Source organism: Juglans microcarpa x Juglans regia, chromosome 1D (genome assembly GCF_004785595.1).
Source record: "Juglans microcarpa x Juglans regia isolate MS1-56 chromosome 1D, Jm3101_v1.0, whole genome shotgun sequence".
Lineage (NCBI taxonomy): Eukaryota > Viridiplantae > Streptophyta > Magnoliopsida > Fagales > Juglandaceae > Juglans > Juglans microcarpa x Juglans regia.
In genome coordinates this window covers 30,489,101-30,552,679 of record NC_054594.1, presented here as the reverse complement: position 1 = coordinate 30,552,679, position 63,579 = coordinate 30,489,101, and the positions used below count along the sequence as shown (strand labels likewise).

The following is a 63,579-nucleotide window of genomic DNA, read 5'->3' as shown; positions in this document are numbered from 1 at the left end:
TACAAAGTGCAAAATGTGAATAATTTAAGGGTGCAAAATATACTTTTCCAAAAAATGAAATAGGATAAATTGATCAATAACATGATGGATGGAGACATTTTATACTTAATATTTTGGCTTGTGCATTGCAATATGTCGAAACAAGATTCATACACTTTCTGTGTGATAAATTATGATTTTGTCCCATGTTAAACTTGGGTTATTTGTAATTTTAAAAGTGTGTGATGTATAAAATATAATAATGTGAGATTTGAATTGGCAGTGATCATGTTGATGGTGTCGTGGCGTGGATGACTATCTAAGTCAAGAATGCAGCCAAAACTTCCTCGACTGTATGGGTAACTTCAAAAAATCTGGAGGCCATACATTTAACACATGTCTAGTTGACGAGGTTATTGATGTTATTTCTGTTGTCATACATTGCCAAACTATGTTTTCATTTCTTTTTCTTCTTCACCTTAAACCCAAGAACACGAGACTCAGGAGAAATAAAACAACTGAAAATGAAACCTACTTCAGCTTATACAAGAATCATTATACCGATGATACCTTTCCTCTCTTTTAAAATACATACCCATTAATCTGTTTTAGCCATGGACCACGACCCAAGTGAATAATTCCCACCAACCAATAACTTCAACAAGAGATCAAACTCAAATATTGCCAATAGATTTCAACATAGGGAGAAACAAATATGGCAATAAACTCAAGCAAATTTTGCACAAAAAATTTTCACCCAAGAAAATGAACCAAATAGTCTAACTTTGGCTCTAGGCAAACAATTATTCAAAATTCATTGTCCCCCACGTGAAAAGAAAAAGAAGTTAAAGGATTAAGGAAAAAAGAAGAACGAAAAAACCCCTCCTCTACTGAAATGTTAATCGAAATTGAACTCCTAACAACATGACCATGATTGTCGCTCCAAGTGATGCTGGAAATTATACTTCAAACTAATCTCAAAAGGGTATATCCATTAGATCCGTAAGCCACAAAAGCACCCTATCAACCCCAATTCTCAATTTCCAAACAAGTCCAGGAAGTGAAAATAAAAGAGAATCATTTAACTTTCATATTTACATACTCTGTCACCACCATTTGAGCAAAAGCTGCAAATTATAAACAAGAACACATGCATCTCAGAGAACTTAACAGCCTAAAGAATCATAAACAAATTATAATGAAATTGTGGAGTTGATGTTTGCTTACCCTAAAGGAGCACGTTTTCAGACCCGTGAAGAAGAATCTGGTCACTGCAACTCTTGGGTGTTGTAGTGATTGAAGCCATAATATGCATTGTAAAAAGTTGAGCTAGTGCGTATTGTGGCTTTGGGCATGACTGGTTTATAATGGAGGTTGAGAAATTTGGGGCATGGGTTGACAGGGAAGTAGATCGCATGAGAGATTTCGAATCTCCCTCAGACAACTACCCTGCCAAAGCCCAGTGGAAGAGGAATCCTTAAAGTTGACAATGGGACGGACCATGGAGCACACGACCCTGAGGAGGCTCACGGACCTTCGAGAGATTCGCCTCAATAGGAGAAGAGAGAGAGGTAGGGGTATGAAGTCTCGACAAATTTCAATTTTCACTGTGGGGGGACTCTCTTGGGGAAGCCATGGCTTGGACTGTGATGAGAGAAAAGTGATTTGGGGAAGAAGGGAAAGGCGAAGTGCGAAGGGGTGCCAACAGAGAGGGAGAGAGAGGAAGGGTTGTTAGGAGAAATTTGAGCATCAGTGGAGTCCTTTCACACAAACAGTGTAGAAAATCACATGTTTCTGATTTTTTTCATAGGAAATAGACTTCATTTCATTCCATAAAGGAAGTTACATCTGTGACTCAAGTTACAAGTCAAACTAACATCTGTTGTAAGCATCCCTCGTACACAAATAAATTTGCAACATGTATTGTCTTAAAACATAGATACTTTAAAAAAGAAAGTATCATTCTCTGTATAAAACAAAGATAAAACAACTAGCATCCAAACTTCATCCTCCAAAAGGAGGAGAAGTGAACAACACACCCATCCTCCTAAACGGAGGAGGGAGGAACTAACACTGCCCTCCTCTTTTGGAGGAGGGGGTTCTCCTGCTATGGACATAAATTCCAATAGCCTACTTCAATTATTAACTCACACAAATAAAAATCAAAATACAGACACAAAAAGCACACAACAGAAAAATAAAAAAACATTGAAAAACAGAAACTGTTATGGCGCGTGAGGGACATGCACCACCTTGAGAAGAAGCCAATTGGTCTTGAAGCTGCTGGAGTCGTTGAACCTTGAGCTGCCACACATGGCATCAACAAAAAAAGATTCGCGTGGGCGCCACAGGCTCCCTTTAACTCGCGCGTGGGTGCAACGCGCTGCTCCAATTGGCACCCAATCCGGTCGACTACAAGATCGGTGGGTGAGGATTCCTCTGGTGGGGCGTGTGTTTGAAAATGGCCACCGGAGAAGCTTAGATCTGTTTGAAAATGGCCAACGGAGACGCTTAGATCTGACTTCTCTCCTGACGCTGGAATCGGTTGCTGCAAGATTTGTAATATGCACCCGTGGGAATGAATTCCCTTGAACCCACAATCAATTTGAAAACTTCCAAAGAAAGCCAAAAATCAAGTCAATGATGGAGAATCTAGACCCGATGAGAACCCGTTTCAAGAACCTAGATTATATTAAAATCTAGACCTGTTGAAGAACCCGTCTCAAGAATCCAGATTACAAAGGAGGAACGCCACAAAGGTTGTGATTTACCTTTGATAAGTTCAAAAGTTCAATCAAGAACAAGAGGAGAAAACTTAACTCACAAATAAAATTCAATATTGTCTAATCTCTCAAATGAGGCTACAAAGAGTTTTTAAACCCAAACCTAATCAAAACCCTAGCCAAAATAAAGCCCATTTTACCCAAAATTACCCTTGATGAACAGTACCGGCTATAGTACCCGCGGCTACAGTAACCCCTACAATAAATTGATGAAACCCTAGTTCCTAAAATGTAACTTTCCAAATAAGCTCTTGGCCAAAATACAAGGTCTTCCCAAAAACATAGTTCATAAGAAATAAGACATGTGAGCCAAGCATTTTAAAGCCCACTTATTCTAAACTAATAAAATAAATCATTTAACCAAATTAGAAGCCTCCAATAACAATAGGCCGTATCTCTAAGTCATGTCTTCCACAGCTTGAATAAAGTGTATCAAAGCTGGTTCTTCTTCTTTCAAACCCATCTTCAGTATTGGGCTCTTGCTGGCTTCATCCCAAGTGGATTGCACCAATCCTTGCATTGCTTCCTTGATCTTCTTGGCCCTTGATCTTGTAATTGACCCATCCGGAACTTGCAAAGGATCTTTAAGAGTAGGCCCACCTTGGTTCCTATCATTCCCCCTCTCCTCAAAAGGATTCGACCTCGAATCTTCACCTACATCAAAAGGAGAAAGATCAGAAACATTGAAAGTTGCAGAAACTTTATACTCACCTGGAAGATCCACTTTATATGCATTGTCATTAATTTTCTCAAGAATTTGGAAAGGTCCATCTCCTCGAGGATGCAACTTAGTCCTTCTATGGGCTGGGAATATTTCTTTGCGCATGTGAACCCAAACCCAATCTCCTGGTTCAAAGATGACACGCCTTAGTCCTTTATTGGCTTGGGAAGCAACCCTTTCATTTTTTTGGGCAATTTAAAGCCGTACCCTCTCATGAAGTGACTTCACCAACTCCGCCTTCTTTTGTCCATCCAAACTACTCCTGTCATCAACAGGTAAATGCATCAAATTCAAAGGAGTAAGTGGATTAAATCCATAAACAATTTCAAAAGTAGCGTATGAAGTAGTAGTATGCATCGTCCTATTATATGCAAACTCTATAAATGGCAAACAATCCTCCCAAGCTTTTAAATTCTTATGAACAACAGTGCGTAAAAGCTGAGTTAAAGTCCTATTAACTACTTCAGTCTGCGGATGACAAGTAGTGAAAAATAAGAGCTTAGTACCCAATTTCCCCCACAACACCTTCCAAAAGTAGCTAAGGAATTTAACATTCCTATCAGAAACAATACTCCTAGGTACACCATGGAGTCGCACTATCTCCCAGAAAAACAAGTCAGCTATGTTTGTTGCATCATCTGTTTTATGGCATGGAATGAAATGTGCCATCTTACTGAATCTATCCACAACCACAAAAATAGAATCTCTACCCCTTTTGGTCCTAGGCAGCCCCAAATTAAAGTCCATAGATATGTCTACCCATGGCTCACTAGGAACGAGTAAGGGTGTATACAACCCATGTGGCAAAACCTTAGATTTGGCCTTTCTACATGTAATGCACATTCCACAAATACGGTTAACATCTCTCTTCATCTTAGGCCAAAAGAAATGTTCATGCAAAATGTCTAAAGTTTTCTTGACACCAAAGTGTCCCATTAATCCCCCACCATGTGCCTCACGCACCAATAACTCACGCATAGAACAATTTGGCAGACAAAGTTTACTTTTTTTAAACAAATAACCATCATGCTTGTAAAACTTACCAAATGCTGCCTTATCACACGCCACATACACATTAGAAAAATCAGCGTCATCGGCATACATGTCTTTCACATATTCAAACCCAAGCATTTTAGCACTCATAGAAGTAAGAAGTACATACCTCCGGGATAGAGCATCAGCAACAATGTTCTCCTTACCTTGCTTGTAACGGATGACATAGAGAAAGGTCTCAATGTATTCCATCCATCTAGCATGTCTTTTATTCAACTTACCTTGACCCTTGAGATGCTTCAATGATTCATGATCAGTGTGGATCACAAATTCCCTTGGCCATAGGTAGTGCTGCCAAGTCTCTAATGCACGAATAAGAGCGTAAAGCTCTTTGTCATAGGTAGGGTACTTCAGGGATGCCCCATTTAACTTTTCACTGAAGAAGGCTATGGGACGCCTATCCTGCATCAAAACTGCTCCAATCCCTATTTCTAAGGCATCACATTCAATCTCAAAAGTTTTGTTAAAATCAGGTAATGCTAATACAGGTGCAGAACACAACCTTTCTTTAATAGTGGCAAAAGCATTCTCTTGATTAGCCCCCCAATAAAACCCAACATTCTTTTTAATTATCTTAGTGAGTGGTGTAGTAATGGTGCTGAAGTCTTTAACAAAACGGCGATAAAAGCTTACTAAGCCATGAAAGCTTCTTACCTCAGTGATGCTTTTTGGCGTTGGCCACTCCTTGATGGCCTTGACTTTCTCTTCATCCACCCCAATACCCTTCGTACTAACAACATAACCAAGAAAAACAACTTTTTCCATGCAAAAGGCACATTTCTTGAAATTAGCATACAACTTTTCACATCTCAACACATCAAACACATATCTCAAATGTTCAATATGTTCATTTAAGTTCTTGCTGTACACTAAGATATCATCAAAGTATACAACCACAAAATTGCCTATGAATGCACGTAGGACATGGTTCATTAATCTCATGTAAGTACTGGGCGCATTTGTAAGTCCAAATGGCATAACCAACCATTCATAAAGCCCATACTTAGTCTTAAAAATAGTTTTCCATTCATCACCCTCTTTCATTCTAATTTGATGGTACCCACTTTTAAGATCAATTTTACTGAAAATACATGAGCCATGCAATTCATCAAGTATATCATCCAATTCTAGGAATGAGATGGCGATACTTTACCGTAATATTGTTGACCGCCCTGCAATCAATGCACATCCTCCACGTCCCATCCTTCTTTGGCACTAATAGCACTGGTACTGCACAAGGGCTCATGCTCTCCCTCACGTACCCCTTGCTCATCAAATCCTCAACTTGCCTCTAAAGGTCGTTTGTCTCCTCTGGATTACTCCTATAGGCTAGTCGGTTTAGAATAGCAGCCCCAGGCACAAAATCAATCTGGTGCTCAATGCCTCTAATGGGTGGCAACTCATTTGGCATCTCCTCCAGGAATACATCCTCAAACTCCTGCAACAAAGAAAAAGCCAAACAAGGAAGAGACTGGTTAGTTTCATCAAGAGTAAGATAAGACTCTTTATAGACAAGAAAAATCATAGGGCGATCTGCGAAGAAAGCCCTCTTAACCTCACTCTCTCTTGCATAGAAACTCACTTTTGCCTTTCCTTTTCTCTCAGAAGACTCTTTTTCTTTTTTCTCTCGTGGCTCCACTTTTTTTTCTTTACTCTCAGCCACCTCTCTACTTTCTTTTTCACTCTTTCTTTTATGCTCATTTTCACTCTCACTCTTTCTTTTTTGCTCAATCTCTTTTTCACTCTTCCTTCTTTGATCACTCTCATTTTCACTCTTTCTCTTCTGATCACTCTTATTTTCACTCTTTCTTTTTTGAGCAACCTCACTTTTCAATTTCAATTGGTCCTCATAGACCTGGCTTGAAGTTAAAGGAGCAAGCTTAATTGTTTTGCCCTCCTTTTCAAAACTGTACATGTTCTTGAACCCATCATGTGTCACTCTCCTATCATACTGCCACGGCCCCCCCAATAAAATATGGTCCACATGCATAGGCACAACATCACAAAACACCTCATCCTGATACTTCCCAATAGAAAAAGTAACTAACACTTGTTTATGCACCCTAACCTCTCCATAATCATTCAACCACTGCAATTTGTATGGTCTAGAGTGTTTTAAGGTTGGTAAATTCAATTTCTCAACCAAAGTAGTGCTAGCCACATTATTATAACTCCCTCCATCAATGATCATACTACATACCTTATTGTTGACATGGCATCTAGTATGGAAAATGTTCTCTCTTTGTTGCTCTGCATCATCCACCTTAATGTGTGCATTAAGAGCATGCTTGGCAACAAGAGACTCACCTGTCACAGGGTATACCACTCCATCATCATCACTAGCATCATCCAACTCGGGCACCTCATCACTATCATCTTCACTCTCAGTCATCACCTCCCCATTGTCACGCATAATCATCACCCTCCTATTTGGACATTGAGAAGTAATGTGCCCTGAACCCAAACACTTAAAATATTTGATATCTCTATTCCGTGAAGGTTGTGATTCTACCTTGGGTTTGTTGCTAGTTCCCTCATATTTTCCCTTAGGTGGTTCGGTCTTTCTCTTTGCTTCAGCTGGATCATTCCTATCCCATTTTGATTTCCAAGTAGTGCTAGAAACCGAAGTGTACTTTGCTGTCCCTTTTCTCTTTAATTGTCTCTCCACTTTCATAGCCATGTGTACCATGTCCTCTATCTCCACATAATGCTGCAATTCAATTACATTGGCTATGTCCCTATTTAACCCACTCAAAAATCTAGCCATGGTGGCCTCTCGATCCTCCTCTACATTAGCCCGAATCATCGCCACCTCCATCTCCTTATGGTAGTCCTCCACACTCCTAGACCCCTGTGTAAGATTTTGTAATTTCTGGTAAAGGTCTCTATAGTAATGGTTAGGAGCAAATCTCCGCCTCATGAGAGCTTTCAACTCTCCCCATGTCTCTATAGGCCTCTCATAATTCCTCCTCCTATTGGTCACTAATTGATCCCACCAAATACTAGCATAATCAGTGAATTCAATTACCGCCAACTTCACTTTCTTCTTCTCAGAGTAATTATGGCAATCAAACACTAACTCTATTTTTTTTCCCACTCTAGATAAACCTCAGGGTCAGTTCTACCCTGGAAAGGTGGTATTTTCATTTTGATGCTACCAAGGTCTCTATCTACACCATCCCGACCCCTTAGATTCCCCTCAAATCCTCTTTCATGCCTAACTCTTCTATTTCTACTCGACCCAACGTCAGATACTAAGTCTTCCTCATCCTCACCATCTCCTTCATTCTCATACTGATTTTCAACTCTATGCTCACGTCGCCTCCTGTCCCTCCCACCTTGTAGATTTCTACTCGCTGCTTCTTGATAATCCATCCTATCCCTCACTTCACCCAACACCAAGTTCAACCGCTCAAACTATTGTTGCATGGTTTGCAACACAAAGGATGAGTTAACAGCTCTCTCCCTTGGTGATGCGCTACTCCGATGAGAAATTATCAGGCGCTACACAAAAGAATGTTAGTGGCAAAAAAAAAAAAAAGTAAACCTCACACACTCCCTCACGTGTTTACACTCGAATAATGACACTCCACTCGTGTTTCACTCTTAATTGACTTTTTCCGATAATAGTCTCACACTCTCTTGCCTTTTACCTCAAGAGTTTTCCTACTCCAGTTCTTTAAGAACTAATTGACTCAATCAAGACAAAACAACTTTGTTTTATCCCAACTAGTAATTAGATCCAAGAAACAAGAACAAGAGAAACACGGAAGGAATGAAAAAAAAAAATGGCACGTGAATCAAGGAAATTATACGAATGAAATAGTTAACAATAAGACAAGATACCAACTAGAATCACCCCCTTTGATGATAAGGCTCAAGAAAAAAATTTCGGAAAATTTTTTTTCCTTTCTTTTCTTTTCCTTTCACCAACTGATTTGATCACAATCAAGAATAAGTAGTTGAGAAAACCCTAATAATAACTCAAAAACCCTTGGGCAAGTGATATACGGCAGCCCCTAGAACAAGAGATTTCAGCAAACACAAACCCTAGAACAATGAATTTCAGCAACCCTAATAATAGTGAAGAAATCTGCTAACCACCACTATTTTTATTTTGTAATAAATCCTAGAACAATGAAGTCCTAGAATTAAATATGCAAGAAATAAAAGATAGAATAAGACCTGATTGGAAACCTTGCTCTGAATACCAAATGATATGCACCCGTGGGAATGAATTCCCTTGAACCCACAATCAATTTGAAAACTCCCTAAGAAAGCCAAAAATCAAGTCAAGGATGGAGAATCTAGACCCGATGAGAACCCGTTTCAAGAACTTAGATTATATTAAAATCTAGACCCGTTGAAGAACTCGTCTCAAGAACCCAGATTACAAAGGAGGAACGCCACAAAGGTTGTGATTTACCTTTGATAAGTTCAAGAGTTCAATCAAGAACAAGAAGAGAAAACTCAACTCACAAATAAAATTAAATATTGTCTAATTTCTCAAATGAGGCTACAAAGAGTTTTTAAACCCAAACCTAATCCAAACCCTAGCCAAAATAAAGCCCCTTTTACCCAAAATTACCCTGGATGAACAGTACCGGCTACAGTACTTGCGGCTACAGTAACCCCTACAATAAATTGATGAAACCCTAGTTCCTAAAATGTAACTTTCCAAATAAGCTCTTGGCCAAAATAAAAGGCCTTCCCAAAACATAGTTCATAAGAAAGAAGACATGTGAGCCAAGCATCTTCAAACCCACTATTCTAAACTAATAAAATAAATCATTTAACAAAATTAGAAGCCTCCAATAACAATATGATGGGAACTAAGGTGAGCCTAGTCTTAAAGATCATTTGTAAATTCCAGATGGGCCAATTACAAGATCAAGGGCCAAGAAGATCAATGAATCAATGCACGGATTGGTGCAATCCACTTGGGATGAAGCTAGCAAGAGCCCAACACTCAAGATGGGCTTGAAGAAGGAGAACCAGCTTTGATCCACTTTATTCAAGCTGTGAAAGACACGACTTAGAGATATGGCCTATTGTTATTGGAGGCTTCTAATTTGGTTAAATGATTTATTTTATTAGTTTAAAATAAGTGGGCTTGCAGATGCTTAGCTCACATGTCTTATTTCTTATGAACTATGTTTTTGGGAAGGCCTTGTATTTTGGCTAAAGGCTTATTTGGAAAGTTACATTTTAGGAACTAGGGTATCATCAATTTATTGTAGGGGTTACTGTAGCCGCGGGTACTGTAGCCAGTACTGTTCATCAAGGGTAATTTTGGGTAAAAGGGGCTTTATTTTGGCTAGGGTTTTGATTAGGTTTGGGTTTAAAAACTCTTTGTAGCCTCATTTGAGAGATTAGACAATATTGAATTTTATTTGTGAGTTGAGTTTTCTCCTCTTGTTCTTGATTGAACTCTTGAACTTATCAAAGGTAAATCACAACCTTTGTGGCGTTCCTCCTTTGTAATCTGGGTTCTTGAGACGGGTTCTTCAACGGGTCTAGATTTTAATATAATCTAGGTTCTTGAAACAGGTTCTCATCGGGTTTAGATTCTCCATCCTTGACTTGATTTTTGACTTTCTTGGGGAGTTTTCAAATTGATTGTGGGTTCAAGGGAATTCATTCCCACGGGTTCATATCATTTGGTATTCAGAGCAAGGTTTCCAATCAGGTCTGATTTTATCTTTTAATTTCTTGCATCCTTGAATTTAATTCTAGGGTTACATTGTTCTAGAGTTGCCAAAAAAAAAAAAAAAAAAAGAAAAAAAAATTGCAGAAACGAAAAGTAGGCTGCCAAAATTCTAAGGGTTTTGGGTTTGGCTGAAATTTGCATCACCTAGGGTTTCAAAATTCTAGGGTTTAATGCATATCTGAGTTTGTCAATTGCTTGGAATGTCGTTCCATTGATTCTCTTCTATTTCGTTGTCAATTCTTGTGTGCTTCAATTTAATTGCTTGATTTTTACAATTGAGTATTTCTGTTTGTGATTGAATTAGAAAAAAAGAAAAGAAAAGAAAAGAAAGGAAAGGAAAAGAAAAGAAGAAAAAAGAAAAGAAAAGAAAGGAAAGGAAAGGAAAAGAAAAGAAAAGAAGAGAAAAGAAAAGAAAAGAAAGGAAAAGAAAAGAAAAGAAAATTCGAAAAAAAAAAAAGAAGAAGAAGAAGAAGAAGAAGAAGGAGAAGAAGATAAAGAGAGGTAGCATATTTAAAGGTTGCTACATAGTTACAACAAAGACAAAGAAAAACATTTGTTGATTGAGTTTTATCCTCAAAGGGGTTGAATACATATTTGTAGTTGGTATCTTGTTCTATAATTACTCTTTCCCTCATATAAATTTCTTGAGTTCCGTGTCGTTTTATTCCTTCATTGTTTCTTGTTTCTTGGATCTATATTACTGGTTGGAATAATACAAGGTTGTATTGTCTTGATTTAGTTCAACTAGTTCTTAAAGAACTTGAGCGGGAAAACTCTTAAGGTAAAAAGCAAGAGAGTGTGAGACTATATTTATCGGGAAAAAACCAATTAAGAGTGAAACACGAGTGGAGTGCCATTATTCGAGTGTAAACACATAAGGGAGTGTGTGAGGTTTTCTTTTTGCCACTAACATTCTTTTGTGCAGCACCTTATAATGTCTCAGCAGAGTAACGCATCACCAAGGGGGAGAGCAGATAACTCATCCTATGTGTTGCAAGCCATGCAACAGCAGTTTGAGCGGTTGAACTTTGTGTTGGGTGAAGTGAGAGATAGGATGGATCATCAAGAAGCAGCGATTAGAAATCTTCAATGTGGGAGAGATAGGAGGCGACGTGAGTATAGAGTTGAAAATGAGTATGAGAATGAGGGAGATGGTGAGGATGAGGAAGACTTAACATATGAAGTTGGATTGGGTAGACATAGAGGAGTTAGGCGTGGAAGGGGACTTAGGGCAAAGCCGGGGGGTCGAGATGGAGTAGATAAGAACCTTGGGAGCATCAAAATGAAAATACCATCATTTCAAGGTAGAACTGACCCTAAAGTTTATTTAGAGTGGGAGAAAAGAATAGAGTTGGTGTTTGATTGTCATAATTACTCTGAGGAGAAGAAGGTGAAGTTGGCGGTAATTGAGTTCACTGATTATGCCAGTATTTGGTGGGATCAATTAGTGACCAATAAGAGGAGGAATCTTGAGAGGCCTGTAGAAACTTGGAGAGAGTTGAAAGCTATCATGAGGCGGAGATTTGTACCTAGCCACTACTATAGAGACCTCCACAAAAAATTACAAAATTTTACACAGGGGTCTAGGAGTGTAGAGGATTGCTATAAGGAGATGAATGTGGCTATGATTCGGGCTAATGTAGTAGAGGATCGGGAGGCCACGATGACAAAATTTTTGAGTGGGTTGAATAGGGAGATAGTCAATGTAGTTGAGTTGCAACATTATGTGGAGGTAGAGGACATGGTACACATGGCTATGAAGGTGGAGAGGAAGTTGAAAATAAAGGGTATATCAAGGTATACTTTCGTTTCTAATACTCCTTGAAAACAAAAGTGAGACAAAAATGATCAAGCTGTAACAAAGGGGAAGACCGAACTACCTAAGGGAAAAGATGAGGGTGAGGCTGAAACCTCAAGAAAAATAGAGAATGAGTTAGAAAACAATTGTGAGGCTGAGAGTTCAAAAAAGGAGGGGAGTGAAAGAAAAAAAGAGAGTGAAAATGAAAAATATAGTGAGATGAAAAGAGAGAGTGAAAAAGAGGTGGCTGAGAGTCAAGAAAAAAGAGTGGTGCCACAAGAGGAAAAAGAAAGAGAGATTGCAAAGAGAAACAGAGAGACACAAGTGAGTTTTTATGCTAAGGCAAACTTTTATACTAACAAATTTAACAACTCTTTGTCTAGTGTTGTTGTTTCTTTGTTGCAGGGATATGAGGTCATGATTCCTAGCGGCGTGTTTTGTGGATTGTCACCTATTAGGGAGATAAAGCATTACATTGATTTTGTGCCAGGTGCGACAATTCCTAACCGACATTTCCTTGAAGAACATGAGTTTTTTACACACTTGCAGGGACAAAGTATGTCGTTGACTATAATGCATGCTAAGTGGGAGGACTGTGTTGAGACTTTTCCTCATGTATTCAAATACACACAAGGTATGGAAAATTTTGTGGTTGATGCTTTAGCAAGAAGGTACGTCTATATTTTCATTTTAGATGCAAAATTGTTGAGACTTGAATATAATAAGGAATTGCATGCTAATGATGATGACTTTGCTAGTGTGTACGGAACATGTGAAAAAGCATCGTTTAGTAAGTTCTATAAATTAAATTGGTACTTGTTTAGAGGGATAGATTTTGTGTGCCAACTAGTTTTATGCTTAAGTTGCTTGTGTGTGATAGACATGGTTGTTTGTTGGGTAACTTTGGTGTAAGGAAGACTTTCAATATGTTGCATGAACGTTTGTGGGAGTATCATTTGCCATTCACTGACGTATTGCATGAACATTTGTGGAAATATCATTTGTCATTCATTAACGTGTTGCATGAACATTTGTGGAAGTATTACTTGTCATTCATTGAGTTTGCATATAATTAGAGTGGTGTAAGAAAAAATTTAGGTGTGTTTCATGAACGTTTGTGGGAGTATCATTTGCCATTCATTGAATTGCTACATGGACATTTGCAGGAGTATCATTTGCCCTTATTAGAGTGTGCATATAAAATCTTGCATACTACTATTTCTTATTCTCCATTTGAGGTTGTTTATGGTTTTAATCCACTTACTCCATTACCTTTAATGGCCTTGCTTGTTGATGATAGGAGTAGTTTGGATGAACATTTTCAATTTCTTGAGAAAATTAATGAAAATACATATGAAGTAGGTAAGTATCATGTTTTTGCTATTTTCAATGTTACTAACATTTTTCCTTCTGATCCAGGTGGAGATTCGAGGTCGAATCCTTTTGAGGAGAATGAGAATGATGGGAACCAAGGTAGGCCTAGTCTTAAAGATCATTTACAAATTCCAGATGGGCCAATTACAAGATCAAGGGCCAAGAAGATCAATGAATCAATGCACGGATTGGTGCAATCCACTTGGGATGAAGCTAGCAAGAGCCCAACACTCAAGATGGGCTTGAAGAAGGAGAACCAGTTTTGATCCACTTTATTCAAGCTGTGAAAGACATGACTTAGAGATACGGCCTATTGTTATTGGAGGCTTCTAATTTGGTTAAATGATTTATTTTATTAGTTTAAAATAAGTGGGCTTGCAGATGCTTAACTCACATGTCTTATTTCTTATGAACTATGTTTTTGGGAAGGCCTTGTATTTTGGCTAAGGGCTTATTTGGAAAGTTACATTTTAGGAACTAGGGTTTCATCAATTTATTGTAGGGGTTAACTGTAGCCGCGGGTACTGTAGCCGGTACTGTTCATCAAGGGTAATTTTGGGTAAAATGGGCTTTATTTTGGCTAGGGTTTTGATTAGGTTTGGGTTTAAAAACTCTTTGTAGCCTCATTTGAGAGATTAGACAATATTGAATTTTATTTGTGAGTTGAGTTTTCTCCTCTTGTTCTTGATTGAACTCTTGAACTTATCAAAGGTAAATCACAACCTTTGTGGCGTTCCTCCTTTGTAATCTGGGTTCTTGAGACGGGTTCTTCAACGGGTCTAGATTTTAATATAATCTAGGTTTTTGAAACAGGTTCTCATCGGGTTTAGATTCTCCATCCTTGACTTGATTTTTAGCTTTCTTGGAGAGTTTTCAAATTGATTGTGGGTTCAAGAGAATTCATTCCCACGGGTTCATATCACAATAGGCCGTATCTCTAAGTCATGTCTTTCACAGCTTGAATAAAGTGGATCAAAGCTGGTTCTTCTTATTTCAGACCCATCTTCAGTGTTGGGCTTTTGCTGGCTTCATCCCAAGTGGATTGCACCAATCCTTGCATTGCTTCCTTGATCTTCTTGGCCCTTGATCTTGTAATTAGCCCATTTGAAACTTGCAAATGATCTTTAAGAGTAGGCCTACCTTGATTCCTATCAATTTGTTTTTAGAAAGATATGGGAGCCTCTCTCTCTAAAAGGGCGAGCCGTTCAAAGAATCGAAAAGTTTGACATTCTAAAATTTACATGTTTATGATTTGGAGTGTTTGAGATATGTTCAAATTTGTTTGGATGCAAGACAACTCCCCTCAGAAGAGCTGAGATATCTTGAGTGCCCAAACTAGGCCGTACAATACACCAAATGATTTATTAAATCATAATTACAAAGCGCGGTTTGATCTTATATTTTTGAAAATAATATTCTTCATTTTAAAATGAAAAATTTGATTTATAAGTCCATGTAAATAACATACCTAATAAATTATTTGTATGATATAATTTGATTTAAAAAATAGATTTAACAAATTTAAATCTTATTAATTAAATTTTATCTTTTAAAGTGTACTTTTTTCTGTAAAATGACAATTTATCAGATCACGTATTGTGAAACTGTCTACGGATTCCATCGGTCGTCAAAGTCCCTCGCATATAAATTATCAGCACTGTCGAAATAAATAAATAAATAAATAGAAACAAAACGAGAACGGTTGAACGAACTTGAATCATATTTATAAGCCTTGTCGAAATCTCTCTAGGTCTCTCTAGGGTTTTTGTTTCTCCATCCATCTCCCCTGATATATACTACACACGCATATTACACCTATATATATACTCGATAGACGCATATAGATATTTAATTGTATACGCGCTGCTACCGCTAGGGTTTTTCAATTATCGAGCTTTCGGGGACCAAGCAACCATGTCTTTGAGGCCGAGCGAGAGAACCGAGGTCCGCCGGAATCGGTACAAGGTTGCTGTCGACGCCGATGAGGGCCGCCGGAGACGCGAAGACAACATGGTCGAGATCCGCAAGAACAAGCGCGAGGAGAGCTTGCAGAAGAAGCGCCGCGAAGGCCTACAGTCCCAGCAGTCCTTCTCTTCCTCTCTCCACGCCTCCACCGTTGAAAAAAAGGTTCAATATATACATCTATTAATCTCCGTTTATGAATTTTAATGATCCGTGAGTTTCTAGGGTTTATTCTTTGATCGTACTTTATTTGTTGTTTTCTCTCTTTTTTTCTTATTTAATTGAAGGTTGTGTGATTAGGATTTTAGGTTTTCCGAGCTATGGTAAAACGGAGAGTTTTGGCATTGATGATTTTTTTTTTGTATTGACGGTTCTGATTCATTACTCGTTGTACAGTTGGAGAGTCTTCCTTCGATGGTTGCTGGGGTTTGGTCCAGTGATAGTAATTTGCAGCTGGAGGCCACCACGCAGTTTCGGAAGCTGCTTTCAATTGGTATTTATTCCTATCGTATTGTACTCTTGTTTGACACTTTGACTGACTTTAGTTCTGTTTTCATCTAAGAAACGAGCGCGTCTGATTGATTATTTCAAATTACAGAGAGAAGCCCTCCAATCGAGGAAGTTATTCAATCTGGCGTTGTTCCTCGATTCGTTGAGTTTCTTGTCAGGGAGGACTTTCCTCAACTTCAGGTTTGTCATTCAATTAATTTTTCTCTGCCCTCTCGATTGCCATTGGTATTTGTGTTTTTTTTATTTTTATTTTTTTGTTGGTTTTTTCTGTGTAGTTTGAAGCTGCTTGGGCCCTTACAAACATAGCATCAGGAACTTCGGAGAACACAAAGGTGGTGATCGATCATGGAGCAGTTCCTATCTTTGTTAAGCTACTGGGTTCTTCGAGTGACGATGTGCGGGAGCAGGTATATTTGGAGTGGAATGAATTTTACCCTATTTTTGGAAGAATAGCTGAAAATAAAAATGAAATGATTTTATCCCAGCCCTTTCTGAACCTTTATACTGAAATTGTAGGCTGTGTGGGCATTGGGAAATGTTGCCGGGGATTCTCCTAGATGCCGTGATCTTGTACTTGGCCATGGAGCCTTGCTTCCATTGCTGGGACAGTTGAATGAGCATGCAAAGCTTTCGATGCTGAGAAATGCCACATGGACGCTGTCTAACTTCTGCAGGGGCAAGCCACAGCCTCCCTTTGATCAGGTTTTTGTCCGGTTTATTTATTTGACTCCAAGGATAGCCTCTCAGCTCTCATATTTTGGCACTTTATAACCTTTGACTTTGATGGGCAGGTGAAGCCAGCACTTCCTGCTCTTGAGCGTCTCGTCCATTCAAATGATGAAGAAGTCCTGACAGATGCTTGCTGGGCTCTCTCATATCTTTCTGATGGTACAAATGACAAAATCCAAGCAGTGATTGAAGCAGGTGTTTGTGCCCGACTTATTCAGCTCCTCCTGTGAGTATATCACCTTTCCTTGATCTACGTGTTTCATCATGTTACCAATTTAACATCATGTTTTCAATTGTATGTAATGTATGATAACCATTCTGAAGCATATGAATGTTGTTTCCAGACATCCATCTCCTTCAGTGCTCATCCCTGCCCTTCGCACAGTTGGAAATATTGTGACAGGAGATGATCTTCAGACTCAAGTAAGAGCTTTTTTATTCTGTTCCTTAGCCGTAAACATCTGTGCCTTTAGTGTCCCCATGTATAGTTGGGCTATGCCTATTCCCATTTATGGTTAACTTATTGTTTACTAATAAAAAACAAAATCTGTGCCTGTAGTATCATTTGTATATAGCATTTTTCATTGTTGAATTTTGTGAAATGCTTAATTTACATGGATTACCACGTTTCACTATGCTTAATTTAATAGCACCACTAATAAGGATGGTACGAAACAAATAAAAGTTATTGTTAGTTTAGTATTTTTTTTTCAATAATATATATATATATATATATATATATATATGCTTAGAAAATAGAACACTATTTTGCTTAGTAAAAGGTTGTCGGTTGTACAGATCTCACAATAACTCCTATTTTTGATCAGCAACTCCTATTTTAAAATGTATAATGTAGAAAATGATATCTTCTTACCTTATTTACATGAATATTTATGTGGAGATTTGGCATGATGAACATTGTTTCTAAATATGGATTTTATATTTTTTGTGATTTTGTGTAAGCTTTAGTGGCAAATAACTTCTCAGGAAAGTGTTTTTGGACAATGAGATGGGCACAACTGTACTCTGTTCAATATTGAACTCAGTTTTGGAAACTCCTCAAACATTTAAATTAGTTTAAGTAAACTGTTAGCATTGTAGACCTATTTCATTCAAACATGCAGTGCAGATGCCAGGGATTTTAATATGACAAAAGGAAGGAAAACATACTCAAGTGATCGGTTGGGAAAAATCTCCTCCCCCCTCCCTTCCACAAAAAAAAGTTCTCTGCATGAGTAATCTTTTTTTCTTTTATTCCACTGATATTATTTGTCTATGATTTTGATGGGTAACATACTTTCTCAGTGTATAATCACCTATGGTGCACTGCCATGTCTTTTGAGCCTGTTGTCCCACAATCATAAAAAGAGTATCAAGAAAGAAGCCTGTTGGACTATCTCAAACATTACAGCTGGAAACAGGGAGCAGATACAGGTATGCTAGTAAATGTCAGCAAGTTTATGCCAATGTCAAATTGTGTGAATTGGTTGCTACTCAATTGTTTCATAATAAGGGAATTGGATACAGGTCTTCCCTTCACTTTTAGATCGGGACTGTACCTATCTCACTTTGAATATGTTAGTGGAGAATTTACTAACATAAATCTGTAGGAAATTTGATTATTTTGGGTTATTGGACTCTATTTTAACCGTGAGTTTTTAAGTGGTGTGAAAAGTCACAAAGTATCAGTCTCAATGTGGCATATTTATAAGAGAGATGATATTTATAGTCCTGGAGAATTTACCCATCCTTTTGAAAAAAGTGGGGTAAATCTAGGACCAACATTAAAAAATTATTTTTTTTAATGGTGGCTCCCACTTTTTTCCAAAGGGAGTACGTGGGGACTGCACACTCCAGGCCTATACGTAGCATTACCTTATTTATAATGTTAAATAATCAGTGCCTTTCTCTAAATATTTAGGTGGCATATTTAAGAAATTGTCAGGTTTCTTGATTGATTATTTGGAAATAATGTAAAGTCAACTTTACAATGATGCAGGCTGTTATTGATGCTGGTTTAATTGCCCCCTTGGTCAATCTGCTACAAAATGCAGAGTTCGATATAAAAAAAGAGGCTGCATGGGCAATTTCAAATGCTACTTCGGGGGGTACCCATGATCAAATTAAGTATGATCTTGTACCTTCTTCTTTTGCTCCCCTTTCATTTTATCTGTTAATTGGTAGAAGTTATGACTAATCTTTTCTTTCGTGATGATAGGTTCCTGGTGAGTCAGGGGTGTATAAAACCATTGTGTGATCTTCTTGTATGCCCTGATGCAAGGATCGTCACTGTCTGTTTAGAAGGGTTAGAAAACATTCTGAGGGTTGGGGAAGCGGAGAAGAGTTTGGGCAACACTGGAGAGGTTAACTTGTATGCCCAGATGATAGATGATGCTGAGGGATTGGAGAAAATTGAAAATCTTCAGAGTCATGACAATAATGAGATCTATGAAAAGGCAGTTAAAATTCTTGAAACATATTGGTTGGAGGATGATGATGAAACAGTGCCTTCGGGTGATGGTTCTCAGCCTGGCTTTGGCTTTGGAGGGAATGAGGTTCAAGTTCCATCGGGTGGATTTAACTTTAGCTGAAGGTAACATAACTATTGACTAGTTATTAATTTAGCAATTCAGCATTATACAGCGAAGAGGAAGAGTTCATGAGATATAACCTCATTTCACTTTATTGTTCACTTGCTTTACAAAAAAATTGCAGGGATCAGAGTTGGATGGAGAAGTCCACGCCTGGGATGGTAAGGTATATGTTGGGTCAGGTCAGGGCACCTTGCGGCATCTCATTTGAGTCTCGTCCTGTGTCCGCTGTGGTCGAAGGGGTTTCAAAGGTGGGTCAGTGTATACTGTCATGTCCAAATAAGGAGTCAGGTGGGTTTAATTCTGGCATGATGGCATAGTCAGCTGTTCTTAGTATTTTCACCTGGTACCATGGAAGAAGGTGTCCCCCAAGTTCATTGTTGCATGAACAGCGCCCCGATGGATGTGCTGGTGGGGGTCTCTTGAATGCGTATTAGAGTCATATTCTTTTTCCCGGAGTCATGTATGAGTTGTTTCCATATAGTCTGGATTTTGTATCTTGTCGGGGTGGATATGGTATTGCTGTATGGAAGGAAGAGAGTTAATGTATTTTTTTGTGTGGTTATCATATTTTCCATGCTTTATTATAGTAAGATTTTAATATTTTAATTATGAATTCAAGTGCTTCGAGTCATTGTGGCTCGAGTCTTGAAACATAATGTAATTGGTTACTCGTCTAGGTATGCTAAGCTTTCCAAGCAAAGCACCAATGCATACCCGAAGCTATAGCTCAGAATTTGAATTTTACAGCGAGGGGGCGTCCATGATGAACTGACAACGCTCGACACTGTGTTAGGCCCCCACGTCGAGTTGGCCCTAGAGGAGCCGCCCATGCCTTAGCCATGGTGGAGACAAGCACCTTGGCTAGCCTACAACCATGTCTTGGCCCGTGGGATGACACGCACGGGGCGCCCAGCATGCATGCATGCCTTGGCCCGCGCGATGGCACCCCCGGGGCGCCCAGCATGCAGGCTAGCGAGGCGAGCGAGGTTAGCAGGCGCACGGCAGCATGCGCAGCACAGACCCGCGCGCACATGCGCGCAGCGCAAGCCAACGCGCGCATGCGCGCAGCACAGACCTGCGCGCAGCGCAAGCCAGCGCGCGCAGGCGCGCAGCACAGGCCCGCGCGCGCATGCGCGCGGCACCAGGCGCCCCAACGGGCCGCCCGCCCAGACTCTTTGCGGTGCGCAGGCCCGCGCGCACACCAGTGGGCCGCATGGCCCTGCGAGCGCCCGCGCGCCGCACAGGCAAGCCAGCCCGCGCGCGCACGCGCACGCCCAAAGTGACCATGCCGCACACTCGCATGGCCTTGCCGCACATCCACTTGACCCTGGGCCTTGCCGCACGCTCACGCCCATCCTGCAGAGCACCAGCGAGGTTAGTGGCACGCCCCATGGCGTGCCATCCAGCGCGCGGCTCCAGCCCGTGCCATGCAGCCAACGTCCAAGCCACCTACTTGGACCATGCCGAACCAACACTTAGCCATGGGCCATCCAACCAACATGCAACCACTTAGCCCACCATGGGCCCGAGCATGCCACACCATGGTTCGGTCCATGGCTCTATCTTATTGCTTTATTTAATTAATCTTTTAATTAATTGTTATTTACTTTGAAGGGACCATTTTAGGGTTTCCAAGTTGTAACCTATAAATAGGAACCTTAGTCATTGCTTGAGGATCTTTTGGCAAATTCCCTTGTGGGTAGACTTTGTTCTTGAGATCACATTTCGGTGCTAGAGCACTTGGGCTCTTTGGGTGCAATCCGTGAATCCCATTGAGAGGATCACACCTTGCAATCCGTGAATAGGTGTGATTCATTTATCTTTCTTGTTTCACAACTTGGTGCAATTCGTGAATCCAAGTTGTGGTTTTAATCTTTTGGTTCAAGTTTATCAATAAAGAGGTTTATTTCATCTATGTGCAATTCGTGAATCATAGTGGAATTGAATATCTTTGTCCTTTCGGTTCTTGATAATTTTATCATTTGATCTTCTTGTTCATCACGTGTTCATCTTGTTCATCATTTGTTCATTGGTGAAATCTAATCCATTTCATTCATCCAATTCGAATTCACCCCAATTTCGACCATCACAAGTGTTAGTCAACTTTCCATAGTTGAGTGAACCCTTGTGACTTAGCCGAAACTTTCCATAAGCCATCAAGGTAAATTCGGCAACCACTTGCCTAATTTAACTTGACCTAGCCGCCACCCATACTTTCCATAGTTAGAGTTCCTATAATTTAGGAACCCTAATTGACCCATTCCTTCCCTATTCGGCTATCCCTTGATTCCCTCCAAATCCCTTAACTTTAGGAAACCCTCCTAAAGTCAAATCCCTAGCCGTCCAACTCACCCTTCCATGTTCAAACGCTAGCCGCCCAACATACTTTCCAAACCCTAAACACCAACCCAAGGTGGCGCAAACCCTAGCACCTCCTAGTGCCGTGCGCCCCATCCATTCCTAGCCACTCACTACCCAAAGCCATTCCATTCATACCATCATCTCCATAGCCTAAACACCTAACCTCACCATATCATACCACCCTTTGGTCACATTGACCAACCTTGGACGTGGACCAAGCAAGAGAAGAACCAAGACTCGGTCACTGTGAGGCAAGCTTTGGAATAGCAAGGCAAGTGTTTAGGGACTTGACCGGGGTCCCTAACACACTGTTAGCACTCGGAGTGGCATGGACTGGTGTTCGATGCGTGAGAATGTTATGTCAATATTACTCCAAATCAAGGTCATGCTTTAATGTTGGTGAGGGCGCGAGGGTTGAGTTAATGATAATTACTGATGATCGTCTCATAAAATGGGCAGATGGAAATGGTTGTTGGACCTTTGAGGAGGAGATCCCAGATGGCCAGGTCCCTGGGATATTGTATTGATCCGAAGTAGTATTATGTATTTATAAACACTACAAGTTGTGCATTGATGGAAAGAAACAAGTCATTCAAAGCAAATCCAAAACTTTGGAGGGAAATTTTTTTTTGAAGTGAATGGAGAAAAGTTAGTCTCACATTATTCAAATACAAATTAGACATTCGTTTTACACTTAATCCTTCTCACCGTAACATCGTCTTAAAGTGAAGTAGAAGAACGTAAATACAACCACCTAGCTGAAACGGAAACTATGCGCATGTGTCGTCAAGGGCAATGGGTTCTATAGAAAGAAATACGTTCTAAGAACATCGTCTTTCTAATCAATCCTTCGAATCCGAATTATTTTAGCAGTTGCATCTAGTTGAATTTCTGGTAGTGCCAGCTTAGCTTAATGCTCCTTTTTCTTTTTATTTTTTAATCAAATGTGTATTATAATAAGGGAGTGTCCAATACAAAAGTCTCATTGCAGTGATTGCAGTCTTCAGATGAAGATTGAGTAATTAAATTAAAAAGAAATGAGCAATCAACCATAAGTTCGGGTCCATGTTCCTTAATTGAGCCAAGGAGGGGACTGCCGAAGACATTTGCATTGATCCAACAAGTAAATCGATAAGTTGTAACTCCAAATCACAACCGATAGAAAGCAACAAAATAAACACTAATCGCTGTGCGGCTGTGCCGATGCGTGGGGCTCCCACGCTAGTAGGAATAGACTAGAGTTGGCCATATTTTCAAGCTTTGAGGCCTGGGAATCTATTGATGTCGCGTGTGTAGTTGTTGGAGTTGCGGATTTGCAACTGGTGAGTTTCATGCATTGTCAGACGACGGTGTGTACATTAGTACCTAGGGAGTACTATGGTATGGAACTTGGGTAAACTTATTGACCATAAAGCAATAGATCGATCATTTTCCGACCTAGCAAAGGAAAAAAAAATAAAAAGATAAAAAAATGAACCTTGAGTTAACAAAGCCTTTCTAACTCGGCCTGGTCTGATTGTCCTACACGGCTGACACTTCAAAAGGCAAAACTCTCGTCGTAGTTTGGCGACCTAAAGACAGACTCTGAAGCAGGCGAACATGTAGGGCTCCGGATTCAGGCACCTCGAGGAAAAGAACTGTATAGTCAAGAGAATAAGTAGAGGAAAGGAAGTTAAGAGAAGGAATAAGGGACGACGGTCTCTTAAGTTTTTAGACAGAAAAGAGAGAAGATTTTTAGAGAGAGAATGGACCTCAATGCTTTTCATACGTGGGAGACAGAGTCATGATAATTTACGAGTGCTCAGTATTTAAACAATATCTTTTAGATTTCATTGGATGATGGTGGTGGGAAAATGAGAGGGAGAAAAGGAAAACTGAAAATTTCTGCATAGCCCATCAGCAATGATGTTACTATCGTTGGAGAGGCGGCTGCAGATGATCCTTTAATTTCCTCCTGCCTTTCTTGCCAATTTTGTTATGTATCGACCGCTGTAAGATTATCGACCACAAGGTTTTGATAAATGTGATGTGGTCCTTGTACGTGTCTGGCCGTGTTGACGACAAATGATCAAAGTGGTCTCATGAGCTTTCATTTTCCTTCTCAATCAGATAATATCTGGCAAATATTTTGTCTAGTTTACTGTATATCTGGTCTGAGATCTTCATATCTATATATCTCAGCCTATCTTTTCTTTCATTCTCTTTTTCAACTTGTGTGGTGCGCCACATACAGCAGTACTAGGTCTATTGCGTAAAAGAGCTAGTAGTTCTTGTGCCTTCTCTCCAATAATATGTGCATCAACAGATCTTCTAAGCAAGTCTTTTGAATTATGATTTGTCTTCTTCTTTGCAAATAAAGACCGAAATTTATTAATTTAAACTAATAAATTACATTTTAATGAAGGGAACTACGTGGTTAATGCAATACTACTGTATTCTTCCTCCATAAGAAAGGGTTCTCAATAAAATTGAGGTCACCGTCTCTCTTCAACCAAAAAAGAAAAAAAAAATAGAAAGAAAGAAGTCCAATGCTCACTCCATCTTTTGGCTTGTGAGAGACATGTGATATGGCTCTCGTTTCTATTTGTTTTTCCTCTTTCCTTATGTGCACAAACCATTTGACATGCCAATTTTCTTCTATGCGAAAACAACAACACATTAGTTTCTTTGCTACATTTGTCCAGGCAAGAACAAGGACCGTTGATCTCCTGATAAAACAGTCTTCATTTCCTCTATAAACTGAATCTCAGCAAAATCAAATAGCCCTCATGTCTCACTCTAATTTCGCTCTCTCCCACTCTAATATTCCAACCTTCTCTTCTCACATCAAAGCAATCGTTTGGGGAGGAGAGAGAAGTTATTCTCCATTTCCTCGGCCTCCCCCCTTCTTCCTTCCCCAAACATTCCTTTTCACAACCCAAGTTATCTTCTTACCCTTTAATTATTTTTTCTCCATATTTTTTAAGCTTGAAAAAGTTATATTGATATTGTATTTTATTTTAAAATTTGTAAAATTTGTAATGATTTGATAAAGAAGTTGAAGATTTGAGATTAAAAATTGTTTTGTATTTAAGTATTTTTTGGAAGAGAATTGTGAGAAGTTTTGAGAATTTATCATTTTATCTCATTTACCACTAAATTAACATACTCTTAACCTTTTGAGGAACGTTACTATGCTCCTAATTTATACCATTAATTTGCTTATAAAATAAAATAAAATAAAATTTATACCATTAATTTTGCCTCTTGATGTGGCACCACAATGTGGTATCACGTGACTTATTAAAAAAATTAAAAACACAAACATAAAATGGTAAAGATAATTTAAAATTTTATTCATCTTTTTATATTTTTGGGTGACATTTTTTTTAATATAAATTTTTTTATTAAGCCAAGTGGCACCATGCCACATCAAAGGGGGTATAGTAGCATTACTCTTTAGCAAAATCCAAAATAAAATTTAAGATTTAACAATCAAACTTAAATAAAACAAGAGATATTTAGGTGTGTAACTGGTCTGATTTTGGACAAATCTTGGAATTGAACCTGTATACATCAGTTTTGATTATTTAAAAACCGATACGGACCGATTCATCACCACAATTGAAACTTTCAGTATTTTTGATTTCGGCCCGATTCGGTCCAGTTTTCTGGTTTACCATTTACACCTATGACATTTTATATAAGTTTAGTATTATAAGTTTTTCAACATTAAAATGAATTGTTAAAATTTAGTATTTATTGTTAACTATTATCTAATTCATTAGTGTCTAATTATACTGGTATAGTATAAGTAACGTCTAACTTATTAGTGAGATTAATAAACTTGAATAATAAAATTAAAATAATATAAGTCTGTCTAACTTATATCAAATGTTATAAAATTAATAGACTTGAATAATAAGATAAAAATATTTCATGTTATATTAATTAGCAATTTAGTATATAATATAATATATATAATATAAAAAATTAAAATATATGCTAGTCTAGTTTGGCTCAAACCGATTTTCAAAATATGAAAAATGGTATTGAACTAATTTAAGACCGGGCTGATTTCAGTTCAACCGATTTTTTATCTTTTTTACACCCCTAGAGAAATTGCACTATGGTCGGCCTGATTTGATGTGATTGCCCCGACTCACTTATCCTTTTTGTAGCTTGTTGATATATACAATGATATCTAATACCAAAAAAATGTGACTTATATGTAAGACTGTTCATCCGGGTCGGGTTTTTTTCAGGCCCGGTCTGGAACCCGGATGGTTCCAGCTCGGAATAACCCAAACCGGTACCTGCTTTTTAAAACCCGGGCCTATCAGGACCAGATGCGGGTTTTACACTCGGCACCCATTTCAAACCTAGTACCTGAGTTTAGATATAAAAGGCTTACCAACTTACCCGGAGATGCCCTAGCCCCCCCCCCCCCCCCCCCACCCCCTTGACTCAGGCTTCGTTTGGTTATTCAACTCACCTCAACTCATTTCAACTCATCATTACAACTTTTTCAAATTCCAATACAAAATATAATAAACAATTCAATTTTTTCAAATCCTAAAATGATAATAATATTAAAAAATAATATTCTAACAATATTTTATCATCTCAACTCAACTCAACTCAACTCAGTTCAACATCTAAACGCAACCTCACACTCTCAAGTCTCAACTCTCATCTATACTCTCTCTCTCTCTCTCTCTCCCTCTCTCTCCTCTGTGAAGTTGATGCCCTATGCCTCCCTCCCCCCGATTCATTTCTCTCATCTGCTCTGCATTTGCAATGCCCTAGCCCCTCCCGAAATCACTCTCTCATATGCTCTCTCTCTCTCTCTCTCTCTCTGCTCTGTGTCTGCGATACCCTAGCCCCTCCCAAAATCACTCTCTCATATGCTCTATCTCTCTCTCTGCCATCTACGATGTCGAATGGTGGAAGTGCTTGAGCTTGAGATCCAAGAGATTTGAACGTATTTCCGTTTGGGTATGTTTTCTTTCTTCCCTCTGGTTTGTTCTCTCTTGTTGATTTTGGGTTTTTTTTATGAGAATGTTTGAATGTTTGAGGAGTATTTTTATAGGTTAGATCTGTTTGAATGTTTGAGTATCTGTTTAGATCTGTTTAGCTGCAAAATGCTAAAGTCGTGGGTTATTATTATTTGGAAGATTTGTTTATATCTGTTTAGATTTGTTTAGATCTGTTATATCTGAAAACTTATATATATATATATATATATATATATATAATGAAGATTTGTCATGATTTGGAAGAAATGGTTTTTAGGATGTTGTATTTTTGATTTTTCTAAATTATTTTTTTAAAATTAGTTGTGTTTCTGGGTGGAGTTTGGAAAAAAAAATTGGGGCCTTTGGGTTCCAAATTATTTTTAGGAAAAGCAAAGACTTTAGAGAGTTAAGCCAGGTTTAATCTAGTTTCAGACTTTAGAAGTTGTAGCCTTCCTCTTGTGGTCCATTCCCATTGCTATGTTTTGGTTCATTGACCTGATAGTTCTGTTTAGGTGGGAAGATCTACATTGGCTTATATTTTTTAAAGCTTCATGTTTCCATCAAGCTGATTCATTATCTTTGGTGAAGCAGTAGTCCTCTAATCACGTTTCTATATTTAATTGTAAATATCTATTTCAAGTTTCAACATCATGCAACTGAAAATAATAATAATAATAATTACATTAACACTACAATATGCTAATACAACGTCTTTACAGGATAGCCCAAATTTAAGGCCTTATGTTCATAGTTGATAAATAGGTGAGTGACTTAAGGTTTGCCATGGTAGGTAGAGCAAAAGGAATACCTTGCTAGTTTGTCCCGTGATGATTGCAAGATGTAGATTGACAAAATAAACGACAGCACAAGCCCTGGTTTATGCATGATGAGTTTAGTAGCAATTCTGAGAATAAAGTGCATACATTTTTCAAACTCATGAAGATTGTGCTGTTTGAAAGTTGGTCCAGATATCTAATTGAGTTAAATCCCTCAACCAGAAATCATGTATATTGGCATTTCTTTTAGGGTTTGATCGCATCATAGCTTGTATACTAAAGATTCTAGAGAGTCAATTTGTAGACCACCAAAAACATCTAATCATATCAAACCCAGTTTTTTAGAGTTTTATTTTTGTCAGATTGTAACAAATGCTCCTTTCCCATATGGCGTGCAACATCATCAAATACTAGTTTCTGATTCAGCCAAGAGAACTTGTCAAAACCACTATCCTGTGATTGTTGGAAGAAGAGCTAATTGCTGGAAATTTTTTTTATTTTTTGCAAACAATTTGTTGTGTATTAGAGTTTGATTAAAGCAATGTATGTATTTTGTAATATTCTTAGCAAATTTGTTCAAACAATGTAATATGTAGTTGATTGCATTTTGTATGTTGCATGCATTTTAGACGATGAATATTGATTTTTTTGTTTTTACATGCATTTAGTTAAAAAGTTAATTAATTGTTTATAGGCTTATGTTGTATTAAGAAGTAAGACTAAAAGAGATTTATATTGGTTTTCTATTGAGAATATGATTTGAAATTGTAAATGAAGACAAAATATTTGAAATCCACTGTGATATTATTTGTCTATGATTTTGACGAGTAACATACTTTCTCAGTGTATAACCAACCATGGTGCACTGCCATGTCTTTTGAGCCTGTTGTCCCATAATCATAAAAAGAGCATCAAGAAAGAAGCCTGGTGGACTATCTCAAACATTACAGCTGGAAACAAGGAGCAGATACAGGTATGCTAGTAAATGTCAGCAAGTTTATGCCAATGTTAAATTGTGTGAATTGGTTGCTACTCAGTTGTTTCATAATAAGGGAATTGGATACAGGTCTTCCCTTCACTTTTAGATCAGGACTGTACCTTTCTCACTTTGAATATGTTAGTGGAGAATTTACTAATATAAATCTGTAGGAAATTTGAGTATTTTGGGTTATTGGACTCTATTTTAACCGTGAGTTTTTAAGTGGTGTGAAAAGTCACAAAATATCAGTCTTAATGTGACATATTTATAAGAGAGATGATATTTGTAGTCCTGGAGAATTTACCCACCCTTTTGAAAATAGTGGGTAAATCTAGGACCCACATTAAAAAAAATATTTTTTAATAGTGACCTCCACTTTTTTCCAAAGAGAGTACGTGGGGACTGCACACTCTAGGCCTATACATAGCATTACCTTATTTATAATGTTAAATAATCAATGTCTTTCTCTAAATATTTAGGTGGCATATTTAAGAAATTGTCGGGTTTCTTGATTGATTATTTGGAAATAATGTAAAGTCAACTTTGCAATGATGCAGGCTGTTATTGATGCTGGTTTAATTGCCCCCTTGGTCAATCTGCTTCAAAATACAGAGTTCGATATAAAAAAAGAGGCTGCATGGGCAATTTCAAATGTTACTTCGGGGGGGTACCCATGATCAAATTAAGTATGATCTTGTACCACCTTCTTCTTCTTCTTCTTCTTCTTCCTCTTTTTTTTTTTTTTTTTTTTTTTTTTTTTTTTTTTTTTTTTTTTTTTTTTAATGCAAAACGCATCACTCACATGCATCATCCACCCTATTCTTAACCCCTTTCTTATGCATCAACCATCACTCAGATCACACAATCGTTTTATACACCCCTGACTTAGATCACACAATCGTTTTATACAACCATGGTGCACTGCCATGTCTTTTGAGCCTGTTGTCCCACAATCATAAAAGAGAAATAATTTGTACAAATTTCAAATAGATAAGCCTCATACAAGCCTTTGTAAAAAAGTAGACCCCACTTTAAAAAAGTGTAAAAAAAACTATTATTTATTAGTGGGACCCATTGTTTTATAAAAGATTTGTATGAGACTTGTCTATTTGGGGCTTGTATCTAGCATTACTCATCATAAAAAAAGCATCAAGAAAGAAGCCTGTTGGACTATCTCAAACATTACAGCTGGAAACAGTGAGCAGATACAGGTATGCTAGTAAATGTCAGCAAGTTTATGCCAATGTTAAATTGTGTGAATTGGTTGCTACTCAATTGCTTCATAATAAGAGAATTGGATACATGTCTTCCCTTCACTTTTAGATCAGGACTGTACCTTTGTCACTTGAATATGTTAGTGGAGAATTTACTAATATAAATCTGTAGGGAATTTGAGTATTTTGGGTTATTGGACCCTATTTTAACCGTGAGTTTTTAAGCGGTGAGAATTTATCCACCCTTTTGAAAATAGTGGGTAAATTTAGGACCCGCATTAACAAATTATTTTTTTTAATGGTGGCCCCCACTTTTTTCCAAAGTACGTGGGAGACTGCACACTCCAAAACTATACATAGCATTACCTTATTTATAATGTTAAATAATCAATGCCTTTCTCTAAATATTTATGTGGCATATTTAAGAAATTGTCGGGTTTCTTGATTGATTATTTGGAAATAATGTAAAGTCAACTTTGCAATGATGCAGGCTGTTATTGATGCTGGTCTAATTGCCCCCTTGGTCAATCTGCTTCAAAATGCGGAGTTGGATATAAAAATAGAGGCTACATGGGCAATTTCAAATGCTACTTCGGGGGGTACCCATGATCAAATTAAGTATGATCTTGTACCTTCTTCTTTTGCTCCCCTTTCATTTTATCTGTTAATAGGTAGAAATTATGACTAATCTTTCTTTTGTGATGATAGGTTCCTGGTGAATCAGGGGTGTATGAAACGATTGTGCGATTTGAGTGATGCCTGATGCATAAGAAAGGGGTTAAGAATAGGGTGGCTGATGCATCTGAGTGAAAAAAAGAAGTTTAGACATGTGACGTATGCTACGGATCAGCCGTGAATAGGGGCTGATCCGTAGCATTACTCATCCCTAAAATGGGCAAGTCAAACAAGAAATCGATCCCCAAGGTACGCTTCTCTGCCTTTATTTTTCGTTTTCTGTAGTCTGTACGTGAGTTTGTTTTGCTCGTACTAGTTTTTCTCTAATTGGTTTCGACTTTCTTTTTGTAGGTCGACGCAGCTCCTGCTATAGTCCCACCGTCTAAGTCTGCCAAAAAAGGTACAATTTTTGTAGTGATGATATTTTTTTTTTCCTGCATTCTTGTTTGTGTATGGTGGAATTTTATTGTTATGCGCTTACTTATAAAAAAAAGAGTTGTTGATATGCGCTTCGATTTTCTTAATATTTTCTGGGATATTATTTTAAGAAAGCTGATATGTTTTCAGTTATTGTTTTGGGTACTGTAAAACTTAACACGGGCTTTTATCACTTCTATGGAACTGTGCTGCGTTTTTCAATGAAATTTATTACTTGTCTAAAAAAATTGACGCTTTTATTATTTTCTTTCAATACTAGTCAATCGAATTTCTCTCTCTTTAACTCAGATTGAGAAAACATAAATTTTCATATGAATGGTAACGCTTTAGTCTGATACCAATGGTTTGACGCTGAACTGTATGCTAATTATGTTTTGCTTTGTGGAGTTTGTATGCTAGAAACACGATCTACCTTTTGTTTTGGTGATGCATTTCGTGTATCTTTTTTATTTAAAGATTTTGTACATTTTTATTTTGAATGAGATTTTGATATTCTGGGCTTTTGATGTTATTCAAGGCAAGAGGGAAGCTGTAAATGAGTTGGAGAAGCAACTCAGTGCTAAGAGGCAGAAAAGAAATGAAGCTGTAGAGCAGACTGTTCAGAAGCAGAAGAGTGAAGTGAAGACGCAAAAGAAGAAAAAGCAAGAGGAAACAAGTAGTTCTGATGATTCTTCTTCATGGACTCTGAAAAAGAAGAGGTTAACTATATAAATATTTAGTTTCGCAGTTTTGGATATTTCTAATTTTTTGCTGAATCAAGGTCCTTCGCTGAATCAGTAGAAACTAATTTTCATGCCATCTTTTGTCTCAGAAGCCTGCTCCAAAAAAGCTGGCCGTTGCTGCTAAAAATGGTACTGCTGTTGCCCTTGCTAAGAAAGGCAAGGAGGCTAGCAGTTCGGATTCTTCGGATTCAGATTCTTCACTTGATTCTGATGATGATAAAGTGAGTACACGAATTACTTCCAAGGGCACCGAAAATTTTCACCCGTGAATTGCACCTTCTGATTATTCTTGTTGTTTAGAATATGGTTTTAAATATCTGGATGCATATTCCAACAATTTGAATTTTCTCCTTTTTAGGGTCCAAAGGCTAAGGTAACTGCCTTATCAACAAAGTTGCCTGTAGCTGCTGCCAAGAGTGGTCCAGTATCCGTTCTGAAGAAGAAAGATGACTCGGGTGATAGTTCAGATTCAGACGAGACAGAGCCAAAAGAGGAAGAGGTATGGGGTAGAAACTAATATGATTTTACCATTTTGTTCTTTGATGTGACAATATTACTCCTCAAGCAAGACAATTTTTCTTTCTTTCTTTTTTTTTTTTTTTTGAAAAAAGAAAAAATTCTGAATGAATCTTGTGCTTGGAGGTTTTTTTGGACGGTGGACCATAATTTTTTCTGAGGCCGTGTAAATTATTTAAAAAATTGAGTTTTGTATCACTAGAATACTGGAAATGTTGAACATATCAGCTATGAAGGAAAAATCATTTTTGTTGAACAAGGAGCATGGAAGGACGTATCTGAGCGCAATCGGCATTGTTAGACCAATGGCTCTTTAGATATTGACTTATGGTTCATTGTTTTTGTAGTAATTTTAGGTCAGTCGACTGTAATTCTAATGGACTCTTACTGGGTTTTTGGTAGTAAAACGACATGACTGACCTTACTTATGGATGAGAAAATTTCTTAAATATAAAAGATGCTAAGAAAAAAATTAACAGGCTTGTAAATTAATTTTGTATATTTTGGGACATGGATACCTATGATATATATGCTTGGTGTGAATTTGATCAATTTGTGGTCTGTCTTGCTGCCGCGAAGTTGCATAACATATGATAGCCTCAAGGACCAAATTTTGTATTGAGTAGTTCGTCCTTTTCTAAGTGTTGATGTATTAATCTTGGTTCTTGGAAGAAGATTGTAGTTGACTTATCAAAAAAAAAAAAAAAAAAAAAAAAAAAAAAAGAAAGAAAGAAAACAAAAAAGAAGATTGTAGTTGATTGTTACTTGATTTATGGGAGTAAAATATCACATGACTGACCTTACATGTAACAGATTTCTTTCTTTGACTGAATATCTTCTCATTTTCCTTAATATTCATTAAGTAGTCAAAAATAGATTACACCCAATTAGCAATTTGAAATCTGACTTCCTATTCTATAGAGATTCAAATCTTGGATAAGATATATTTCCCATACTTATCTACTTAATTTAAATATTCAACTTACAAATCATATAAATCCAATATAGCTGTACAAATATATCTGTACCTGAAATACATAGATAACATAGGAATTAATTCAAATAAATATAATCTACTAACATTCCCCCTCAAATTATTGCTGGTGTATCTACTAGCATCAATTTGCTAACTAGGAATTGATGCTATTGTATTGTCATCGCTTTTGTGAATATATCAACTACTTGAAGATCCGTAGAGATATGAGGAAGAATAATAGACATAGCCTCATAGACTTGACGAATATATTGACAATCTACTTCAATATGTTTGGTACGCTTGTTTTTGTTTAAAAGAATTGATTTAGTATTAAAAAAATAAGGATGTACTAACTATTGAATTTGTAAAATCCATATATCATTTGATGTTAGAACAGAGCACTAGCATTGATTTTTCTATATGCATCTTCAAAATCACATCTTTCAAAAATTGATTTTGCATATAAAAAAAAACTCCCACATTGGATTATGCATCTTTAAACCAAATAATAATGAAATATTATTATTTTTAATTTTTTTCATTAAATTATTATTATTTTTTATATATTTTACAATTAGTACCATGTGCTCAAAAATACAAATTTCATATATCTAAATATTACCAATTTCATATATCAAAATGACTAATTTGTGAGATTAAAGTAGATTTAACGCATTAGATGAAGCTACATCGTTTGTGAGATTAATTTTGTATAATCCATTTGTGGCTCAAGTACTCTTTGATATTTTTGCGCCACGTGTTAGTCTCTAATTAGCTAATGTGGTATCAATATCCACGTCGACCAATCAGAGACTGACACGTGGTCTATTATTAATTTACTAATGAAAAATTGATTTAGGTACTTATTTAAAAGATTTTTAAAATTCATATATCAATTTTGTATAAATTAACATCTGAGATCTCAAATTACATAAACAATTCAGATATTAATTTCAAAATTATTAGCCCTAAAACTCAAGTGCTTTCAAGCCACCTCTGTAAACATACGTAAAGCATATCTTCAGGTGATTTTAAAAAATAATAAATTCATCTGTAATTTTTATAAATATACTATATAAAGTTATAAACCGCAACTTTATCCCCTTGCAGGAGGGGTGGCTCCCGCTTTCATCTTCTCACTACTCAGGGATGGCTTGGATTTACGCCCTAGGCCATGTAGGGAGCCTTTTCCCATTTTTTTCATGGGTGACTCTTCGGCCACCGCTGGGCTCCTAAGGTGTATTTTATCTTTATTTTTTATTTTTATATTATTTTTTAATATTTTTTAATATTTAAAAAAATTCAAAACATTATTAAAAAATACTTATTTAATCATTAAGTAAAAAAAAAAAAAAAAACTACCCAGCAGGAGCAGCAACATTTTTCTTTTTTCATTATTATTTTTTATAAATTCTGCTCCACAAACTCTACCCCAATGTTCCCCACAAGTTTAAATTGGTATCACAATATTACATAAGTATTCCAAGTCTTTTTTTTTTTTTTTTTCATCTATTAAGGTTCCGTTAGTTAGACAGAAAATAAATAGAAAATTGACTTTGGCCCTAAAAATCTAAGAAGCATTCTAAAATAATTGAAAAAAAAGACTAGATATTAGAAAAATCTTAAAGGTTTATATAAAACTTGACAAAAATTAGGAATTTATAAAAACCCAAAAAAGTGAAAATAAAAGGTGTAACATTAAATAGGAAGTAAAAGATTTTTTTTTTTTTTTTAAAAAGAAAAATCATTGAATGCTTCAACCGTAGAATTTAGAACTGCTTCAAATGTAGATATTCAAACACTAAAAAACTTGACCGTAAAGTTACTTTTGTGTTTAACATATGGGTAATGCTACGGCCCGCTCTAATGTCATGTTATTTCATCCCGCTTGATGTGGTTGAGTATTTTTTCATTTTAAAACACACAAAGCAACGGTACTCTATTTTTTTGGATAATTTTCCTTTCTCCTACGTGCATATGCCCCTGCTCACCTTCTTGCCCATCAACCCCACGAGCCCCCATCGATTATCAACCAAGCTCGATCATCTCTGACCTCATCTCCCTTCCCCTCCATCTCCAATCTCATCTCCGTTTCAAGCGTTTTTTTTTTTCTCCTCCCCAGCCCCAGACTTCGCCCTCTTGGACCCATCGACTTTGCCATTTCCATCTCAGTAATTTTTTGTTTATCTTAATTAATTTTTACGTTAGTTGCACGAGGGAGAATGAGACGGAAACGACGAAGTTGATGGGTCCAGGAGGGCGAAGTCTGGGGCTAGAGAGGGAAAAAAAATGATTGGGGCTTGAGGAAAAAAATATTTTTTCTTAAAAACGCTCGCAGCCATGGAAAATGCTGTCTTCTCTTACGCTGCTTTCTTCTTGTCCATTATTTTTGTGATCATCATCAAATTTCTTTACCAGAACCACCGCAACCAGAGTTCTTCACCACCCAGCCCATTTTCCATAATAATAATAAACCATTTCCACCACCTTAAACCAACTCTCCACAAAGCACTTTAGGCCCTCTCGTTCTAGTACGGTTCAATTCTCTATATCAAATATGGTTCTCGCCCAATCCTCATTGTGTCTTCTCCTTCTGCTGTTGAAGAATGCTTCACCAAAAATGACATTATATTTGCAAATCGTCCACTCACCATGGTTGCTGAGCATTTCACCTACAACTTAACTGCTCCAGTTTGGGCTCCATACGACCATTTATGGCGTAACCTATGATGATTCTTGAACCTCAAGCTCTTCATCAAAGGCTTCCTGACGATTAGCAGCAAAAAATTACTGAGACGGAAACGGCGAAGTCGATGGGTCTAGGAGGGCGAAGTCTGGGGCTGGGGAGGGAAAAAAAAAAAAAAAACGATGGGGCTTGAGGAAAAAAATATTTTTTTTTAAAAACGCTTGAGATATGCGCGCAATGATCGATGGGGGCTTGAGGAAAAAAAGAATTACAACATTTTGGTTGATGATCGATGGGGGCTTGCGGGGTCGATGGGCGAGAAGGAAAGCAGGGGCATATGCGCACGGAAAAAAGAAAAATTATCCAAAGAAATAGAGTACTGTTGCTTTGTATGTTTTAAAATAAAAAAATACTCAGCCACGTCAAGCGTGATGAAATAACGGGATGTTAGAGTGGGGCAAGTAGCATTTTCCTTGACATATAGATCGACGTACGTAGATGGACAAAAAAGAAAATGGAACTTACTTGCTATTGCTCAACCTGCAGATGATGGTGTTTCGGCTGAACGTAAAAAGCCTGAAGGACAGGTCACCGAGTATAAAGATGCAGCCTGCTGATGCACCAAATCAAGGGAATGTTGACTGCCATAGACTCTGGTTGGCCTAGACAGCTGTGTGATATATCCCCAAGGACATATCTAAGATGTAAAGTGCAAATAAATATTAAATAATATATATTCTTTCTAAATTTTGTTTACTATTTTCTTTCACTTTGGTATATATAAATTATAAAATAATATTTTATTATAAAATGTGTGTGAATGGAAAAAACTTTAAGGATAGATTATAAGGAAAATAATAGGGTTACTACTTTCTTATTACTTATTTATTATTTATTTTATATTTAATTTTTTTATTAATTTTTTATTTTATTTAATAATTAAGAAAATAATTATTAGTAAAATTATATATATATTTTTAATTTTTTTAATAATTAAAAATATTAAAAAAATATTTAAAAGAAAATAATAAAAAAATAAAAAATTTAAAATAAAATATAAATAATAAATAGATAGTAATAAGGTAGTAATCTATTCCAGACTATAAAGATGCAGCCTTCTGATGCGCCACATGTAGTGGACGTTGTCTTGGACATAGAGTCTGCTAGGCAAAGCCAGCTGTGTGACATGTCCCCGATAACAGGTCTAAGATGTAAAGTGCAAACAAATGTCAATAAAATATTTTCTTTTTAAATTTTGTTTACCATTTTCTTTTATTTTAGGTGTGGTTTGTACTGTAAATTAATATGAGATGAAATGAATTGAGATAAAATTAAAAGTTGAATAAAATATTATTAGAATATTATTTTTAAATATTATTATTATTTGGAGATTTAAAAAAAATTAAATTATTTATTATATTTTATGTGAAAATTTAAGAAAGTTGTAATGATAAGATAAGATAAAACACTTTCACTATCCAAACAAGTCTTAATATGTATAAATTAAAAAATAATATTTTATTTTATTCATTTTTGTTGCAAAACAACAACAACAACAACAATAATAATAATAATAATTGAGTGAACCCATCTTTGTAAACTCATTCTTTTTGGGCAAATATATATTATCATATAATGAAATCAGTCACATATCTATAATCTTTCACTGGTTCATTTTTCTCTTTAAAAGGCATGCAGCATTTTAAAAACTTAATGACTCAACGTAATATAGTTGTATATATAACTTAATTTTCATTTAATAAAAATTCAATTGAAGGGATTATATATATGACTTTATAAGAGTAATTCTTATTGTAATTTATACTAGTCCCACACTCGTGCGATGCAAGGGAGAACCATTATTTATTTTTTATACTTCTTATAAGCACGAAATCTTTTTAAATTTTGGCATTCATTGATTACTAATCATAATAAATAAAACGTATAGAAAGGAGACAGACCATTGCAGAGGAAAAGCTCTTGTTTCGGAGAATTAAGATATGTAAATTAATATGTTCAAGGTTCTCTTTCAACTGCCCTTCTATAAGTGCAACACAAACTTTCCGTCAGATGCCCCACACATTTATTTCTAAAGAACGTAGGCATTGTGAATGTCCAACTCAAGGTATCACAACGTGAAATGCAAGGAAATCGAATTTGCCCCTAGTTTTACCTGCAGTAAATTAAACAAAACTATGTCTACTCATCAGAAAAGAATCCCTAGTAAATTAATGGTCATTGAAGGCAGCTATCAATTTTTTTTTTTTTTTTTTTTTTTTTTTTTTTTTTTTTTTTTTTAATGTTGTGCTAGATAACATTTTCTTTTTAATGCTAGCGGTCAGTTTACGGCACTACAACACAATTACATTTTAGTAACGGTTGAAAAATTGTGACAGTCCCCCAACCGTCACTAAAAAGTCTTTTCTTTGACGGTTTTTGGAAACTGTCACTAAAGACAAATGAGATTTTTTTTTATGTTCCAACGTATGGGAAATTTACGTTCGAACGTTACTTATACGTTCGAACATTGTGGCTAATTACGTGCGAACGTGAAATGTTTTGCGCCAACGTTCTAACATTAATTACTAACGTTCGAAACTGAAATATTTTGCTCTAACATTCGAACGTTAATTACTAACGTTCAAATGTTAATAGTAAATTTAAATTAAATATGACTCTAATTTAAAAACTATGTAGTTTTTATAGTGTACAATTTGTGAACAAATCTAAAAAATTGACTTGTATATATTTATATATACACAATTTGTAATATATAAATATATATTTATATTTATATATATTTGAAATGCAATGATTTAGTATTAAAGTTGAAAAATATAACATTAAAGAAGATTGAGAATTGAAATTAAAAAACCATAGAAATATTAAATAATATTTTTCCTTACATATATTAAAAGTAAAATACAAAATATGATAGAATTTTGTAAACAACACTCAGATGATAGCGTTGTTCGCAAAATTCATACTTCATATCTCCTCAGTCAAGGTATCAACCTTGTCATTGAGGATACCTACACGATGGGCTATCTCAGCGACAGACGCCTCTACAGCCGCGAGCAATCGATCGATCTTACGATCGATATACGCAGTCAGCTGTGAGATCACCGCATCAACTCAAGCAGGCCGTGCATCTTCTGCAAATGTACTCATCGGCTGTTGACTGCTACTCCTCACATGAGCTGACTCAGGCTATGTAGGAGGAACTAGATCCTCTACAGGGGTGGCTGGCGTCCCCTCACCTGTCCAATGCTACGTCGATGCGTAGTCATGTGGAGAGGGCTCATTTGAGGCCTCTGACTGGTCTGCATCTTTGGCTGATGCTGGCTCAAATGGGCGGCTAGTAGATGATGCAGAAGTGCCTACATCCTCAAGGGTGTAGCGTGTGCAGATGTAGATGTGGGAACCATGCCTAGAGAGTCAGTCGTAGTCGATGTCTCAACTCCTCGACGAATCCCGAGGTGCTCGGTGATGACACTTGGTGAAATTCCAATAGAAACACCGTGTATAGTCACGGTGGGAGAGGATGCGTCCTGAGGCATGTCACACATCTCATATAGAACTCCTGAACCATTGAGGGGTATACTTTCCCACTTAATGTGCAGATATTTCTCCAGCCTCTACTGACAAAAACATCTCTGAGGTTCGTCTGCTCCCATATGAGTTTGTCGAACTCATTGATCAGGACCTCTGGCTCTACCATAACAGTATGAGCCCTGATAAGTGCAGTGTCTTGAGTGGCTCCTTCCCTCCCTCATTTCCTGGTATGCAGAGGATGAGCCATATCCTGAAAATAGAAAAGGAAAAAAATTTATTTACATTGATGCATTTTTGTGTGTTAATTTTAAGCTATTATGTATTAACATTTGAACATAGTAAAAGAAACGTTCGAACGTTCAGATAAAACGTTCGGACGTGTATCCTTTATGTTCGCACATAAAACACTACGTGCGAACGTATAATATACACATTCGAACGTAAGCAGTAAATAAATTTAAATGACGTACGTTCGGAAGTTTATGTTATACGTTCGAACGTATGGGTTTTACGTGCGAACGTAAAGAATGCACGTCCGAACGTTGAAGCATAAATAAATTTAAAAAGTAGTACGTTCGGACGTTATAATTAAACGTTTGGAGGTAAATGTTACGAAAAATAGCGTTCAAATGTAAAACAATATACGTTCGAACGTAGAAGCCTTAACAGTTATGTAATTGAAACATTGTATATTCGAACGTCTTGGTTAAATGTTTGAACGTTACGACACAGAATGACTGAGTCGACTCAGCCATTATTGAAATCTTGAAAATTAAGTTACAAGGTTCTAAATGCCGAAATACCACCGTAGAAATCAAGCATACACTTAAATAAACTTTTCTACGGTGACTATTTGGCCAATAGCAAGCTGTAGTGGAAAATAGAGTTAAAAATTTAGCCACCACTTGACCCGTTTTAAACAAAACCAAACTCAAATCTTAAATAAAATACATGTTAGAGGTTAAAACATGGATGTCTACCTTTTAGTGACGGTTGTGGCGGGGTTTGACGGGGGCGACGACGGAGGAGTGGCGGTGTGCAAACGGGAATGACTATAAAATGGTGAAAATGACGTTTCGCTGTTCTGTTTTGGGGTTATATACACGAAATGTTCGAACGTAATTCTTAGTGCGTTCGAACGTTTGTCGATTGATTTTTCAAAATATTGACTATAATATTTTATATTATTAATATATGTTATATATTATAATCTATTCTATAACATATAGCATACTATATCTAATATTATATTATAATATATATAGTATATTATAGTATATATATACTGTGTATTATATATATATAATGTATTATATAGTATATTATATATATACTGTACTATATATATAGTATAAGTATATATCTAAAATTATATTATATATAATATATTATTTATTATATATATAGGATCTATTATAAACTAATGAAAACAACATTAGAACCACAAGCTCTTATTACTAGCCCAAAAGGATATACTTTATTATTACAATCTAATACACAAAATTCTAGTGTACAAATTTCTAAACAGATTAAATGGAATCAAATTACTCTCTCTAATGAATGACAATTAGATTAATTGATTTTTTTGAATTTGTGAGTGATAGTTATATTTCTAAAGTTTAGCAATATGTTTATACATGTTGTTGTGATTTTATGCTTACTCTTGAAATAATTGTGATTATTGTTTGTGAATTTTGTGAATAGTTTGTGAGTTTATGGTGTTCATTGATGAATTAATATGTGTAGAAATATTGCTGTGGGAATATTATTGTTGTTGTTGTGATATGGATTTGAAATATTGTGATTATTGTTTGTGAATTTTTATTGAATATGTTTAACAAGAAAATTATAAGATTAGGATCTTAATTTAAATAAAGATTAAAAACATTTAATATGATAATTAATATTTAATATTTAATAAGTATATATAATATATTCATACTAATTTAGTTAGAATATGATTATTATTCAAATTATAAGTATAGTATAAAACTTAATTTAAAAAAAAAGTAAAAAAAGTATATAACTTAACTATATATAAAGTATAATACTTTTTTCATATAGAGGGAGATCAAAGACGGGACTAGCTATTGGATTAGTAAATAACAAGGCAGTTTTAGTAGGAGGATCGATCCCTTTTGTTTTCAAAGTAATGTTCAAACCTCTTCCATGATTGTGTTACAAGTAATAAACATAAAGAGGACTGACTAGCTAGCTAGCTTGGTGATCACGTTGTAGTTGCGTACCTTCATTTGTCGCGTTTGTGGCTATGAAGTGGGCCGTACGTATCTTCAGACATCGATATAGGTGTCCATTAAGTGAGTCTTAGCCGTACGGGCCTCTGCTGATAGTCGTGGTAGCATTAAGTGTCTATATCGATGGTGTAAAAATTTGTGCGCGATAGGGTTGTATGAAGTTGGAAGTCACATATTTGTGAACGGTATGGATCTGAGTTAGATGAAGTTGAAAGTCATATATTTGAATGAAGTTGAAAGTCATACAAATTATGACACTTAAATGTGTGATTTCAGAAAATTATTACTATATAGTATATATATAGTACATTATATATATAATGTATTATATACTATATTTATATATAGACTATATATATATAGTGTATTATATATATAATAAGAGTATTATATATATATATAATATACTATATAGATTCACAACTAGTTGGAGATGATACCCAAATATATACCTTGAATAAAGAAAAATTTAAAATTAACAAAAAATATCTCTGACAAGATTATATGAAAGAAGAAAATAGTCACAAAAGATTCGTATTTTTCTCAACTTTTACATAAATAGAAAGAGATTATATTCAAGAAAAATATTATGAGTATTTAGAGAAAATACAGATTAATATACCTTTCTTTACATGGTTTGAGATCTATAAATTAAATTAATTGTCTACCAAAAATAGGACTACTAATTAATGGATTAAATAAGAGAATAATCAAATTGTTTATGAAGAATACCTCCCTTTTGAAGTCATCAAGTTCAACCAGAGAAATACTCAAATATTGGCTTCGCACCTTCTAGTTATCATACACCCAGATCTGTTTTTATATCAATCTCTCGGAATAAATCTCAAAATTTTGACACTAGATCTTTTGGCACCAGATCCCAGAGTCTTGACACACATATTCGGGGAATTTTGTATAGACTATATATATATATATTATATATATATATATATTAATAAAGCTTATATGTTTTTACAGGTGCAAGGTAGTACAAATTTGCACTTACAGAAATCAGGATAAATAAGGAGACTCATGAACAGGGTAGAAAAGATCAGAAGTGTTTCTTTCGAGTGAGTTCTGGTTTGAATTCTGCCTTAGCTCAGAATAAGGTTCTCCTTTTATAGCATAATGAGTTCCTGTTTACAATCATTAAAGTAAAATAGTAAATCAATTCGTGAGTAATATATAGTACTATATATAGTGTATTATATATATATAAGTTTTGTTGTTAGTTTTATTAATTATATATTATTGATTCATATATATAGTATACTATATACTATATTATTATGTTTTCATTTAAAGTTTTATGCTATCATACTCTCTCTCTCTCTCTCTATATATATATATATAAAATATAGTATATATATGATACTATAATACTATATATAGTCCAGATTACTCACCTTGGCATCCACCTCTCATAATCCTAAAAATGAACATTTTTCTCCAACATATTCATAAGTGATTAGAGATGATGCTCAAATACACATCTTGAGTAAAGAAGAATTTAATAGTCACAAAAGGTTAGTATTTTTCTCAACTTTCCAAAAATAAAAAGAGATTATATTGAAGAGAAATATTATGAGTATCTAGAAAAAAATACATATATATAACTATTATATTAATAAATACTAACTATTGAATAAAAGTAACGTTTGAATGTGCATTTTTTACGTTCGAACGTTAATATTATATTCCCGCTCGATTTCCTCATATCTGTGATGATCTTTGCAAGTTCGAACGTTAATGGAGATATATGAGAGGAAATCGATATTATTCGAACGTACAATTATAATACGTTCAAACACGAGAAGAAAAATGCGGGAAATTTCCGCTCGATTTAGCCACCACTGTGATGATCTGAAACGTTCGGATGTTAAAAAATTTACGTTGTTCGAACATGAAAATAAAAGTGCGGAAAATTTTCTACTCGATTTAGGCACCTTTGTGATGAGTTGAAATGTTCGAACGTTAAAATTTTATGTTTGAAAGTTAGCGTAAACGTTCGAATGCCAAATTATCTAACGTTCGAACATGAAAATAAAAGTGCAGGAAATCTTTCGCTTGATTTACACACCTCTGTGATGATCTGAAACGTTTAAACGTTAAAATTTTACGTTCGAACGTTAGTCGATGAAAATCATTAGAAATTTATAAACGGTCGAACGCTAAATTTTCTAACGTTCAAACATAAAAATAACAGTGTGGGAAATTTTCCACTAGATTTCTGGCGCTGTCATAGGAAGATACGTTCGAACGTGTATAGAAAAAGCCCGAACGTTATCTACAGAAAATTTATCCGAGTTTTTTAACGTTCGAACGTCATCTAAAAATTGGGCGGGATAAGATAACGTTCGAACGTTCCATCTAAAGATTTTGTGATTGAATGAATACACGCACGGGAGGCAGCAGACTCATTTTTGCTGCTTCTCCCGTGCGCGCAACTAAGCCACAGATAGAGGGTGAGAGAGGGTCTTTGCGGGTTAGAGAGAGAGAGAGAGGGTTAGAGTGAGAGAGAGTTGAGTGAGAGAGGGTCGTGGGTTAGAGAGAGAGAGAGAGTTAGAGTGAGAGAATAGAGTGAGAAAGAGTTGAGTGAGAGAGGGTTAATTAATATTTTGAAACTCTAGTTCCATTGATTTTGGTAAGGAAAAACTATTTTTCTTTTGTATTTTCTTGGATTTTATGATATTTGTCTTATGTTTTTGTTATATATATTTCTAATAAGTTAGTGTTGCATTTTTTTGAAGGATTGGTTGTTTTGGCAAGTTGGAAGTTTTTGATTTGTTAGAGGATATTGTGAGTGCTAGGTATATTTATAAACTTTATCAATATGTTTATATATTTTATGCTTACTCTTGAAATATTGTGATTATTGTTTGTATAGTTTGTGAGTTTATGGTATTCTTTGATGAATTAATATGTGTAGACATATTGTTGTGGAAATATTGTGAATATGTTGTGATATGGATTTAAAATATTTGTTTGTGAGTTTATGGTATTCATTGATGAAATAATATGTGTACAAATATTGTTGTGAAAATATTGTGAATATTTTGTGATATGGATTTGAAATATTGTGATTATTGTTCGTGAATTTTGTTTGAATATGTTTATATGGTTAGAAATATATTGTGTTTAGGTTTTTGATTTATGTGAAAATTTTGATATAATATTTTTTGGTTTTTTTGAATTTGTGAGTGTTAGTTATATTTTTAAAGTTTAGCAATATGTTTATACATGTTGTTGTGATTTTATGTTTACTCTTGAAATAATTGTGATTATTGTTTGTGAATTTTATGAATAGTTTGTGAGTTTATGGTGTTCATTGATGAATTAATATGTGTAGAAATATTATTGTGGGAATACTGTTGTTGTGATATGGATTTGAAATATTGTGATTATTGTTTGTGAATTTTTATTGAATATTTTTATATGGTTAGAAATATATTGTGTTTAGTTTTTAGTATTTATGTGAATTTTTTGATATAATATTTTTTGGTGTTTTTTGAATTTGTTCTTTAACAAGAAAATTATATGTTTAGAATCTTAATTTAAGTAAAGATTATAAACATTTAATATGAGAATTAATATTTAACATTTAATAAGTATATATAATATATTCATACAAATTTAGTTAGAATATGATTATTATTCAAATTATAAGTATACTATAAAACTTAATTTAAAAAAAAGTATATAACTTAACTATATAAAAAGTATAATATACATATAATAACTATAATTAATAATTACTTATTAAATATTTTTATCATTGTGAGGTTCCAAACCATTATATTGTTAAATATATATATATAAAGAAAGAAAGTAAAATACTCTTCAATAAAAAAGTATTGAACCTACCAAATAAGTAGAGTTGGAATAAATAAATATACTTATTTAAAATAAACTAAAGAGTAAATAAATAAGGATCAAATAAATGCTTATATAGAAATTATATACTTATTGTCTATATAAATAAATAGCTCACTCAATTAGGTATAACAATTAAAATTATAATTCAGGAATGATAATAATTAAAATTATAATTTAGGAATGATAATAATTAAAATTATATAATAATCTTTAAAATTATATATAACAATTATAATAACAATTATATAATAACAACGAGGGAGAATGATCTTGAAGAAATGTCTATCAAATTGCTTGACTGTCATAGTCTCTTCGGCCTTGACAACTCTCCTCTGGTCTTAACTACTCCGACCCTGAGAGTTGTCAAGGCTGGAGAGAGTCTATGACAGTTAAGCAATTAGACTAAAATTTAAACATTTCTTTAAGATTATTCTCCCTCCTTATCTACTCATGATAGGAAACTTGTAAACATATTCTTCCATTTCTCTCTAGTTTAACAATATAACATGTAATACTATTTGTTTGACAATCTAAACACAGAACATGAGAATATTGTTTATAGTGTTTTTTGATAGATATGATGTGACATTGCATAAATAACTTTAGACCCGTTTGGGAATTAGTGTACATTTATGTGTCCACTAACTCCTGAATTGTCCAGTGTGGACAGTTTGAGATTATATTATCTGTATTGCACATTTTTGTTATTCCTACTTTTCACGTTTAATATGAAGTTTCTCTTCCTCTACTGTTCTTCAGGTATACTGTTCGTAGGGTCACAATCCTTCTATTTGAACATGTATACTTCGAGAACTATGGGGAGGTGCTATCGAAATTTCTACTAACATGGAAATTAGTAGAGCGACGAGATTTGTGCAATATGGATAATATAATCTCGAATGGGATAGGACCAACTACTTATCAAAAAAGCAATGAGAATTGGAGAATGACATGCACGTGAATTTTCTATGTATGTGTTATTAATAGATAGATGTTTTTAGAAATGGACAAAAATTGGATGCGTCTGAGCGATAAACTTGGAAAGGATTACGTACCCTATGCGCGTGGAGTAAGAACCTTCATTGATTTTGCACAGGCCTCTGCTGATAGTCGTGGTTACATTAAGTGTCCATGTCGAGGGTGTAAAAATTTGTGTGCGATAGGGTTGGATGAAGTTGAAAGTCATATATTTGTGAACGGTATAGATCTGGGGTATACCCGAAGGGTACTGCATGGTGAGCCGTATTGTAACGCCCGTCCTTGTGATGGGTCTTTTTATAAAATATTTTGAGAAAGGACGACGTGAATTACCGTCCGATTTAAAATTTTTTGCTTTCTTTCCAGGGTGCGAGACTCTACGTTTATAAAATAAAAATGTGTTTTTTCAATAAAAGAGGTTTGCAGCAGAAAACATCAATTTTAATAATAAAAGGCCTCTTTTACATTTAAACCTCGTGCCTAGACTTCCGTGCTCTTCCCCGTGGGCCGTGTCTGTCCTGATGCGTTCTTCATTTCCTTCCCTGTGGGGGGGGGGGGGGGAGGGACATGCATAAAAACTAAAATGATTCGAAGACTCGTAAGCATTACTTCATGCAGTTAAAATATAACAACGTAGGTTTTCATTCATGCATTCATCATCCGTACATACTATACATACATACATGCATGCGTGCATACGTGCGTTCATTTGAAAACGTCACTGGAGGGGATTTTCCTTTCTTTCCGTAAAACGTGTCACCCGTCAGTGCCTTCATTTTTTAAAGTGCGTTCGTGCATGCGTATATACGTATATACATACATTCTTTCTTTTCACTTTCATAGGCCGGTACACACTGTTACACCCCGTCTATTAGGGTTAGCGGCCCTTTGACCTGGATTCGACCCGTGGCCATAGGTTGGGAATCCCTTTCCATAGGGGCAGCACTGGGTGCACTACCAGTACTACTTACTCGACATTGCAATCTGCCCATTCATTGGTACCCTTTCATTTATTCATATGGCCATTACGTATCTTCATACATTTCATGCTTTCATTTTATTTTTTCATTCATTCATTCGTTCATGCCAGCTCTGAAGAGCTGAAGCTTTCTTTCATTCAGTTCTTTCTTTCATTTAACATGAGAAAACATTTCTTTTCATGAGAAAACATCATTTCGTGAGCATGGGCTTGAACGTTCTCTTTCATGACGTCCACAAGCATCACCTTGCGGCATTCACAAAAGTATCAGTTCGTACCGTCTATAAACATAATGAATGGGCTCAAACTTCACCTTTCGTGGCATCCGCAAGCATCACCTTGAACGTCGGCCTTCGTGGCACCCGCGAGCATCACCTCGCGGTGCTCAGGACAGCGTCAGTCCGTAGGATCCACGAAGGCGTCTGCTCAAGCTCGTCTTTCGTGCATTTACATCAGTTCGTTTCTTTGAAAATACATACAATAGATACATCTTATAGTCATCCATTCGCATGCGTACAATTAATAATTCTGGGTGCGTAAAAAAGGGCTTTCATGGAGGGGCCGTACGTACTTATACGTTTGAAAGCATGGCATCTTCTTTCGTAAACATTTTCTTAAAGAGAAGAGCTTTTCATTTTCGTTTCGTAATTTCTAGAAAACTCCAGAAGGGCATGAACGTAATACTTACCTGGACTCCATGCTACTTTCATACCATGCAATCTATTCATGCGCGTGTCAGCTGGCAACCTACATGCATACATAACCTTAACGTCATTCTCTATCTAGTGCATAAGCAACTTAAACTATAAATAGAACTACGCTATACTTGGAACACTCCTTCTATCCCGTGTATTTACGTGCCCTTTACTATGTTAAAACCTTCGGGGACCCATTGTGGTCACCGCATCTTCCAACTCAGGTCTTGCCTCGAGTGCTCATTCACTAAAGTGAACCCATGATTCACCTTAGGATTAAGACACTAAGACCTCTGTCTCATTCTTCTCATTAACCACGTTTTGACGCATGACTCAGACCAACTAAGTCACACATCCCTTCCTTAGACAGTACACCCGTCACTATCTTCATGCATCTTAGCCCATACTAATCCTCATTCCCATCCATACAAGCCACACGGCTCTAAGCCAACTCTGAGGCTTAAGCATCGTGTAACTATACTGTGGACAGATTACCCATTACATATGGTGAATTCGTCCGGCACATGTGTCTAACCAGATTACACATGTACCCTACCCCTTTATCACCTAAGATCAACATATAACATGTTGATCATATGCTCGTAGGGATGGGGGCCATATTCTGATACCAACATTCCCTTAACTCGCCTAGCATGACTCTTCATGCTATCCGTCCCTTCGACAGTTCATCCCAACACTTAACATGACAAGACTCCGTTCACAACCACGCCTTATGTCACATCATATAGCTCAAGACTATTCCAAAGCTACACATTGATCTTGTCACATCACCTGACATCCCACTAAGTCATTTCTATGCCAACTTCTAACTCATCACGAGTACGGTTCCTCACGTACTCCTATCTCATCGTGACATCTCGTCACGATCCCGCTACGCCATTTCTACATTAATTCCTCACCCATCATAAGCACGACTGTCAGTAACCACGTCACTTCGTGACGTTGCCCAATCATGCTTCAGCTGCGCACTCTTACACTTATTCTGCTACTACACCCATACTTCTGGCCGTAAGTCAATTACAGTGACACTTGTCACCTCATACTATAGGCTACGCCATAACTAGTTCGGGACATCGTTCCACAATTCCCGACATAACTTACCACGTTCTACATCCATCAACTGCACAACCATCCTTATCTCTACGACACGTCACACAGAGTGTCACTACCTCGTGGAGTACACTCCACGTATACTCCCTTTCCACACACTACAACCTATCATCAATATGGCATACCCGCCATACGATGCATCATTCCACCACATGGAGTACACTCCACGTACACTCCGCGTATACTCCCTTCATACACACCACATCACCATTATGGCGTACACGCCATAGGGTACATCAATCCACCACATGGAGTACATTCTGCATGTACTCCCTTCACACACATTATGCCACATCACCATTATGGCATACTCGCCATATGGTACATCACTCCACCACATAAAGTACACTCCACGTGTACTCTCTTTACACACGTTACAACCCATCACCATTACGGCATATCCGCCATATGGTGCATCGCTCCACCATATGGAGTACATTCTACAGGTACTCCCTTCATACCTAACAGGCCACACAGAGTACACTCAGTGTGTACTCTTCCCATTCCACAATACGCCAGGAGAGTATATTCTACATATACTCTCCTTATCACACACTACGCCATACACAAAGTACACTCAACGTGTACTATTCCCACTCCACATGCCATGTCACCAATACAACACATACCCCACAATTGCATTACACGGCACAACCATGCCATAATTACAGCACAAACTCCACAATCATACTTCACCGCACACTTCACAACACAGAATGCCCAACACTTCACAGCGCGCTATACAATAAGCCCAATACTTCACAGCGCACAACACAATAAGCCCAACACTTCACATACATGGCACATCACATCACCACACTACACAGATATGCCCAACACTTCACAGCGCACTACACAGCGCATCTCAATACAGCGAACTCCACAAATACTAACAGCACAGTCCACAACCTAGTCCACTAATTAACATCTAACATAATTAAAAGGGATAGAGAGTTATACCATCGACGGGATAACCCGTGCGTTGCCGATGACCGTTACGGTCGATGATGTCGGAAAGGTCGTACGTGGCGGCTAACCCACGTACGTTGACTGTTTGGGCGTTTGGATAGCTAAGTGTGGTCTTGGAAGGGCTCGTGAAGGCCTCGTGAGGGTGGTGAGGGGCATAACATGGTGTCTCTAGCCGTGTACAGTGGCGGTCAGTCACATGCAGTGACTGTCCATCACGTGCAGTGATTACCCACCACGTAAAGTGGTGGTTTGGACCTAGGGCATGGCTAAGGGAAATGCGGTGGATCACGTGGTGGCGTCGAGGTGGCGCCATGGTGGCTCACGGCGGCGGATCTGGCCGCACAGTGGGTGAGAGGCCGTGGGAGAGTGAGAGAGAGTGTGCGTGCATGGGTGGCAGATCAGGGCCATGGGAGGTTGGGTTGGCTTGGTGGTGGCCTGAGGATGCCGGAGAGGGTGGTTACCCGCCGTGGATGGCGGCGCACGGAGGTGGGGGACGCACAACCCGTGCGTGTGTGAGGAGGAGACCCGTGCATGGAGGAGAGGCCATGGGCCTCGGGTCCAAGGGAGGAGGAAGGGGGAGGTCCACGGTGGTGCCTAGTGGCCTTGGGAGCTGCGCACGACGGCGCACGGTGAGGAAATGGGTTAGAGACCCATTTCGGGTTCTTGCCTTGGAAGGAGAGGGAGGGCTGCGTAACAGGGGCTGGCTTCGGTGGAGGATGATGGCCGGCAGGAGGAGAAACTGCCGTGGGAGTGGTGGCGCCGTTGGGCGGCGCACGGCGGCGCTACGTGCATCAAGCCCATTCGGGCTTTGCACTTCCAGTGGAGAGGAGGAGAGAGCGTGAGAGGGAGGGGCTGCCGTGGATGGACTTGTCGGAGGGAGAGGAGTGCGACGGTGCCGACGGTGAGAGTGGGTGGCGCACGGCGGTGCCAGGCTGTGCGATGGAAGCTACGGGCGAAAGAGGGTCGCGTGCTGCGTGCTGTGTAAGCCGAGAGGGAAGAGAGAGAAAGGGGAGGGAAAAGTGAGGAAGAAAGAGAAAGGGTCTGGGTTTATAATCCAGTCCCTTCGTCTTGGGGTCCTTAAAACGATCTAACGTTGAGATATTAAAATACTGATTTGAAAATGTGTAAACATTAACTTAATTAAGAGCACTTAGAGGAATTAAGGTAAATATTATTTTAAACTAACTTTAGTTTATAAAATAATATTTCTTCATCATTAATAAAATGATGAAGTCTTATTTAATATCTTTAAGAGAATAAAACCATTAAATTAATTAAAGCTTTCAACATAATTTAAATCCCAATAATATTTCAAATAACTGGAATCATTTTAATAATTAATATTAAAATGATCTCTGACAATTATAATATTTTGGAGCTCTTCAAAATATTATAATTGTCTCTTTTAAAAACAAGTTTAACTCAACGATACTGGAAATACCTCATATAAAAATTTTCAGTACATTTAAACACCGGGCGTACTTTAGAAGTCACCTAATATCTCGAGAGGCACATCGTCATGGTTCGGCACACATGACGAATGCTCGCAGTCGCCAGAAAGAGTGGCAGACTGTTGCATAATTCTGTCATCGGAATTTGCTTATTTTGGAAAGGAGGAGCCTTACGTAAGAAAGAGAGAATCTTATGTAAGAAGAAAGGAGCGGGGGTTACACGTATGAACAGTCAGCAAATGTATTGGTCGATCATCACAATTATTTGCGGCATATGGATGATGATTATGAGTAAGATGAGATGAAGGAGATGTTGGGTGACATTGGAGCAGGGATATTTATGGATGAGGTTGACGACAATGCCTTAAGTGGCGGAGGGACTGATTGTGAAAATTTCGCTTCAATGTGGGAAGATGCAAAGCATGAGCTTTATCCAGGCTGTACAAAACAGTCCAAAATATTGTTTATTTTGCGGTTGCTTCACATTAAGTCATTGTGTGGGATGTCGACGAAAGTAATAAACATGGTATTTGACTTATTTAACGAGTTGCTTCCTGAAGGGTCTGCATTGCCCAAGAACTTTTATGAAACAAAACGATTGAGAAAGTGATTAGGATTTGAGTACAAGTCCATACATGAATGCAAGAATGATTGTGTTTTATTCTGAAAGGAGAACGAGGAAAAACAAGCATGTCCTGTATGCAGAGAGTCGAGGTGGAAGGGTAAGAAAAACATGCCGACTAAGGTGTTGTGGTATTTTCCCATGAGACCTAGATTGCAAAGACTATATATGTGTAAGAAAACAGCTCACGATATGAGGTGGCACGAGGATAAAAGAGTTAAGGATGACACATATATGAGGCACCCAGCTGCTTCACTTGCGTGGCAATCTTTCGATAATCAATACAAGTTATAGCACTTGGCTCGTAGTAGCAGATCTATGTAAATTCGAGTAGATCTTTCCACCATCATTTTTTGATGTCATGGTCCATTTAGCAATACATTTACCTCGAGAGGTACTGTTGGGTGGACCGGTGTAGTTCCATTGGATGTATCCAGTTGAAAGATATTTGGGTCGACTGAAGCGCACTGTTGGGAATAAAGCCAGAGTTGGTGGTTCAATAGCTGAGGCCTATATACACGATGAATGGTTAACATTTTTCTCTCTATATCTTCATGGTATTGAGACACGATTTAATCGTCAAGAGTGAAATGTTGATCTTGCTGCTCCGCCTCCTCGTGAACTATCAGTGTTTTCCCATAATGTACAATCCTTAGGTGCACAAACGAGTTACGATTTAATTGATGGAGAGTTGGGTAAAGTTTGGTAGTATGTGCTAAATAATTACCGGGAGATTGATGATTATCTCAGGTATGTCGTTCCATGCTTCGAATAATTCTAGTTTTCTTGAAGTTTAACTATAACTGTTGTGCTCAAAATATACTTCTTTTGCATTTATCTATAACAGTGAGCACATGGACAAACTTAGGACGGAAGGCGTAGAAAATATAGAGGCAAGACACGAGGAAGAATTTCTCGGATGGTTTGAAGAATGTGTATGAACTAAAATTATATATATGTTATATTTTGAAACTTTTAACTTTGGATAACTTTTAATCAATATATACTATTTCAATTGTTAGATTTTGAAATAACGTGCTCGTGATCTTGGATCAATTTCTTCTGAATTGTATGCATTGGCCCGTGGTCCCTCAAATAGAGCTCTTCGATACACTGCATGCACGGTTCGAGGTTATAGATTCCATACTCTGGACCGTGAACGTAATAGAAAGACTCAAAACTCTGGTGTGTTGGTTGAGGGGGTCATGGAACAGATGATATTGACTATTATGGTGTCATACGTGATATTATCGGATTGAAATATTTGGGTAGATCTGTAATATATGTCTTTAAATGGTACGAAGGGATAATCACTTTACGAGTGTCAATACTGCATCTAAATGATATGAAGATGATCTATTCGTATTGTCTTGTCAAGCTATCCAAGTTTATTACTTGATTGATCCAATGAAAAGTGCTGATGAAGAAAGTGGAGAGATAACTTGGCGAGTCGTAGAAAAATTTATCCCTCGAAATATATATGAAGCAGGAACGAGTGCAGATTACGAGAATAGTGGAGATGAAGATGACACTCTGATTGTATAGGCATACTAAGAAGATGGAGAGGGTATTAGCTTGTTTGTTGACCTCGGTGCACTCGAGTTGCTCCCCTTGTGTAGAGATGATGTCCCACCCGTCCATCTTGATCCGTCCGTATTAAATGATCATTCAATTCAAGTAAGTGAGGAGAAAGAAGAAGAAGAAGAGTCAGAAGATGAAGACGAATCAGAATTCGGGCAGGAGGTGGATAAGGAGAACGAAGAAGAGGTGCATGATGATGATGAAGATGTTATTGACGGAGATTTTGAAACAAGCATGGAAAATACATCCAAAGATGAAGAATAAAAGTACTAAATATTTTATTCAAATAAGTGACTATAAAATATCTTGAATTTTTATAATTTCTTCTAATTAATTTTCTTTGATATAATTAATTATTTTCAAGGATGTTGCCAAAACTACAACGAAGAAATGTGCCTCTGCCAAGTCCAAGTCCCAAATCCATTGAGGACTCCCCACTCGAGGAATCTTCTCCTGAAGATCAAGTTAACAAGCAAGAAAACAACAACTAGTCGACACCTACTAGTAAGGAAATATTGTCGTTGATAATTAATTATATATTTAATACGTTTATCTCAATAACTATATAACTATAATTATACTATTATCATGTAGTTGATGCATCTGCACGTCGCGATCGTGGCTATAGCGCTTTCCACTGGAGGTACGAAAAACTCAAGATCACCATTCCTGATAATTCCACTAGAGGAGTGGATGATAGTGCAGTAGCGCTTTCCTCTTATATTGGCACAGTAATTCGAGCTTATGCTCCATTTTATGTGCGCTCATGGCAAGATGTTCCGAATGAGATTAAGGAGCACATTCGAAGTTGTGTTCTGGTGAGTTTACTTTGAGAGTACATTTTGTTCACCTAAATTAGTACATCATATTTTTGACCTGATTCACTTGTTAGGATGAATTCGACCTCGACTTTGGCTGTAGCGAGGATTTGAGAACCGTGAATGAGTTGATGGCTACACTATTTCGACGTCACAAGGGACGATGTTATGAACACTTCAAGAAGTTTGAGACGTTGGAAGAGGCTACAGAATAGATCCGCTCTGACTGTCCACCATCGTGCCGGTTCAAGGTCGTTCTACCGTTTGGTTGAAAAAATGATAATTAAAAAATTGTAGAATTCATTTATTTTTCTGACATTCTTTTATTTAAGTACTAATATTATCTTTTTAAAATTGCTAATGTCGCTTTGTTAGAAATGTGATGATCCTGAAAACTTTTCCCTCATTTATGTCTATGCTGCTGCTAACACTAATGAGTTGTAGTGAATGGATGGTTCCTGTCGCTGCAGATAATTATGTAAGCAATGTTAATTTTGTTAAATAAATTATGCAACATGTGAATAATTTATTTTTTTTTCTATTTCTTTTAATACGCTACTTATTAATGATCATTACCTTTTAAATTGCAGGAAAACATGATGGAGATGTAGTCGGCTTCTGAGAAATCCTCTCCTAGTGACATAGACATATTCACGCAAGTGCTCGGGCCGCAGTCTAGTATGGCAAGAGGTTTGGGACAATCTATCAAGCATAGATGTTCATCCTCATCAACCCCATCGACTTTACAAATTAATAATCTTACCAAAGATTTAGAAGTTGTACGGCGTGAGAATGAATATATGAGGTCGAGACAGCAACAGTTATAGTCTCTCTTAGAACGACAGTGTCATTTAGAGACACGTTTGCAGGACTAATAGAGAGACCAGGAGGAAAGAATACGCAGTGAAGTCCAAGAGCAAGTGTCGGGAGATGATGGTGCAAATGAAGCGTGTTATGTCATTGCAACAGAATCGCGGTGGGCGAGGAGAAAAGAAGAAATAAATTTTATCAGGGTATATAACTAGTTTTAATATCTAATTTTAAAATTTTATAAGATATTGTTAGTTGTTAATTGATGGTATGTAATATGATACAATTGGTATGTTTTTAAATTTTATGAAATTAGTATTTCTGATCTATACGTTCGAATGTAAATTAAAAACATTCGAACGTTGGTTCACATTCAAACCAACGTTCGAATGTGAATACATAAAATTGTATTGTAACTAGTTTTTATAAAACTATTTCCTGTGGATTAAATTTGGGGCAAATCACTTTTTTTCCTCACAAATCACTGTTTGTGGGAATTGTAATTGCAACTAGTTATTTTCCACAACTATATTTGCCATAACTATTTCCCACATTACATATATTGCCGAAATTAGTCCCCTTTTTCCACGATTTACAACCAAATCCAAACGGCTATACGCATTACTTCTCGTGACTAATCTTGCCAGAAAAAAGACTAATCCCACATTAAGTGGTTGTGGGCAATACAATTTATTGTGGCAAATTAGATATCGCAAGCAACACTCGAGTGATTCTGGCTGGAAACAGTTTTTCCCATCAATTATGGGGCTATTTCCACAAAATACCTCAACAGCAAAAACCAAAATCTGTTGAGAACCTTCCATCATAGAAGATACTAATGAATGAAGGTGCATGCTATTATTGTGTGATCACCCGTCAAGAGATAGAAATAGCATTGAATGATTTGCAACAGTCACTACAACAGAAACCCTCTTTTGGGATGAAATTTTTCGTCCCAAAAGATTGGAATTTCATCCCAAAAAGGTTGTCGTGATAGACATTCTGGGACGAGAAAATTTTTTTTCCTAGAAAATATATTTTCATCACAAAAAGGATGTCGTGTAAAACTTTCTGCCTATTCTTTGGGACCAAAGAACATATTAAATAACTCCTCTTGAGAGATAGATGATGTGAGACTGGAGATCAAGCAACTAAGATCAAGGTAGAGAGAAATAGAGGACACCATATGGTCGAATGAAGTTGATTTAGAGATTTGATTAAGTTAGCCACAACAAGTGAAGCTGTGGAGGGAGTTATCAATTCAGCTCTAAGAAATGCTTCACGAGATGCAGATGATGATGTCTAGACAATTTATGCTCACACCATCTTAGGACTATTTTCATATATGAGACTAATATTTTATTATCGTTTATCTATGTGGTTTGATAAAAATTTGCACAATTGTGTTGCTACGGATAATTGAGTCAATGGATTTGAATAGTTGAATGAGACTTATCATAGTTAGTTTGATAGATTTCTAGTACTATATATAGAATAGATATATTTATATTATACTATATATTAGATAGCTTTAGTTTCTATAATAAGTTAACGAATTTATGTACATGAATAAATTAGTTTAATAGATTCAGGTACATAAATTCGATAAATGGGATTTATGTTATACCGTTCAACTATAAACTATATTGTTCAAGGACAGCATAGAATGCTCGAACTCTAACTATAAGGTTTGAATGACCTTTAAAGGCGTACTGTTCAAATACTCAATTATCCATTCGAACGAAAAAGAGTACGAATAAATACTCGAATCCTTCCATCCATAAGCACACATTGTTCAAACTTGCAATCCCTGTTTCTCATGCCCATTCAAATACCCAACCGCTGTTAACCACCGACTTCGTTGTTACTGTCACTCAGCCTCCTATCTGCCAAAAGGTACGTTGTTAGCCATTGTATTTAATATAGCTTGTTTTCCAAAGGGGTTCGAATCCCGTTTGTGGATCTGATCCCCATTCTTTTATTTTTGGGCCACACACATGGTGGATGGCTGTGTGAATGAGGTAGTGAGTTCATAAACTCACTTCCATAAGTATTTAGGGGAGAAAACCCATCAATCTTGAAGATTGATGGTTTTAGTTTTGAGAACGAGTTGACTCAGCCATTAATGTCTTCTAGAGTCCCATGTTTGAACGTTTCTCCTAAACCTTCAGACTCTTAAAGTTTCCAAACACTATTACTTAACAATCGAACACTTAATAGTAGAGTTCAAACTATTACTTAACATTTGAACATAAGCTTTGTCCATTTGAATCATATCTACTGGTTCGAACCACGTCATTTCCCACTATGGCTAATTATATTGTTTGAATGGGGTCAGGTTTCATTCAAACACCAATATGAATACGTGTTCGGGAAGAACTTTTGTTCACATACTACATTAATTCGAACAACAAACCTGAATAAGTGTTCAAGTTATATCTTGTTTACATACTACTTGTTGTTCGAACAATATTTTTGTTAGTTCAAACATCGACCTGAATATGTATTTAACTTTGCACTTTTAGAAGATACCGCTTGTTGTTCAAACAAAGTTTATATTAGTTAAAACACCAACTCGAATTACGATTCTAATACAGTTTGAATTCTCTCTCTTGCTCAATCGACGTTCTCGTCTGTTCAAACGCAAACCAAAATACAAAATCTACCTAAAAATACTAGTGTATCAGAATGCTTTGACTATTTATTGATCTTAACAATCGTTTTTTTAATCCACAGATTTTATACATCATTTCTACTTCTGGATCGAAACGTGCTTAGTCATCAGAGGGAACATCGTTGACTGCACTGAACTGGCCTCCTAGGTGGATACTTATCGAGAGGGCCTTTAAGGTCAGTGACTTCAACATTATCACTGATTCATTAGGGAGGCCAGAACCATCAAGTCTATATTCACTGATAGAAGGTGGGGTCCTATCTGTGACAAGTCGGGGGTTGCCTATCCTGACCTAGTGTACGAGTTCTATTAGGGAGTTAGTGAGATGAATGCCACAAATGAGGCATTCACCTTTATTGTATGGGGTGAGTATTACATTCTCAGCTAAGAAGATAGTTGAGATTATTCACATCCCTTGTGATCTCGGTCCATTTCTTGCATTGACAACAGTTCAACAAGAGGATAGACTCGAGGAGCTCATGAAGCAAACTGTCCCAGAGGACGAGCTTTCCGACGAGGAGGTACGTCGATGGTTGAGAATACAACTCCTCCTTATCATGGAAGTAAGGCTATCAGGTAGGTTGACTGCACAACATTCTTTCAGATGTTGGTGTTGATCAACATCGATCGAGCTAGATTCATATTGTGATTGGTGAGATGCTATTTGATTGATCTGCCCCTATATTACCTATCTCGAATCAGAGATGAGTCTAAGTACTTGTTCAGAAGTAGACTGCTATTTGTGTTGACAATCTCTAGACTACTTCTATCTGCGGAAGTGGAGGTCACTTCTTTTGAGTGTTGGCAATCACAAACTGGCCCTATAGATATCTTCACATTGAGCAAAAGTGAGGGCCACCTCCATACAAAGTAGCAGTAGGAGCCTGCTAAGGGTATGAGTATTCCACCTTTAGGGTGACATACTACTTCCACCATAGCAGCTGGACGTACATATGAGATCACTGATATTGTGCACACAAAGGTCAGTGTGGCTTTATTGATTTTGTTCGCACAAAGATACGTGCTGCCATTGTTGATATTCTGCCCACAGAGATTCGTGCGGAAATTCCTGAATTGCGGATGAGCGGTGTCGCTGATATTGATTGGAGCATGACACCTTTCATTAATTGACATATAAACAGGGTGGATGCTCGTTTGAAGGAGATAGACCTTATTGTTTGGACTTTGGGCATGGAGTAAATTAATTACTAGATATTAATTCTTGTTTTGTAACATGTTATATATTTTCATATAGTTTTTTATTTAGTTAATGGTTTTACACAATGGACATATTGTACAAATGTTTACACATGATCTATTTTTATATTTAATGAAACCAAAATGCTATAAGTTCGAACGTTTACTGAAATGACAATATTTCGTTTCCAACAATTAAAGTTCAATACTTCGCGTCCAAAATATATACAATTCTTTTGCCAAAATGTCCATTCAAACTACTATTATATGTTTCAATAGAAATTTATCTTGTTTTAAGCTTCATATCCCTATTTTTTGGCTGGGAACATTCCCCCTGGTTCATTGTCAACTTCAAGAACCACAGGGCTCTTTAGTTCTGGACTCTTGCTCCCAATTTAAAAGGGAGAATACAAATTCTATAAGATTATGAAATTTAACATCATGACTTCTATCAAAGTATCTGGTATTGAATCTCATTACAATGAATTGTATATAATTATGCCTGATCAAGGTCTGTGCTGGGTCTTTTTTTGCAAGACTTCGTTAAATACTCTCAGAGGAAAACAAATTGTGGAGTGGATGTTGCTTTCTTTTCATTAGATGTTTTATGGTTATCTAACAGAATTATTTGCTTTCCTTTTTTCCTCTTATTTTACTTATATAAAGAAAATGCTTTGCTAACTTTTCCCATTTTCAGTGAGAATTATGGTTGTGATGTTGTTTTCTTCACTGCTAATGTTGGCCAGGTATGTTAAGTAGCAACATCTGCTAATTTCTACAAAATTGCATCACTTATTTTGTGTTCCTGTAGAAGGAAGTTTCAAATGATACTATTCACATGCACCGGACCAAAGTTTAATACTTACTCATTTTCAATACTCTCTTTTAATATTCTGTTTTAAAGAGTTAGGGTCACATGTTCAATAGTGACCCCTCCCCAGTTTTATTCAAAATAAATCCTTGCTTTTGGTGAAGGAATACCAATAAACAAAAAAACTCATTGCTAATCAAAAGGACCTAACAATGGTAAGAATTTACATTAAACGCCTATGAATACGACTATATACTTCAACTATTGGAATCTGACACCTTTGTAAAATATCAACATGACCACAATTAAGTCTTTTCTTCCTCTTCATTCTAGTAGATGTGTTCCTGAACCAAAAAAGGATCTGCTCCCAACAAGCTTGAATTGACGTTTCTTTAGCCTCCATGCGCAGCTTACATCGACGAATCCACAGGGACCATACGATGAAAACTGGAGTAATACCCCTTAGATGTTCCATTTGGGATGACCGTTTACCTTTAGAAACCCAAGTCCACAACCGATCCCTCCAATGTTGTTGCTGATCAAACTCGACCTCAAGCATTTCTGATACCTTCCTCCACAGTTTTTGCGCAAACTCCCCTTCTCCCAGAACATGGTCCATTGTTTCAATCTTAGGTTGCTCACAGCACACACATGCAGAGCATAAGCATATGCCCATGCGTTGCACATTTGTATCCACACTCAATGCCCCTTGTAAACCTTTCCAGCATACAAAAGAAACTCTGAGAGGAATGACAGGATCCCAAACAAACTTTGCCCACCTGACTTCCTCATGCTGGGATCGGCACAACTCCCACCCATATTTCATAGTGACATTATTTCCCTTCGACTGCTTCCAATACACCCTGCCATCTATATCAAGCCTACCCAGCTTTACCTTCAAGCAAATATGTCGAGCCCTTTCTCCTCCTATCATTGCCGAGAGTACATCTTCTTTCCGCTCTGTTCCATTAAGCATTTCCCGTAGTAGCAACTTAGGTTGTTGTATATTACTTATCTGTTTGCCTAGAATGCCAAGGCCAGACTAGTTTTCCCACTAGAAAGGGATTTGTGCCTCTTTAATCTGCCAACTTGATTGCTTTATGATAACTAAAAAAGGGGATGAGATTGACTTCCATACAAGGGAAGCATTCCACTGAACCGTTCCTTGTAAAGGATGATGTTCTTTACAATATTTTCCTCTCATAAATTTCGCCCACATGGAGTTACCATATAAAACACTCCAAGCCAGCTTCACTCGAATAACCTTCTACACCTCCCATAAATCATGAATGCCTAACCCTCCCTCAAGAACCGGTTTAGCAACCTTCTGCCAAGATACCCAATGCTTTTTACGGTGCTGCCTCCCCATAAAAAGCCAACAAAAATGGAGTTAAGCTTCCTAATGACCATCTTCGGAACATCCATTACTGACATAAGATGAATAGGTAAGCTGGAGAGCACATGTCGAAGCATGACAATGCGTCCCCCAGCTGATAAAAGAATTCCTTTCCATCCATCTAGCTTCTACGTACCTTTTTTAACAAATCCTCAAACTAGCGCACTCCAATCACAAAAGGGCCTATAGGAATGCCCAGGTATTTGCAAGGAAAATTTCCAAGACCATATCCAGTAATCCTTTGTATCTTTTTTTTCCTTGCATATGACATATGCTTAGAAAAATAAATCGCCGACTTATCCGTATTCACCTTTTGTCTCGACCATGTCGAATAACAATCAATAACTTCCATGAGCCCTTTCACCGATTTTTGATCCCCATTTAGAAAGAAAACAACATAATCTGCATAAAGTAAATGGGATACCTGCATACTCACTCTCGGAATATAAAGAGGTTTGATTTTCCGGAGATCCACAACCTGCTTAATCATCCTTGTGAACACTTCCTCTGCTAGAACGAATAAGTATGGTGAGAGAGGGTCCCCTTGCCGAACCCCTCCGGAAGATTGAAAATACCCTCGATAAGTTCCATTAAGTATCACGGAAAAACTACAATTCTAAATACAATTTTTAAGAAGGCCAATAAACTTATCTGAGAAACCATAAGCAAGTAAGACCTCCCATAGAAAACCCCACTCCAACCTATCATAAGCCTTCATCATATCCAGCTTTAGCATAATGTTTCCTCCCCTAGACTTTCTATTTAGGCTACGCAATAATTCTTGAGCCAATAATGCATTTTCAAAAATGCTACGGCCCTTAACAAATGCACCTTGCTCTTCTGAAATAATGCTAGGTAATAATGGTTGAATTCTTCCAACTAAAATTTTTGAGAAGCACTTATAAACAACTGAACATAAACTAATAGGACAAAAATTAGCAAAGCTATTTGGCTGGTTTGTTTTAGCGATAAGGACCAAGAATGTAGAAGTGTAGAATGAGCCTAATGGAATGCCTCTGTGGCTGCTTTGAGCACATTCGTCCCCACAATGTCCCACCAGGAAGTAAAAAAACTAGCCCCAAATCTGTTAGGCCCGGGCTACTTTCCTCCGGAATAGACTTCATGGCTGCTAACATCTCTTCCATAGAAGGTGTCTTGACAAGATCAAAATTCTCCTCCTCCGATACAGTTAGTTGAACCAACATACAAATGTCATCTTGTGCACTGTTATGCCCCTCAGATTGCAGTAGCTTCTGGAAAAAGGCCACTGCACCATCATGCATGTCAATCGATGTTTGAAGTACTTGGCCATCCTTTTACTCCATTTGCCCAACCCACGCCTTCCGCATATGCTCTCTGGATATACCATGAAAGAATTTGGTATTCGCATCTCCTTCTCTTATCCATTTCGCTTTAGCCTTTTGAGCCATGAAAATCTCTTCTCTATGGAGCCAATCATGCAACCCCTTTCGAGCTTCCTGTAACAGTTTATCATCCTCTGCTTCACTCGATTCAAGTACCTTCCCTTCCAACTGAATGATTCGGTCTTCCAACGTGCAATGTTAGCGAAAATATTCCCAAAGCATCTACGATTCCATTCCTTTAAAGAAAGCTTCAGGCGCTTCAACTTAGCAGCCAGGTTCAAGAGCCCATCAAATTTAGTAGGTTCCTCTCAACTCTTTGCAACCATATCTCAAAACTGAGGATGTGTAGTCCACATTCGTTGGAAAAAAAAGGCCTTGGACCATAAAACTGTCTAGCATATGAAATTTTTAGGTGCAGCGGACAATGATCCGAGGTGCTTCTGGCCAACGTGATTACTTTCGTAGTAGGGAATCTCCGCAAGAATTCCTGATTAACCATAACCCGATCTAACTTTGCCCATATTTGGCCACGCCCTTCTTGCCCATTACACCATGAAAATTTTGAGCCTTCTTCTTGAGTCTCCATGAGACCACAATTCATTATGCAGTGGTTAAAATCATCTTTAACACCTTGAAGTTTTAAAAGACCTCCAATTTTCTCATCACCACACCGGATAACATTAAAATCACCTCCAGCCACCTAAGGAATATCCTGTCTTTGAACTATCTCCAATTCTTGCCAAAGGTGAACCCTCCCAAATTGAAAACAACTCGCATAAATAGGATAGCAGCACCTCTTCGTCACCTTTTTTGTATATACCAGAATTTTGTTGCTTTGTACTAGACACCATTTGCATAGAGACA

The 63,579-nt window shown here is 36.9% G+C and overlaps 2 protein-coding genes across 3 annotated transcripts; both read left to right on the top strand.

Moving 5' to 3' along the window:
* Window positions 1-15,122: 15,122 nt before the first annotated feature.
* Window positions 15,123-29,013, top strand: LOC121265708 (importin subunit alpha-2-like). Of its 2 annotated transcripts, XM_041169397.1 has the most exons (11): window positions 15,127-15,545; window positions 15,777-15,873; window positions 15,979-16,070; window positions 16,166-16,297; window positions 16,407-16,592; window positions 16,682-16,845; window positions 16,964-17,042; window positions 17,925-18,053; window positions 18,619-18,746; window positions 18,838-19,212; window positions 19,335-19,775. In XM_041169397.1, exons 1-10 carry the CDS (start codon window positions 15,333-15,335, stop codon window positions 19,208-19,210), a joined length of 1,593 nt encoding a protein of 530 aa, XP_041025331.1. In that variant the 5' UTR covers window positions 15,127-15,332; the 3' UTR covers window positions 19,211-19,212; window positions 19,335-19,775. The 2 variants fall into 2 exon arrangements, with proteins under 2 accessions (XP_041025336.1, XP_041025331.1); XM_041169402.1 differs by lacking the exons at window positions 17,925-18,053; window positions 18,619-18,746; window positions 18,838-19,212; window positions 19,335-19,775 and adding exons at window positions 28,192-28,320; window positions 28,884-29,013 and having other exon boundaries at window positions 15,123-15,545.
* Window positions 29,014-30,423: 1,410 nt separating this feature from the next.
* LOC121234889 (nucleolin 2-like) lies at window positions 30,424-31,764 on the top strand. The gene is made up of 5 exons (XM_041131029.1): window positions 30,424-30,464; window positions 30,567-30,615; window positions 31,171-31,351; window positions 31,465-31,596; window positions 31,734-31,764. The coding sequence occupies exons 1-5, from the start codon at window positions 30,432-30,434 to the stop codon at window positions 31,750-31,752; spliced, it is 414 nt and encodes a 137-aa protein (XP_040986963.1). The 5' UTR covers window positions 30,424-30,431; the 3' UTR covers window positions 31,753-31,764.
* Window positions 31,765-63,579: the final 31,815 nt, after the last annotated feature.

Bases quoted from the DNA above. Each gene is read 5' to 3' on its own strand.
- LOC121265708 (XM_041169397.1), top strand. From the start codon at position 15,333: ATGTCTTTGAGGCCGAGCGAGAGAACCGAGGTCCGCCGGAATCGGTAC. The intron at 15,874-15,978 runs GTATTTATTCCT...TTCAAATTACAG, and splicing joins TCGGAAGCTGCTTTCAATTG to AGAGAAGCCCTCCAATCGAG. The intron at 17,043-17,924 runs GTAAGAGCTTTT...ATACTTTCTCAG, and splicing joins GAGATGATCTTCAGACTCAA to TGTATAATCACCTATGGTGC.
- LOC121234889 (XM_041131029.1), top strand. From the start codon at position 30,432: ATGGGCAAGTCAAACAAGAAATCGATCCCCAAG. The intron at 30,616-31,170 runs GTACAATTTTTG...ATGTTATTCAAG, and splicing joins GTCTAAGTCTGCCAAAAAAG to GCAAGAGGGAAGCTGTAAAT. The intron at 31,352-31,464 runs GTTAACTATATA...CTTTTGTCTCAG, and splicing joins TGGACTCTGAAAAAGAAGAG to AAGCCTGCTCCAAAAAAGCT.